We start from the raw sequence: 72,089 nt of genomic DNA, 5'->3' as shown, positions 1-72,089 counted from the left end.
TAAATGATGAAATGGAAACATCTCTGGAACATAATGTTAGGTGAGAAGCCAGCCGTATATAGTGTTGCCATTTGTGTAGGAAAATGGAAATGCACATTTTTGCTAATATTTGCTTTAAAAACTCTGAAAGACTCCCAAAGCAGCGTTTATAGTCGCCTGTCAAAGAAGAGGGGACGATGAGGACAGTATGGTTATAGACAGAGTGAGAATGAGACTTCTCAATGTGTAATCTTAGATTATTTACATTTTGAACCTGATGAACATGCTATCAATTTTTTTTCTTTTAAAACATTTGGTTATTAGGGTGCTCCTATTTGGAGTATCTATGTGAAGGGTATATGGGAATTTTTTTGTACGATTTTTTGCAACTTTTTCTGTAAGTAAAATTATTTTAAAAAAAAAGAGTTTTAAAATCTTAGAGATATTGCTAGAAGAGTAACAAAAAGACCTAAAAACGAACTTGAATAGGATCCATACAGTTGCCAACAGAGGAAACAGTCTGAAAGAGAAGGGTATGGGGTGGGGGGCGGATAGGACGGGGTGGTAGAAAGTCAAGTGATGAGAGCAAACCAAGGAAGGGCTAATTAAGAGGAAAAGCTGGCACTCTAGACTCCTTCCCAAGGGTTGCATTGCCATCTTCCTGGATGTTTACAAGACTCCACTCCTACAGGTGAATGAGTGGTTCCTGACAGCCGCCCAGGACAACCTCCCTACAAGCTTTGCTTTCCTGCTAGATGCTTTTCCTCCCTCTCTCTGCCCCCAAACCGGGTGCAGGGGCACTGGCTGAGAAGGGAAGGCTGGAGTGTTTGCAGCAGGATTTGATCTGTACCTTTTGGCTGGAAGCTCATCATATAGACTGCAGCAGCTGGCAGGATTCACATACTTCCCACGCAGGAAGGTCATGCAGATTAAATCCTCTCCTTGTAGGTCAACAAAAACAAAGGTGTCTACTGCAGGACATGTGTTTACCAACCCGGGTTCCTGGACACCAGAGGCCTGGGAGTCTGGCTACAGCAGTGCCTGGGAGAAGCCCCTCAGGGAAGCTTATTGAGGGAAACCTGAGCACAGCTCCCCCAAGGTAGGGCTGATCCCAACATTCCCACAACTTCGGCGTGCACAGAGATTGCTGTACCCCAGGTCCCAGCCTAAGAGAGTCTAAGGGCGTCCCCAGAAGTGTGACTGTGAACACAGTGCCAGCATCCAGACAGAAGGAACCAAAAGTACAAAAAGTGTTCCCTGTCCTGACACCCTGTATTCCTCTTTCTTCAGCTCTCACACTCAAAGTGATCACCTTGATTTAGTTTGGGGTTGTTTTTTCCAAAGTAAACTTGTTAAGGTTATATTTCTTTTCTTCTTTAATGATGGAGTGGCAAAGGTGGAAATCATAGGCAGGATCTTTAGAGACTATGTAAGTTCTATACCAAGTAGTAATCATTCACATTTGTAATATAATGCTATTTTGCACCACTGTTAAACACTAAGTGCTCTGCATAGTTAAGCTTATTTAATCATAACAACCATTTAAAATGCTTTTCTCCCCAGAGCAGAGGGAAAAGATGAGGTTTAAAGTGTTTAAATCATTGACCAATGCCACTCAGTCATGTATGTCATCAAATCTAAGATGCCACTATTATTTAAGTACTGATAAGAAAGAAAAAGAATGCTACCAATTAAACTATGATGTGCCATCAATTACAAGACACTTCCTGAGTCAGAGAGGTTGCGTGGAGGAGGACAGGACTCCAGATTCTGCATGCAGGAGTGAGTGGTTTGAGTCATTATTGAATTGCTTCCTCAGAACAATCCTGAAGAAAGCAGAGATAATTATCTCCATTTTCAGATGAGGAAATAGGTTCAGAGTAGGAAAGCAACTTACCCAAAGTCACACAGCTTATAATTATAACTCAGGGAGAACGGCTCCCTCCTACTTTAGTATTTCCTTTGCTATATCACACAGCTTCCATATACCCCAAGAAATGCCCTATCAGTTAATTATCAATGGAATTTTCTGAACAAGGGTAGAGGATGTGCAGGAGAAGATCTCTTATGTTTACAACCCTGGCCACATTATCTTGCCAACCGCTTTGGTTGTGAGTGAAATGCTGCCCTTTATTCAATTTAATTCAAGCAACAATTATCAAGCACAGGCCATGTGCCAGTGGTCACTCTGCCAGGCAGGAGATTGGGGCTGCTTTAGGTTGCAAGCCTTACTATGAAAACTTTCAAACATAGAGAAACACTGAAAGAATCATACAGTGAACTCTCATATACCCTCCATCTACGTTGCACAATTTTTACCCTTTCACCATATTTGCTCTTTCTAATGTAGATTTTGTAAACTAAGTGAGCTAGTGAGCGTGAGTTGCACCCAGTGTGACACCTTACCTTAAATATTTCAACATGCATCTTCTAAGGGCAAAGATGTTTTTCTACATAACCGGAGTACCCTCATACTTGTGATGGTGAGTTTTATGTGTCAGCTTGGCTAGGCTACAGTCCCCAGGTAATTTTATCAGATGTGGACCTGGGTGTCGCTGTGAAGATAATTTACAGCTATGACTAAAATCCATAGTCAGTTGAGATCCTAGCTAATCTGGTAGGCTCAGTTCAGTCAGTTGAAAGGCCTCTGGAACAGAGCTAGGGCTTTCTTGAAAGAAGGCTTTCCATCTGCAGATAGCTTCTCCCCACACCCAACGGTTCCAGCCTACCCCTCCCAATGGCCTGCGGTACAGATTCTAGACTTGTGTTTGTCTGTCAGGGCTACTAAAACAAAAAGACCATAAAATGGGTGGCTTAGACAAAAGACATTTATTTCTCACCATTCCCAAAGCTGGGAATTCTGGGATCAAAGCCCCAGTGGATTTGGTGAGTTGTGAGAGCCCGCTTTCTGGTTCATAGATAGCCACCATCTTGCTGCATCCTGGCATGGCAGAGAAACAAGGGGCCTTCTCTGGATACTCTGCTCCCATTCACAAGAGTGTTACCATCATGACCTCATCACCTCCCAAAGTCCTCACCTCCAAATATCATCACCTTAGGGGGTTCAACATACAAATCGTGAAGGAGACAAACACTTGGTCTAGAGAATTTGCCTCACCGGCCCCTCACCATCACATAAGCCAATTCCGCGCAACAAATGTCTTCAGACGTGTCCCTAGTCTTCTGTTTCTCTGGTCAACCCTGACTAATAAACTACCCAAGAAAATTAACATTATGCCATAGCTGTAACCTTTGTTAATTATTCTTAACCAGAAGTCACAGGTTGTGGTTCAAGGGTCAGGGAAAAGCTTGAAATGCTAGGCAGCATTTGTACTGTTCATACATTTTGGGAACTTCTCTGGGGAAAGTTTTCCATTAAATTCCTTTAAAAGAGCATCAGTCCCTAAATGACTACAAGCCACTGCATTAAACACATCTTTCTAGATTTATAAATCCGGCAACAGAGACAACAGAAGGAATGGAAGCGGGCTGGCTTTACATGAGGCTGGAGTAAGTCCCTGAGAGAGAAGTTGGATTGTGGTGGCAAGCAGCCAGCAAACCTGTGGTGCTTCTCAAGTTTCATTCTCTTTAGTTCACCATGGCCCAAGGTATTTACAGTGTGTTTCAAACTCTTTAAAAACAAAGGGAATCCCTATAAGGTTCACCGTTAGTGGGGACACGCACAGAGCATCGGAGACCCAGCTATCCTCAGGCAGGCAGATCTGAAGACCAAGAGGTACCGTGAGGTTTTGCATTTAATTTTGATCGCCTCATTTTTAAAATAAATATTTGGCACAAAAAGCTGAATAGTAAGCTAGTCCTTTGGCCAACATTCCTTCTTCTTCCGACAACAAAGTAAAAGATAGCAAAAATGTCAGTTATCAAGGGGGAGCAAGAGGGGAGCAGCTGTTGACTGACTGAGTGGGAGGGTGCCAGTGAATGTCAGTCCAGATTACACAGAACAGACGAAAACCTTTTCAAAGTGTTTTCAACAAAAGTAGCATATTCACAAGGAAGAATGTGTCCCCCCTGCTTTTAGTTTTCCATCCCTGTAAGAAATCAGCTTCTCACGTACAGGCATTCCTGCTATTTACCAAGTCTAACTTGCCAGCGGCCATATTGCCTTCTTGTCACATACCAGGTAGCCACTGCCCATGACAAGGCAGAAAAGCATAAAACAGAATCACCTGGAAAGGTGCTTCTTTCTGAGCAGGGAGGAGATAAATGTCTCAGCCTCTGCTGGCTCCTTTACCCACAAGCTAAATGGGCTCAGGCCCTGGGCCAACCCATATCTGAGCAGGACATGGCCAGGAGCTCCAGGTACACTGTCCTGTGGGGCCTGGAGTTGGTCACAGGGCTGTCAGGAGGATGTCCGATATTGCTGGAATGTGCCCTGGGCCAGGGTATAAATACCAGCTGTTTCCTTGCCCCAGGAGCTGACCAGTTCATAGCCCCAGTTTTTTCCTTTTGTTTCTGTACTCATAACTTGAGTTCCCACCTGGACAGCAATCTTCTTCTAAACACCTAAGTTAACTCCACATAAAGGGAGGGAGGGATGCTTGCTCCGAGAAGGAAACTTCATTCCAGAATTTGACATGCATTTCTACCAATCTTCACTATTGCAGCTGGAGAGGAATTAGTGTTTCCTGGATTCTCCGAGCAAAGTCTGAATGAGGCTGATGGAGAACACGTTAAGACTGTCAGAAGGGGGCGCCTGGGTGGCTCAGTGGGTTAAAGCCTCTGCCTTTGGCTCAGGTCCTGTTTCCAGGGTCCTGGAATTGAGCCCCACATCGGGTTCTCTGCTCAGCAGGAAGCCTGCTTCCAACTCTTGTTCTCTGCCTGCCTCTCTGACTATTTGTGATTTCAGTCTGTCAAATAAATAAATAAAAATCTTAAAAAAAAAAAAAAACCTGTCAGAAGGAATTCAAGTATTATTCAGGGTCAAGATGCCTTAGGGCTACCCCTTCCTGCTGGCCACCGAGTAAGCCAAGACAGTTGAAACTTGACAATTAAAATTCTAAAAAGTAGTAAATAAGAGAAATGTAAAAGATAGTTAAAAATCTTTAAAAAAAAACTACAATAAAACAGAGGGGGAAAACTGAAGTAAAATAATGAGAGAAAGAGACAAAATAAGCTAAGGAAATGTCAGAGTGAGCTAAAAGAATTTCCTATAAAATAAAAAATGTATAAGGGAGGAAATGTAAATTTTTTCCTCCATCATCCTAGTTTCTCTGGCTAGACCCTTAAGTCTGACAAAAGACAGATTAACAAGAGAAAAAGAGAAGTGTATGAATGTGCCTCGTACATACACAGGGGAGTACTCAGCACTGAATAACTCAAAACAGTGATTAGAAATTGAGCTTATGTAACATCTCATAAAAACAAAGAAAAATAAATTTTTAAAGAGGTAAGAAGACAAAGGAAAAGTTTGAGTTTCTAGGGTGGCACATGCAGGAAGGTAGGGGTATAGGAGAGCAAATGGAAGATAAAGGCTGCTTAGTAAGGTTGCTATGTAGGTTCGTCTGGTGTGGTTTCTACGCAAATGGTGCAGGGCAGAGAGCTTTTCTTGTATCTGTTTCTTCTCAATTGCCTTCAGCTCAAAATAATTCTTGTGCATATTTTTGGGTGGCATATTCTCATATCCTTAAAAAGCAAGGCATGACTATTAAGACACAAATAGAATAAAAAGTCTCAAATACATAAAAGATTAACACCATAAAACAAATGGTAACCTGCATAAAATTGGGCCTCCATATCCCAGCCTTACGGCAGAATAGCATGGAGTTGCATCCGGGAGAAAACCAGGTTTACTTCGAGGTGGAATGAGAGAAAAGTGGAAGTTACGGCCATAGGTCTTGTGAAGATGCAAGGAAAGAGGAATTCTAGTGCACGGGACAGCAGGATCGGTATCTGAAAGCCCTCTTTTGATGCATCTCCCTGCCAAAAAGCCCACCTCAAAGCAGCTGTTAGGACTCCCATCACTGTCCTTCTCCACTAGGTTCCCACAACACCAAGCCTGCCACAACGCCTTTCCGCCTTCTCTGAGGTACCCTTCTTCCCAAAACCGTACAGCTTGATAAGTCACCACCCTGCCCTGTGGCTCCTGATACTTTTTCTCAAAGGAAGAAATACTCCACCAATCTGGAATTGGAGTGAATTACATTCCCTTTATAAAATGTAAAAGAAAAAAAATGTAAATGATACCACAGAATATAAAGTATTTTTTTAAAGATTTTATTTATTTTTGAGAAAGAGAGAGAGCAAGCACGACTGTGGGATGGGCAGAGGGAGAGGGAGAAGCAGACTCCCCACTAAGCAGGGAGCCAGATGCAGGACTCGATCCCAGGACCCAGAGATCATGACCTGAGGTGAAGGCAGACACTTAACCAACTGAGCCACCCAGGCGCCCCAAAACTGTAAAGTATTTTAGTAGCGAAATTAACCCTAAAGAATATTTCAAACTGAGATGACAGAGCAGTAGAGGTTCATGTGTGAACGCTAACAGTCTAGATCCTGGTACCTCTGGCTGGCCACCAAGAGGCTGTGCCAAGCCCAGGCTTAGGGAAATGTGGAGACAGACAAGTGAGGGAGGTCTGAGAGTTGTAATTAGTCATTATCTCAATACAAACTGACAAGGCAAAGCAACTACTTAAAAAGGGGAAAAAAAAAGTCTTTCTAGTTACACTAATATGCCAAATTGGGTCCATCCCCTGTGCCAGTTCCAATCAGCCAATCATGGCTGCCTGGAGTGCAGTGTTGGACATCGTGAGACCACATGTGGACTCTGCAAGGAGTGCCACGATCGATCAGCGTTGCCAGCTCTGGGTGGAGGAGTGGGGAGAGGCACCGGGCAGGCAATATACACGGCTGGCCCTGGGCCCGGGAGCCAGTTCTCAGGAGGAAAGCTGTTCTTACCAGATATAGTCAGGTTTATAATTATCAACTGAGAGGCCTGCAGGAGCCAGTCAGGTACCACAAGAGAAAAAGTGGGCAGGAGGGCCCTGGATGCCTCCATATGGACAATACATGGCTAGTGTTCTGGGCAGCAAGTAATAGGGAAACCCAACTCACCTGGACCAAATACTACTGAACTATTATTTCACCTAACAAGACTTTGGGAGGTAGGGTGAGCCCAGTGTGCTGCAGTGAAGTGTCTAACACTACTTCCCACTCTTCTGTTGGCTCTACCCTCTTGTCTGCATGCCCATCTCAGCCCACATCAGCCCTGCTGCAGGCTACTGGTTTAGAAACCCAGGCTTAACCAACCCATCAACCTGGCAATCCCTGGGCTGGTCTGGGGTGGCCATGTGATCTGACTGGCCTAACCAGACTGCGGGAGGTAACTTATTGTATGCCTGAGGGACAGGTGTTCTTTTCTTTTCTTTTCTTTTAAAGTCCTTTCAGCTTGAGGGCTCCTTTTCTTTCTTTCTTTTCTTTCTTTCTTCCTTTTTTAAAGATTTTCTTTATTCATAAGAGACAGATTGGCGAGGGGAGGCAGAAGGAGAAATAGATTCTCTGGGGAGCAGTGAGCCCAATGTGGGACTTGATCCCAGGACCCTGGGATCATGACCTGAGCTGAAGGCAGATGCTTAACTCACTGAGCCACCCAGGTGCCCTGGGACAGGTTTTCTTTTCTGTCCTACAGATATAAACAAGGAAGCTTATTGCCCAGTGCTGCTGATTATCCTTTTGCCACCATGGAAGAAAGTCAGCATGAAGACCCTTCCACATGAAGGCAGGATAAGTCAAGAGAATGGTGGGAAATAGAGTCAGAACAGAGTCAGAACGCTCACAGTAGCCCATGCGGTTCACCACACCACTTCAAATCTGACATGGGTCTGAAGATGTTTGGCAGAGCTGCATTTCTTCTAGAAGAGAATCTGATTCCTTTCCCAGTGTCTAGAGGCTTCCTGCGTTCCTAAGCTCGTGGCCCCTTCCTCTGTCTCCAAGTCTGGCCATGTTGCATTTCTCTGACCACTCTTTCATAGTCCCATCTCCTTCTGACTACTGCCAGGAAAGTGTTTCTGCTTTTAAAGACTCATGTGATGGGATTGGACCTACTCCCATAAAGGATAATCTCCCCATCTCAAAGTCTTAACTGAATCACATCTGCAAAGTCCCCTTTGCCACTTTGGATAATACAGTCCCATGTTCCAGGGATTTGATAGGGACTGCTTTAGGAAGAAAGACATGATTCTGTCTCCCATAATGCCTCATTATTTCTTCAAGCTCAGATTCACACTTTGTGATTGTCTATTTGCAAACTGTTGATAGAGGTCAAGAACGTCGGGGAAAAAAAATTATTTCTTAGGAATAAAAAAAAAAATTAAGTGGCTACGGCAATGTGTTCCATTTGATGGGTGACAATCTGCTCCTGGATTAAATGATGAACTATTTCAAAAGAGATCACAGGTTAACTTTAACCAAAAGAAGCCTGAGCAAAGTCCAAATTAAACTGTGTAGGTTCCATGAAGTCTTTGGAGAGCTTGCAGTATGAAAGGGAGGTCACAGGTAAGATTATATTTCTTATAACCCCAAGGACACAATCACTTTTATGTCAGGCTGGAAATGAAATAAAGTGCCGGCTTCTGAAAAATTGTCAGATCAAGGAGAACATCTTGACTGGACAATGAGAAAATATATAACTCTTCAGACACCTCCTCAATCCTTGCAACTCTGGGAATTGCCATTCATCGCTAACCTAGTCATGAAAATTAACTTATCCAGTCAAAAGGAAAGTGTCTGCCTGAGAACAGAACATCAGAGGATCCAGCTACAAAGAAAAGCTCTCATTCTCTTAGCTTGGCTACTCAATAGAGAAGGGAGGGGAGGGGCGAAAACATCAAACAGAAGCAATAATGAGTTTTGCCAGTTATATTTTTTTTTACTGGCAACCTGGGCAGGGGATTGAACAGAGAGAACCTGGGCTCAGCAGACCCAGACTATAGCTCCTGCTTGGCCATTAGCCAGTTGTTAAGACTTTGGTCAATGACCTTAACCGGGTAGAGACCATGATTTCTTATCTAATTTTTTATAAAAGTATTTACATGAGGGGTGCCTGGGTGGCTCAGTCATTAAGCATCTGCCTTCAGCTCAGTTCATGATCCCAGGGTCCTAGGATCGAGCCCCACATTGAGTCCCCTGCTCAGCGGAAAGCCTGCTTCTCTCTCTCCTACTCACTCTGCTTGTGTTCCCTCTCTTGCTGTGTCTCTCTCTGTCAAATAAATAAAATATTTTTAAAAAAATGTTTATATGAATCTTATTTTTTAAATGCATTGATATATAATGCATAATATTCCCACCTAATGCACACACACACACACACACACACAACCCAAAGCTCAAAAGCTTAGTAGACACCCTCCTATATCTTTCATCCTGCTGTGTATGTTTATTCCTATATAGAGAGTTTGACTTTTTTGCTCTCACAAAAACTGCACCAGCCTATATTCAAGACTCCACAGTTTCCTTTTTTCATTAAATTCATCATGGATAGCCTCTAGAACAATTCATATAGATCTAATTCATTTATTTACACTCACTTCAATTGAAAAATTATGAACATACCAAAATACTTATACCAAAGTATACCCCATTTGGGTGATATCTCAAGTAGGTTTTGTTTCACCACTAAAGAGTAAGCAACAAGCATCCTTGATTGTTTATTTTTATGTTCTTAGACTTCCATCTCTGAAGAATATATTCCCAATATGAGATTTGAGGCAAAAATATGTATTTTCTTTTTTTAATTTTTATTTATTTATTTGACAGAGAGAGAGAGCGAGAAACAAGTAGGCAGGGAGGCAGGCAGAGGCGGGGGGTGGAGAGGAGCAGGCTCCCTGCTGAGCAGAGAGCCCTGATGGCAGGGCTCGATCTTAGTCTATTTCAAGAAGGCCTAACCCACTGAGCCACTCAGGTGCCCAAAATATGTATTTTCTATTTTAATAGAACTTGTTATAATATCATCCCCTAAATAGTAATAGTTTACATTCTCACTACAATTGTGAGGAGGCTTGTTTTTCCACTCCCCACCAGCATGTATGTTCTTAGCCTTTTTAATTTTTGCCACCTAGGGCACCTGGGTGGCTCAGTGGGTTAAGCTGCTGCCTTCGGCTCAGGTCATGATCTCAGGGTCCTGGGATGGAGTCCTGCATCAGGCTCTCTGCTCAGCAGGGAGCCTGCTTTCTTCTCTCTCTCTCTGCCTTCCTCTCCATCTACTTGTGATTTCTCTCTGTCAAATAAATAAATAAAATCTTAAAAAAAAAATTTTGCCACCTAATGAGGAAAAAGTGGGTATCTCATGCTAATTTGCATTTCTTGGTGCTTGGTAAGGTGATTCATCTCTTCAGTAAACTTTAGTTAATAGATCTAACTTTTACTCTGTACAAACAATATACTCATGACAAAAATGGAGATATTGGTGAAGTCTCTAGAACATGACCTGTAACTTATCAGGAACTCCATCTTGGCCAGAAACCAATCAGTACCTGAAATTAATCCATGGTTTGGCCATTACGCAATAACACCTCAACCACATTTTAAGGAAGACTTTCAAAAGTTCCAGAGACATCAACACTACAAACAATGACCACCCCCTCACAGGCAAGAGAGATGAATGTCAAGTTCAACATAAACTTGTTGATACCTAGGCACTGCCCAGCCTGGAACAGAGGTGATGTTTGCAGTGACTGCCAGAAGCAGTGGGTTGAGAAGCATTCTGGGGCTGATCAGGGCTCAGAAGAAAAGAGAGTGAGTAGTTGTGTCTGTCACAGGCACAAGAACCTGGAGGGGCAATATCCCAGGAGGGGAGCCCTGTTATCGTCCCCAGGTAGGAAGAGAGAGAGAGTGGCACTGGGGGCTCAAAGTTCCTTCCATCTGGGTAGGAGGAGAGATATCACCCTTATCACCCACCCGCTCCTCCCTCCTCCTCACTGAGGCTAGAGAAATCAGATTAATCCTACAGGTTTTCCTCTCCCCACCCACCACCCTCCCAAGAAGTTCCCTTTTTCATTTTATCCAGAATTCACCTGAGTAAAGATGTTGTGGGAAACAGAACCTTGAGATTTGCTACACCCTAAGTCGGTTGGGAATGGCCAGACATGGCTGGTCAGAGAGAAATAGAACGGCATGTGAAAATCTGCAGACAAGAGAAATTGTAGGCAAAATGACAGATTTGTGGTTCTCTTCAGAGAATTAGCTTTCAAGACAGAAAAACAAAACAAACAAAAAGTCTTAGTGCTAACGCTTGGAATGGCTACATTTCAGTTCGATCCAGAAACGGTGGACCCCCTCTCTGAAAATGCAAGCTGGCCAGAGGCTTCCCCCTCACCCCTCCTTTCTCCCCAGACTCTGCCTCCTTTATCAGGACATCACCTGACCCCTAGTGGTCACACTGCCTCCAGCTGCCCACCTAATGCACACTCAGATGAGCTTCCTTTATTGGATGGCTTGTCAAAATCCTAATCCGCGACAGGTAAACAACATTTCCTTTGAAGCACCCACATCTGTGAGTTGTGAAAGCAATGGGTCTTCGCCTTTAAGAGGGTCTTTAGTAAACTCAGAGAAACTACCAGAGAGGTCTAAACATCAAAGAACACAAGCAGCCCTTTGTGTGTGACAGTACTACATGGCATTTCTCCTGAATTGATTTTCTCCCATAACTGTAAACTCAGGTTCCAAACCCTTAAGGTCTGCCTTTTTCAAAAGGTGTAAATAATTGCATTCAAGATAAGGAATTGTTCACGTGTCGAGACGTCCCTCCAAACCCACCTTGCTCCCGGTTCTTTGTTAAATAAGAGTGCCTAGAAACCAGAATGTTTTCACAGTCCTACAAAGCTTATGTGTGTTGTGGCTGATGCTGCCTAAATTAGTTTTGGTGGGAGAAAGCCATGGATATTTGTGAGATCATGAAATATTTTAGATCCTAGTCTATTTCAAGAAGTATTTGACAGAGGTTATAAGTGAGTTGAAAATCGAGGCAAACCGTTTCCACTGAACCACACCTAGGACTATTCCAGAGTCTACCTCCCAACTCCACTCTGCCCTGGTCAGATCTGACCCAGAATTGGGTGGGCTGAGCCTCCAGAAGAGTGTCAGAAGCCACCACTGAAGAAACCTACGGTTGGCAGGTTTTTACACACACACACACACACACAAACACACACACACACACAGAGTCTCAAGTCCCAGATTGCTTTCAGAAGTAGAAATGATTTGAACAGACACCTGACCAAAGAAAATATACCCCACACAAAGGGTTGCTTATGTTCTTTGATGTTTAGACCTCTCTGGCAAATAAGTATTTGAAAAGATCACCTGTCATTAGAGAATTGTAACACAACAGATCAATTAATTAGGGGGAACATACAAACTTCCCATGACAAAGAATTCCAAATAATTTATGTCAACACTTGTTGATTGAAGAGGTAGAGCACAATCTCCCGCTCCTTAAGTGTGAGCTGCCCGCAGTGAATTCCTTCCCAAGAATGTGCATGGAAAGTGAGAAGAAAGGATCTGTAAGGTTACAGCTCAGAAACCCGACAGACACTGCCTAAAGCAGGTGATTAAGGTGAGCGTCAGCAGTGACAAATTGATAGCATGTGTCCTTGATAAGATATGATGAGTATGGCACTTTTCCTCTGTGATCTTACTCCCCAAAACTCATAAACCCAGGCTCATCATGAGAAAACCTTCAGACAAATCCCAGTTGAGTGTCAGTCTACAAAATACCTGGCACCTCCTCAAATTTGTCAAAGTCATCAAAAACAAGGAAAGTTTGAGAGACTGTCGCGGCCAAGAGGAGCCTAAGGAGGCACAACAACTCATTGCCATGGGGTACCCTGGGTAGAATCCTGGACCAGAAAAAGGACATTAGATAAAAACCAAGATCTAAATAAAAGACGGACTTTAGTTATTATGTTAATATTGGTCTATTAATAGTGACAAGGGTTGCATATTCATACAAGCTATTAATAGCAGGGGAAACTGGTTTGGGGGTATATGGGAACTCCATTCCATCTTTGCAATTTTTCTTCAAATCCTAAAGTAGTCTATAATTAAAAGTTTATTTTTAAAAAAGTAAGATGAGCATTGCCTCCTGGTTTGCCCACAACTTACCCAGTTTCAGTCCCAAAGTTCTGATATCCCTGGAACCCCTCAGTCACAGCAAAATAAGATGGTTAGTCTCCCCATGCTGCTCCAGTCCCCTCCACAATACAGACTCCTCTGAGGCACTAAGATGGCATCAATAAGCTACCCTAGAGTTCCCTTTCTGAGGTTTTTGGTTATCTGTTGCCTGCTTTCTTTTAAGCCTGGAACACTTATAATTTCCCAAAACTGACCTAAAAAAACAGCAAGACACAGTAAGGATTTTACTTCAGTGGAAATCTCCCTGGTGAGAAAAGACCACTTTCTCAGACCCAGTCAAGGTAACACCTCAACATTTCCGAAGTTAAACCTTCTGGGGTTTGACAAATCATGAGTAATTCATAGAAACACAGGTTACAGCAGCTCTGATGGGTTCTCACAGTATGAGAGCTGTATGACTTACGTGATTTCAGCAATGAGTCACTTATACACCCAGAACAAGTCAGGTCTATTATTTGACATACTGTGAGAAACTGAGGCATGGTATGGCCAGAGGGCTGGCCTGGGGAGCAGCTCAGCCGGACAATTGTCTAGGACATATCTGTAGTGCTAAATATCACAAAGGCATGAAAATGTCATTGGAAATAGAGCCAGGTAGAAAAAAAGACAGAATCTAGAGTTCTTCCTAGGGAGGTCACAGGACGTGGTCGGAAGAAATTACAAATGCTACTCAGCTCTAAATCTTTCCTAGATAGACCAAAACAAAACTACATGTCAGAGGACAATCACCCCTGGTGCGTTGGTGGCTTGTCTAATAGCTGCCTCCTTGGACCCATACACGAATGGATTTAGAAACTACCTTTTGAACCTAAGCCATCTGTAAATAAAGAAGTGTCTGCAGTTTGATAAGCTACCAGGTTGGGAAGCTGTAGAGGCCCCTCACTTTCCCCCATCCTCAAAATCCACCCCCTCCTCCCTACCCCCAGCCAAGCAGGCATCAAAATTCCACAAGTGACCTGTGAACTGCGTCCTCAGGAACAGCGGGTCCAGTTGACCCGAGGCCTTCCGTTGTACTCAGAGGACATGCAGGCTGGGGACTACTGGGTTCTTCTCTGCAATTCCTGCACACAGAACTTGATCCTTCCTCCAAATTAACTTGGAACAAATTGCAAACATGTATAGGTTTTAAGGGTAGGCAAATGATAAGCCCACCAAGGTACCCACCAGTTTGATCCAGCCTGGGGTAGGGTGGACATGAAATTGAGGGCACAGGCCAAGGCTTTGAGGACTCTGGGTTTAAATCGTGCTTGGGGAACTTACAAAGCATGTGACTACGGGCAGAATTTTGACTTCTGGATCCCTAATCTCTCACCTGCAGAACAGGTATAATTTTATTTATTTATTTATTTATTTAACAGAGAAAGAGAGAACACAAGAAAGGGGAGTGAGAGAGGGAAAAACAGGCCTCCCACTGAGCGGGGAGCCCGATGCGGGACTCAATCCCAGGACCCCGTGATCATGACCTAAGCCGAAGGCAGACGCTTAATGACTGAGCCACCCAGGTGCCCCAGAACAGGTATAATTTCATCCATCAGATTTTGCATGGTGTTTGTAAGATACCTGGAGTGGTATAGCTTGTCATGGGGCCTGCCTTCCCTCCACAGTTGGCAGAACTCACGGAGACTGTCTCCATAGTCCTCACATCTGTGTAAGAGGCCCCCTGCCCATGGCATCCCAGTACTGTCTGTTGATAGTCTCTCCTTGCTCTCAGAGGAAGGAAGCCACCAGAAGACCGCTCCCTCTGCCTCCTGACTCTGCAGCTGGTACTTGCCTTCCCTCCTCCTGTATAAGGCCCAGCTTTGGACAAGGGTGGTAGAGCCCTCAGCTGTGACCTTGGAGACTGGGCTCTACCGCTGATCCCCTCTCACTTGAACAGTGAGCCCGCCCCTTTCTCCTCAGCTCTCAGGCTTGCTCAAGTGTCTCATGTGTTTTCTTTTTGAAACAAGATTCTTCCTCAGCCTCTCTCTAGGTTCTGCTCTTAACACTTCTTCCCATCTAGCCAAGTTTCTTGTAAGCCATGTCTGTCCCAACACCTCCAGCTTCTCAAGGGCAGCAGCCTGGCTTCCTTCCGGTCACTTCCTTGTAGGTGCTCTCCAAGCTCATGTGCTCACTTACCTCTTAGCCTCAGACACAAGTATCACTCCCTTCCCTGGGCTCCTGGGGCACAAGGGATGAGGGATCGGGTCTCCTCTGCCTCTCTGACTAGTGCTTTCTCAGCATTTGGACCCTAGTGCTCCTCTCTCCTCCGGCCACACAGTGTGGATCACCCCATCCTGTCGTAGTCCCAATGATTCTGTGTGCTGAGGACTTCCAACCCTTAACTTCAGGTCCTCTCTGCAGACCCCTGTGTCTAACTGCCTATGGATATCTTCATTTAAAAAGAGTTAATGGAAAGGGAGGGAAATAATGAACTTGGCTTTTTTTTTTTTTTAAGATTTTATTTATTTATTTGACTGAGGAGGGGGAAACACAAGCAGGGGCAGAAGGAGAAGCAGGCTCCCCACAGAGCAAGGAGCCCAACTTTGGGCTCAATCCCAGGACCCTGGGATCGTGACCCCAGCCGAAGATAGATGCTTAATGGCTGTGCCCACCCCCCCACCCCCCACCCCCGGTGCCCCTGAACTGATCTGATGTATTAGTCTGCTTCCACAGAAGAGGTGGCTTCAACAATGCAAATTTAGTGTCTTATGGCATTGGAGGCTGGAAGTTCAACATCAAGGTGTCACCAAGATAAATATGTGTATCTCTTTCTGGGTCCAGATTTCCTCTTCCTATAAGGATACCAGTCAGACTGGATTAGGGCCCACCCTAAAGGACTTGTTTTAATGTAATCACCTCTTTAAACGTCCTATTTCCAAATACAGTTTTATTCTGAGTTACTAGCGGTTAGTACTCCCATATGTGAATCTGGAGAGAATGAACTCAGCCCAAAACAGGCATCATTTGGTATGCCAGTTTGAGATGTGTGTGAGTCCAAAAGGCTCTTCCACACCAACATGTCTGCCATCACCCCCCCATCCTTACTCCTCAGACCTCAACTTTGGTCTCTGGTGCCTTCCCAAGACATGGTGCCCTCGTGGCTCACAACCTCCCATGGCCCAGCCATCATAGCCACACCTCTGAAACCTACTCACTTCTCTCTACCCTCTCTGCAACAAACTAGGTCCAAGTCATCATCCTCTCTCATCTGGATTATCACAAGGGACCCTTAATTGTTCTCCCTGCCCCTCGTCTTGCCCACCTCAAATCCATCCTCCATGTGGCATTGAGAATAAACTTTCTCCAATGCAATTCTGGTCATGCTAAAATCCTGCTTAAACTTTCCAGCAGGTCCCACTGTCCTCAGAATGAAGTCCACATTCTTCAGTATGGCCAACAAGAGCCAACCTGATCTAAGCCCTGTTTCTCTGAATTTTTCTCAGTTCTTCAAATGTACCGCTCTCCTCTGTCTGGGGCCTTTGCACATATTCTTTGTATTCTTTGCTCTTCCTGGGACACCCTCTAGTCTCCCCTAGCAAACTCCTACTAGCTCATTAGCTTTTAGTTTAAACATCACTTCATCCAGGAATTCCTCCCTGATCTTCCTCTCCAAGGGGGTTGATGCCTTTCTTTATACTGCCCTGTATGACCAATTGGGTGTCTCCTCCACCAGAGCTTATAGAATGGGAAACAGGTCTACACTACTGTTCCCCCAATGCCCAGCACTGTGTCTAAAATGTAATAGAAGATAAATAAATACTGAAGGAAGAAATGAATGAATGCAAACAAAGAATATGGCAAAAGTAATGTGCTCAGTAAGAGAACACCTGGGTCCTTGTCTCAACTCTGCTACTAATCAGCTACGTCAGAGTACCTATAGGTCAAAATAAAAATGAGTTCGGGTCAGACATCTCTCAAAGTCTCTCCTGATTCTAAACAACTATAATTCTTCATTTCTGATTCCAGAGAGAATATAACGTGCTGCATATCCAAGAAAGAGACCTTTGCCTGCTATTGATTCAGACAGAATGCCAATAGCTTGATGGAAATATAAGAGGCCCAGGAAAGGCCAGCAGAAGACAGAAGTAATAAAAAAGACCGCTCACTGACACTAAAAGTCTTCTAAATCAAGATGATTACATAAATTGTTCTTGACAAGAAGCCAAAGAGAAAACAGAGACAACGAATGCAATGACTTTTGGCCTCCCCTCCCATTTCTGTGTTTTTCTTCCTGTGTCTGTCCCTATACAAACTCAGAGACTCTCATTCTTAATGTGTGTAGGGGCTGATGGGTCTGTTAGATTGAGATGATTATGATCAAAACCCCAATATTTCTCTTCTCTTGGCCTTAGCTATTTCCACCAAGGAAAACACAATCTAAACAGTAAAAGCTCCTTCTCAATTTGCAGGAAGCAGGAATAGGGAAGAGGCTGGTGAACAAGATTAACTGAGAAGTCACGGGACACCTGGGTGGCTCAGTGGCTTAAGCCTCTGCCTTCAACTCAGGTCATGGTCTCAGGGTTCTGTGATCAAGCCTTGCATCAGGCACTCTGCTCAGCAGGGAGCCTGCTTCTCTCCCTCTGCCTGCCTCTCTGCCTACTTGTGATCTCTCTGTCAAATAAATAAATAAAATCTTAAAAAAGAAGATTGATTGAGAAGTCACATCTCGAAGATCTTCAGTCAGTCATGGAAAATAGTGGGTCCATGTGCTTCAGACCTGAAGAAAACATGGTAGCCACTTTTATTTCTGCTATTTTATTTTTATTTCTCTTATTTATTTATATAAATTTGTATATTTATATAAATTATTATTTATATAAATTATATTATTTATAGAAATTATTATCATATATTTCTTTCTTTCTCTTATTTTATTTTTCCTGTTCCATTTGGTATAGAAGCAACATTTTCTACCTTATGCTTGGTGCCTCTACCACCAAAGAATAAATCCGACTATGGCAGAAATATGTTCAAAACAGAGGAAAACTTAAGACGTCTGTCACTATATGTGCATCACAGAGAAAGCTGCTTTAGCTACAGAGTCACAAAAACTATGTGGGAGATAAAATGAACACAACATGGAGGAATTCCACTCAACACAAATGCAGTGACACAGTTTGTAAGGCTTGGTGCAGCAGGCTATGGCTACAAAAAGTGAATAACTTTGAGTTTTGTACTTGAGGAGGTCAGTCTCTTACAGGGGTTCCCAATCTTGGTTGGCTGCTGAAATCACCAGGGAGCTTTAAGAAAATACAGAGACTCTATTTTTAGGAATGTAAAATGGTAAAACCACTACAGAAAACCATACAGTAGTTTCTCAAAAAATTAAAAATAAAATTATCATAAAATCCAGCATGTTTCCATCTCTGGATATATACTCAAAGGAACTGGGTATCCCAGGTTCACAGCAGCATTAGTTGCAATAGCCAAAAGGGGGAAGCAACCCAAGTGGTCATCAACAACGAATGTATAAACAAAGTACGGCATAAAACTACAAGGGAGTATTATTTGGCCTTAAAAAGGAAGGAAAGTCTGACACATGGCAAACGTTCAGGGCATGATGGAAGTGGAAAAACCTAGTCACAAAGGGACAATCGCTGCATGATTCTAACTATATAAGGTACCTGAAGTCAGATTCGTCGAGGCAGAAAGCAGAATGGAGACTGCCAAGGGCTGGAGGAAGGAGGTAATGGGGAGTTACTCTTCAGTGGGTATACAGTTCCCTTTTGCAAGATGGAAATGTTCTGTGGGTGGATGGCAGTGATGGTGGCCCGGCAACTTCAACGTGCCTTACGACACTGCATTTTATATTTAACAATGGCCAAGACAGTAAATTTTATGTTATGTGTGGTTTACCTCAATTTAAAACAAATTAAAAAATAATAATTTTTACGAACCAGAACACGGATGCCTGGGTCCCGCCCCGGAGAGTACAGAGTACAGAGTATTTAATTGGAGTACAGCCTGGGCACAGGGATTTTTAAAACCTTCCGGCACATTCTAACATCCAACCTAGCTTGTGAACCACTGCTATGGACTGTAAAAAAATACTGTAAAAAAAACAAAAACAAACAAACCAAACCGAGAAAGAAGTAAATCTGGTGTTAGAATACCTGCTCCTTCATCGTGTCAAGTCACGTGAGCGCTTTAAACTCTGCTGAGCCTCAGTTTACACTTCATGTGTAAATTTACATGACAAACCCACCCCGTGGGGACGGTGTAAGGGTTCAGTTAAGTCAGGCTACAAGAAAGGACTTTCTGTTTTAACAAGCATAAGATATAATTAGGTGACAGAAGATAGCAGACACAAACAGAGAGCATCTTCTCTTCTGACAGACATCTAGATGCCTCTCTTCAACACCCAAAGAGGAATGAATCTCTTCCTCCCTCCCTCAAAAATCTCTCAGAATCTTTATCTCAGCACCAACCCTATGTGCAAGTGACATGCATATACGTCTGCAGCCGCCCCCACCGATCTTGGGTCCACAGAGGCGGGCCAGGACCGACTTTGCCCCTCAGGCCTCACCGTGTCTGGCGCACAGTGGGCGTTCAATAAACATTTGCTAAACTGGGTTGAATTGCATTATTTAACAGCACATAAACCTGAGGCATTCAGTGCATTTCAAACAATATATCCCTGTCACCAGCAGACTCATTACTCCAAGGACAAGCTTTGTTTCCATAAATAATAAGATGCATAGGCACAAAGCAAGGGTGCTCCCCCCCCCAAAAAAAAAATCAGCGAGATGTCATGATACATACATAAGACCACAGTCCACACAAAGACCCTGCTGTTCCTGACACCCAAGCCCCTCTTCTGCTTTGGTACAAGTATTTTTGGTGCTATTATTAAAGACTTGAAGGGTTAGCCAACACCAGCCTAATAATAACATGTTTTTGTAAGATGCAAAGCATTTTTCTTTTAGGAGATATTAAAGCAATGAGCTGGGTCAACCCTCCCAGCACATAAGGCCATCATTCTCTGCTGAAATGTAAGGAGAGACAAAATTCACTGTTCCTCCCTATCATTTAGCTATCTTTCTCCCTCTCATCCTCTCTCTTTCTAAAAAGATTTTATTTATTTTGATAGAGAGAGAGAGCAGGGGGGAGGGGCAGAAGCAGAAGGAGAAAGAGAATCTTAAGCAGACTCCATGCTAAGTGCAAAGCCCCACACGGGGTTCGATCCCACAACCCTGAAATCATGACCTGAGCTTAAACCAAGAGTCAGAAGTTTAACTGACTGAGCCACTCAGGGACCCCTAGTTATTCTTCTCTTAATCAAGGCATTGGTTCAAAAATATAAGTAGCTCAGGAGGGGGTAATGTTGACCTATAATATACAAAGGTATTGTATTATTTCATCTGGCTTTTCATAAACTCCAACCAAGAAAATTAATTTAGAAAGAGATGAGGGGACGTGACAAGTTTTTGAGTGTTTGCTATATGCTATGTCCTTTATTTTCTCATTATATTCTCACAGCAACTATATCAGACAGTAATGTGTTCAATTGCAATTAAGAGAACCATTGAGTTAAGCAAATAGAATTAATTTTTCTCACATATAAAATTCTGGAAGTAGGAGCTGCTGGCACTGGCTCTAGGGCACTCTGGCCTTTCCCTTTTGTCTATTGCCTCTTAGCCACAGGGTAGGAGCCCTAGATCAGACATCACAACAATGCTCTGGGAAAGAAGAAATGGGAGAGACAAGGCAGCCACTGGATATGTTCCCCTTTCCCTTTTGTTCATCAAGAAAGCAAATGCTTTTCCAGAAAGTCACTCCCACTGACTTCTGCCTAGGTCTGTCTTAGACAGGGTTCTCCAGAGTTTGAAATGAAGGTTCTTATGTGAGTGACTGATTGAGGGAGTATTTTCAGTAAAACTTAGAAGGGAGTAAAGAAAGTAGTGTAAAGCTGAGGGAAGGAGCCAGGCAAAGACGTGGATTCTGCTGAAATTTCACCTCAGCCTAGGGTACGGAGCATACCCTTCTAGTCATTGCATTTTGCAGCAAGGAGGCTACCTTTTGTTGAAGACCATTCACAGCAGCTGGGGGAGAGGCACATTGTCCCGGTAGGGAGAGCAGGACAGGCCACCAACAGCATCTTCTACAATTTCATGCTCCAAAACTAGGTCACATGGCTGTTTCTGGATATAGTAGATGTTTGAAAAGTATTTGGTTTTTCGGCCTCTATTCTAAAATAAGAATAATTCCCAGTGGTTGAAGGAAGCCAGTCAACAGCATCTTCCAAAACAACTTCTGAAATAGTTTCTTTTTGCTAAAGAGAAAAACCTTTTTTCCCTACTTGTGGTATTTCCTTCCATGTGAAAGGAATTCCACTAGAATAGCAGCTCTCATAGTTTTTGGTCTCAGGACCCCTTTAAATTCTTTAAAATTATTGAGGATTCCAAAAAGTCTTTAATTATCTGGTTTATACTAATAGCTATTTACCACAGTAACACTGTAGGAGTTAAAACTAATAAATTTTTAATATCTATGTATTAATTAATTTAAAAATAAAAAATATATCCATCAAATATTAACATAGATAACTTGTTTTGTCAGAAATAATTATATTTTGGGATGCCTGGGTGCCTTCATCAGTTGAGTGTCTGCCTTCAGCTCAGGTCATGATCCCCGGGTCCTGGGATGAGTCGTGTGTCAGGCTTCATGCTCAGTAGGGATCCTGCTTCTCCCTCTGCCTGCAGCTCCCCCTGCTTGTGCCTACCCCCCTGACAAATAAATAAATAAAATCTTTTAAAAATAAATAATTATATTTTCTAAAATTAAAAAAAGTTAGAGTATAATTGTTATATATTTTTACAACCTTAACATCCAGCTTAATAGAAGATAGTCAGATTCTCATAGCTGCTTCTGCATTTAGCCTGTTTTGCAATAGGATTTTCTTAAGATTTATTTATTTACTTCCAGAGACAGGGAGCAAAAGAGTGCAGGGGGAAGAGCAGAGGGAGAGAGAGAGAATCTCCAGCAGACTGTTTTGGGCACGGAGCCCAACACAGGGCTCGAACTCACAACCCCGAGATCATGACTTGAGTCGAAACCAAGAGTCGGTCACTCAACTGACTGAGCCACCCAGGCACCCCACAATGTGTTTTTTTTGTTGTTGTTTTTGGTTTTGGTTTTTTTTGGTTGAAGTATGTTGAAGTATATCAAGAGAACTCAGTCTCACAGAGATATATAGTGGGGTAAGAGAGGAGTATTTTAATATTTTCAGATAATTGTGGATATTCTGTTTTAATATTACACCAAAACTCAACAAGTAGTAGTTTCTTTAATTGCAACGTAAAATCGTAATGTAATATAAAACTGCATCAGTGACCTTTTCAGACTCTTTTATATTACAATTCTCTGCAGTTTGAATGGATGTTGGTCACATCATGCATTGAATATTTAGGAAGTTTTGGTTAACTGGGTTAAGCAAACCTTCCAAATGTTGCCTCACTCCAGTACACAGTCCTCCCAAACCACATTCACTAACTCTGCACCAACATCATCAGAAAGTTCTTTAAGTATTAGAAAGCTCTCAAGCCTATGGTGGTGCATACAAGTTTGTAAAACTTCTAATTTTTTGCTTAGAAGCACAAATTGTATTACTAGCAACAAATACTATCAGTTACCTTGAAATGACAGGCACTTCCTTAGAGAAAATGTCTGCCAAATGCCCCAGTCTGAATAACCACCACTGTTTGTCAGCAGTGGCTGGTAGGTAAAATGGCGCTTGGAGGGCAAATCTACTTCAGCTCACAGTGTAAACAACAGCCCAAGTCCTTTTCCTGTGGACAAGACCTATGTTCCAGGATGTCATAGCAGTGCAGGCAACATCTGGTGTGATGAAATTAACTGTTCATTAAAGACATTCTTTTTTTTTTTTTTTAAGATTTTATCTATTTATTTGATAGAGAGATCACAAGTAGGCAGAGAGGCAGGCAGAGAGAGGGGGAGGGGAAGTAGGCTCCCCGATGAGCTGAGACACACACCCCCACACCCCCACCCCCGCCGCCAATGTGGGGCTTAATCCCAGGAACCTGAGATCATGACCTGAGCTGAAAGCAGAGGCTTAACCCACTGAACCACCCAGGCACCCCCATTAAAGATATCCTTAAACTCTGGGTGGCTCAGTGGGTTAAGCCGCTGCCTTTGGCTCAGGTCATGATCTCAGGGTCCTGGGATCGAGTCCTGCATCGGGCTCTCTGCTCAGCAGGGAGCCTGCTTCCCTCTCTCTCTGCCTGCCTCTCCATCTGCTTGTGGTTTCTCTCTGTCAAATAAATAAATAAATTAAAAAAAAAAAAAAGATATCCTTAAACTCTGGACTTGGGCTTTTTTTCTGAGTATGAGTCAGGAGAGAATAGTGACCCTGCCCTGATTCATGGGAAGACACAAGCATTTTCACCCCATCAGTGCAAATGTCAACATAGTAGAAAAGTCAAACAACATCTTAGCATAGTTATAAAACACTTTTGACCTTGCTGACCCCCAGAAATGATCTTGGGACCCCCCCAGAGCTCTGGAGACCATACTTTAAGAACCTCTGTATGAGAATGCGTTGCTATTCATTTGGCTTCCTGAGGGCCAATAGCTTCCCTCCAGGGAGAAAGGGGAAGCTGAACTCAACATACCTAGCTCCTTCTCAGTCCCAGAAATCAGAATCTGTGTTTCGTCCCCTCCATGAGATTGAAACAGGGTTTCTGCCAGTACTGAACAGCCTCTTAGTTTATTACTGGTTACCTTGCATATAGCTTTTTAAGCACTCCTTTTACCTCTCTGGGTAATAAGCTATTTCCAGCAGTGACTCTGGGCCAAGAGGGGACATCTGACCTGATCTTAGACACTGGGATGCCCTTCCCTGCGCACCTGACACATGTCCAGTTGAGTCTTGTCCTCTAAGCAATAGATATTTGTCTTAAAGGTGCTTAACCAATACGTCTGGGAAGACAGTTGCTCCTGGACCAAAGGGAAGGTCTGGCTCAGGGTGGATGTGTTCTTGGCATTTTTTCCCCCATCTCTGGAATCAGCATGAGAGTTTGATTTTGACTATACAGCCCCGTGGCAGGCAGTCATGGTGGGACTGCCAATCAAGATGCACTTGCTCCCAGGCAAAAGTAAGAGACATGTTAGCAAATCAAATATTCTTCCCTAGAACCTGAACCTTGAGCTAAAGGACTCTGAGGTTGAAAATGAAAAATCATTCATCCTAAAAGCAGACCCAAAGAGACTGTCTGGTAGCTCTCGCCATCTGAACCATAGTTCTATCAAAAACCACAGTTCATCCATTTTTATTCTTGTTCTCTGAGGTACGCCATATCCTCCCAATAAAACCCCTTTTGCTAAAACCAGCCGAGGTCTGCTTCTGTTGCTTGCACCAAATGACTCTGATTGATAGAGCCCTGAAGACAAATTGGCAAACTCAACCCTAGGAAGCATAAACTGCTTACAACTCCCCAAATCATAATTTTCCAGGCTGGAAAATGTTAAGATCCACCGGCTGCCCATTATATTTCACTGAGGCCCAGAATCTGGGACTTGTGCATATTTTCCTGGCTGCTGCACTCATTTCCATGCCACCTACTGTCAAGCCACAGTGGGAAATCTCTCCACAGTTATTTCCTGGGGAAGCGATGATATTTCCAGAACCCCTACGACATAAGCTTTTAATTGTTATTTGATAAGGAAACATTGTTTGTTGGATTTTTATATCATGCTTTTAGCACAGAAAGCACAGAATATGCTAGGGGGGAAATGAGCAGTTATGCTTGGTGCACGGCCAACGGAAGCCATATAAATCTACTAGGTTATTTAAATATCACAGAAAGCAGAAGCCAGAGAAGTCTGAGATGTGACCCTGCTGTTGAATTTACTGTGATCCTGATTGCACCAGCGAGCCTCTACACAGGTGATTCTGTCTCTCTTGATTCTCCACAGTCAGCATCATGAAGCTTCGTTTCACTGAACAGAGTCTGACTGATACAGCAGGGATTGCAAATCACTACACAGCCTTCAGGGTCAGGTGAGTATCCTATATGCTAGGGTCACAAATTTGGATGACTAAGGAATCAGGCAAAACTGAAAGTAGCAGACTGATGGGGACAATGGCCAACTGAAGATTTCATGTCTCCTATCAAAGGAGGAGGCTGACGTTCCTCTCCAGAAAACCGGAGGCCAATCTGGAAGGGAATTTGTGAACTTTGCAACCATAGGCAAGTCTCATTTCCCCACTACCTATCACTTTTGACATCACAAAGGGGGAGAGACCTAAAGTTGCTTTGAAGTTCAAATGCACATGTACTGAACCCACTTTGTGAAACTGACTATAAACTGTCTAGTCTCACATCTACCAGTGAAGCATACATGCCCTCCATGTAGTTATTTGGTAGTGCAGAAATGAAAGTTACCACAGAACTTTCTGCTCTTTTGACAGAGACCCTTGGAGGCTTTGATGGGTAACAAATGATTTAGAAGGTCAAAAGTGTTAGCCTATCTACATGGAGGCAGGGAGACAGAGGGATAAGTCTTCAAAATGCTGACATCGGGCTTAAAAAGGTCCAGTGGCAATGCCTGTTACAGTAGCTATCATAGTAGATGGCCTGTAGTGTCCTAAATGGTCTATTGTTATTAAGTTTCTTTCACACGTCAAGTGGGCAGCTATAGTTACAATGAGTTGATAGCCTAGCCAGATCATAGTGAGCAAAGAAGAAAAGACTGAAGTACCTCTGGACAAGCAGTCCTGTTCACGGTCAGTATGAACAGTAAGCAGATAGGTAAAGGGCATGCCAGAACCCAGGGGAGGGACGCCCCAGTGTCTCAGAGGTTAAGCATCTGCTTTTGGCTTTGGTCATGATCTCAGGGTCCTGGGATCAGGCCCCGAGTCGGGATCCCTGCTTGACAGGGCATTTGCTTCTCGTTCTCCTCTGCCCCTTATCTCCACTCATGCTCTCATTCTCTCTCTCTCTCCCAAATAAGTGAGTAAATCTTTGGTGGGGGGGGGACCTCAGGGGGAAAATAAAATGCCCCACCCAAAAGTTTTTTAAAGGATTTGTCCTAAAAGCAATCATCAGAAGAAAAAAAAATTTATGTATGGGTATGGATGAACTAGACTTAATCTGTTCATCCTTTCACAATATATATGCATATCGAATCACTATGTTATACATCTGAAACTAATATAATGTTATGTGCCAATTATATCTCAGTTTCTTTTAAAAAAGGACTTGTGGCTGGATTTCACCTGTGGGAATCCAATTTATAAACTGTTGGTCCAAAAGGTATATCGGAAAAGAACAAACACACATATTGCATTTATTGAACTAAATGTCAGGTGACAAGGTATGCATGCGTTGTCAGATACCTTTTCTCATTCAACACACACTAATCCTACCAAACATGGATAGATACCCTCATTTGCACACATAAGAAAAATAAGCTGCAGACACCGACCCAGTGTTACATAGCCAGTAGGCAGTTTTGCTGAACTTTGTTCCCAGGTATGTCTACAGCCCTTTTTTTTTTTTTTGTCTCCCCCCAACAAAAAATCAATGACCTAAATGTCCACCTTGCACAGAGAGATGTTTTGTTCAGACTATGAAGCTGTAAAAGGTTGTATTCATTATAAACATTCCACAATCAATAATTGTCACATAAAAATCTGGATTTCCAACTTTAGGTGAAGACCAAATATCGCACTTTCTGGCCACTCTGGACACACTGCCAAAGCTGGCCACCTTGGACGCACAGCTGCCACTGGCACGGTCCCCAGGGGCTGGTTGGTGGCTTTCCCTCATTAATGGCACCAGGGCTGCCCAACTTATCCTATGAACTCCTATCAACTGGCTTCATTTGCTGATGACTTGCCTGGTTCCTGTCGACATTGCAGTTTGTCCCATCCCCCTTCTGTCCAGCATGTGTTTCCACCCAGACCAAGGGCGGCTATTAGATTCTCCTCCGCCATCCCTGAGCAGGATGTCCGCAAAGTACGGCGAACTACACACGCTCAGAGTCCAGCTACTTTGCCTGTGGGGTTCATTTAAATCAAGTGCCTCTGGCAGTGTTTAAAATTTGAATGCTGCTTTCATCAAGGTATATAAAATTGGGATGTTCTTCCCTTTGCTTCCTGACCAGAAAGGAATGTACATCTTTTTTTTCTCTTTCTTTTTTTTTTTTTTTTTTTTTTTTGTTGCCTTTGTTTCAGTCTTATTTGAGGAGAGGTCATGAAAGACCAGAGGCTCAAAATCTCCCCCTTGGCTGAAAACAAATCCAAGTGCAACATAGCATGATCACCTATGGATCCCATCCACCAGTTGTTTTCCACTTCCAATCAAAACATGGCAGGTTCTGTGCAAAGATACAACAGCTGCAGCAAGAAACAAACCAAATGAAGACCAGAGCATCTCCCTGAGTGTTGGTTCCTCCCCAAAAGCTGGCCCTTCACTGATGGAACTGAACAGGCTTCCCAGTTTCTGATGACTTAGTCTCCGAGCAGCCTTCCTCTACTTGTGCATGCAATTCAAACATGTCGAAAGAAGCCCACTTGGGCCATCTGAGACTCATGGTATCCTGAAATGTCTTCCATGGAAGTAAGCAACTGCAAGTCTACGCTTGCATTGTACACTGTACATGTGGCCTGCAGGAGGAATGTGCAACTTTGTTCAGACTTTCGTTGTGGAAATAGCCATTTTACTCCAAGTCTTCCTGGAGGACGCACAGAATTAAACTGGTGGGACACAGGATTCTTTTGAGTTTGTAGCTGGCACACAATCCGCCACTGAAGGGCTTATCAACATCAAGCAAGCAAAACCAACACTCTGCCTCACCTCCAACCACAAATTCTAAAAGCTAACAAGGTCCCCTCATATAATATCTAATATCCTAAGTAGAATCTTGGAGTACTAAGACTCTTTCTGATCTGTGTAGGTCAATGGGCTTATAGGTTAAAATATACACACATTGGGGCGCCTGGGTGTCTCAGTCAGTTAAGTGTCTGCCTTCAGCTCAGGTCATGACCCCAGGGTCCTGGGACTCTCTGCTCAGCAGGAAGTCTGCAACTCCCTCTGCTCCTCCCCCTTGCTTATGCTCTTGCTCACTCAGTCTCTCTCAAATGGATAAATAAAAAAAAATCTTTAAATAAAATAAATTACACACACACACACACACATTGTCAGATGAAATAACTCATTGGTAACTGGCTTTGCTTTGCCTCCCCCAGAAGTCTTCCTGAACTCATCCAATCCCACCTTCGTATCATTTCCTCTGAGCAACTATGTATTCACTCCGTATTAAACGATTTCATACTTGTTGAATTATTAGCTCTTGGAATTGAATTGTAGAATTTAAGTGCTAAAGGGAACTTAAAGGATCATTTAATCCAGGCCTTTCATTTTATAGAAATAAAAGAAACTTCAGTTTCTTTTAGGACACCTAAACGTTTTGCTCAAGGTCACAAAGATAGCTGAACAAGGGCACACTTGACCCAGTTCCATGTTCTTTACACTCCAGTGTGCATCCATTTATTACGCACTCTCCCAAGCACAAGTCTGAAAATAGTGTAGCCTGGTTATGATGTCTGTAATTTACTTTTAAATACTTGAACTCAGACAGTGTGATATAACCGTGTGTGTTTGTTAGTCTCCGTGTACACTCTAGGGACAGTCGGTTGCCCTAATCAAGAATTCACAGCTAGCACTTAATCAAAATGCCACACACCAAAGAGGAGTATCACAAGGCTACAGCTACCTTCAATCAACACCAGAGGCTTCGCTAATTATAATAAATGTTATTAATAGGTTTTCATTGGTGAAATTAGTGACTCATTTATTAGCATAATGGATACTATAAATGGACTGCCGCTGGTAAAACTGCTGAGGTTCAAGACGGAATGTTTTAGAGACACTCCTCACCTTGTCACCATCAAGGTGAACCCTTCACCTTTACACATCCAGAGCTAGAAACAGAAATGGTCCCTTGTCCAGCTCTGATTTCAGATTCTGGTTGGCTGATACCACCACAGGGACAACCAAATCCTGCCTGTAGCTAGGGCTTCTATCTCAGATGAATCCTTCAAACAACATGTTAGCTTAGAGCCCCTAAAGCAAAGAGAACTGGGACTCCCTAAGACTACAGGACGGATTGTGCAGACTGTTCCTGGGCCTACTGACTGATGCATGCTTATTAAATAAATGCCCTTATGTGTGTAGAATATGGCTGAACACTCACTTTATGTATAAACTAGTTAATAGTGAGATTGTCAGGAAGTATCCACTGCTATTTACCCCTATGATTGGCAGCTACTGACACCAGAAAGAGTCTAACAATTGCAAATGACCACTAGGCATTGAATTGTATCCTTGAAAAATTCACATGGTGAAGTCCCAACTCCCAGTACCCACTGTGTGACCTCATTTGGAGACAGGCTCTTTAGAGAGGTCATCAAATTAAAATGAAACCATTAGGATGGGCTCTAATCCAATATGACTGGTGTCGTTAAAAAAAGGGGAAGTTTGGAGACAGATACAGGTGCAGAAAGAACCCATATGAAACGAAGGCAGAGATTAGGGTGATGTGTTTATAAACCAAGGAATACAAAGATTGCCAGCAAACCAACAGAAGCTAAGAGAAAGGCATGGAACGGATTCTGCCTCACAGCCCTCAGAAGGAAGCAAGCCTGCCCATACCTTGATCTTGGACTTTAAGACTCTAGGATTGTGAGACAACTGTGACGCTGTTGTTTAAGCCACCCTGTGTGTGGTACTTTTTTTTTTATAATAGCCCCTAGCAAATGAATACAATGACCAAACAGGCATAGGTCTGTTTGTAAAAAGACTTCAATAGTTGTTTGGGTTGATAAGTCCAGTTTCACAAGGGTTACAAAGAGTACATAACTGTGGAATGCCCAAAACATGTAATTGCATTAAGCTGTACCCTGCTTAAAAATCTACCCAGCAGATCTGATAGGGGAAGGATGAGGTTGACACTCCCTAAAACCACAGTCAGTGCTCTCTAGTCAAAGTCTTCCAGAAACACAACTGCAGTCAAAGTTGTACCCATTGTCTCATTGAAGCGAGGGAGAACACACACTGAAGAGAGCCAGGGAGGTCTCCATGAGAGGGTGTTGGAAAGGACTTATGACACTCAGGCTTGGGGGGCCCCTGGGTGGCTCAGTTGGTTGAGCATCCAACTCTTGATTCAGGCTTAGGTTGTGATCTCAGGGCTGTGAGATCAAGCCCCATGTGAGGCTCCACACTCAGCGCTGGTGCACTTGAGAGTCTTTCTCTCTGCGCTTCCCCTCACCCCTGCACTTCCATGCTTTCGCGCACACACACTCTCTCAAAATAAATACATAAATATTTTTTTAAAAATTGGGGCTTGGTAGTGACTTGAGGCATAGTTCAAGGAAACAGAACTTTGCCCTTAATTGGAGGCTGTCAGAAAGCAGGGTGATTCTATTATTGGATATTTTAATAATTCTTCTCTAAAAGGCAGAAGGAACAAAATGCATCTAAAGCTGTAACTGGTAACGAAGCAACAGCTAACAATGAGTCTTGGAACACTACGTCAAACACTAATGACGTACCGTATGGTCACTAACATAACGTAATTTAAAAAAAAAAAAAAAGCAACAGCACTCATATTATCCCATAAAGGGGGAGTTTTGTGGTTTTACAATGTTCTTCTTCTTCTTCTTTTTTTTTTTTTTTAAGATTTGTTTATTTTAGAGAGAAAAGACTATGAGCAGGGGGAGGGAAGAAGGAGAGAGAATCTCAAGCAGACTCCCCGATGAGCCCAGAGCCCCAGGCAGGGCTCATTCCCATGACCCTGACATCATGACCTGAGCTGAAATCAACAGACACCTAACCCACTGAGCCACCCAGGGGCCCCAACAATGTTCTTCTTTTTCCTCAAACCTGATTAGGGAGTTGTCGTGTTTTTTTCTTGCCCCTTATGGTCACAGAGTGTCTTGAGGGTCTCACATAATACCAATCTGTGAAATGACTGATGTTCCAGAGAAGAACAAAAAGTTTTAGCTGTGCGGGCCAACCAGTCCCTACTGCCAACAGAACTTGCTTTTCTCTTTCTCCCCACTGATCAATCTCAACATCATTAAAAGTTAGGGCAGCTGGAAAGTATGTGTCGTCAGAGGTGATGCAAGAAGAGGTATACCACATTATCTCAGTCTACAGCGTTATCTTGTCAAAAAAGAAGAAAACTGAATCTAAATCTAATTAAGCTCTAAACAAGCACCATCCAGTGGAAATACAGTACAAGCTACATATGTGATTTTAAATTTTCTAATAGCTACATTTGAAAAGGCAACAATAAAGAAGTGAAATTATTATCACTATTACTATTATTTTGAGAGAGACAGAGAGAGAGAGAGCACAAGAGCAGGGGTTGGGGGAAACACAAGCAGAGGGAGAGAGAAAATCTTAAGCAGGCTCCATGCTCAGCATAGAGCCTGACACAAGGCTCAATCCCACAACCCTGGAATCAGGACCTGAGCTGAAATCAGGAGTCAGATGCCTAACCAACTGAGCCACCCAGGCAGCCCAAGAGGTGAAATTAGTTTATTTATTTTTTTTAAAGATTTTATTTATTTATTTGACAGAGAGAGATCACAAGTAGGCAGAGAGGCAGGCAGAGAGAGAGGAAGGGAAGCAGGCTCCCTGCTGAGCAGAGAGCCCGATGCGGGACTCGATCCCAGGACCCTGAGATCATGACCTGAGCTGAAGGCAGAGGCCTAACCCACTGAGCCACCCAGGCGCCCATATTAGTTTAAAAATACATTCTGTTTAGCTAATACATCCAAAATACTATTTTAGTATGTAATGAATATAAAAACATTAATAAAATATTCTATTTTTAACAGTAAGTCTTTGAAATCTGGTATGTATTTTACACTTATGGCACGTATCAATTCAAATCACATTTAAAATGTCCAGTCACCACATGTAGCTAGTAGTTGCCATATGCGCAGTTTAGCTCTAGATCTAACTTTGAGTTTCATGGAAATAGGGGAAATAGAGCAATGCCTCTCTCCATCAAAGAATACAATTCGCCTAAATTGCAATTTGTGAAATTCTACATGGAGGACTCAGTTTCTTCAACAAAGAAATGCTAAGGGAAAATAAAAGGCAGGACAAAGTTGTATAGATTAAAGGATTCCTGAGAGATGTACTAACCAAATGCAATCTTTGGAGTCTGTTTGATTTTTGAGCTGAAAAATAAAACTGTATAAAGATACATTTGTAGTCATTTGGGGCAAGTGAATACAAGAGATTCCTTTTTTTTTTTTTTTTTTTTTTAAGATTTTATTTATTTATTTGCCAGATAGAGAGAGCACACAAGCAGGGGGAGCAGCAGGGAGAGGGAGAAGCAAACTCCCCACTGAGCAGGGAGCCTGATGTGGGACTCTGTTTCAGGATCTTGGGATCATGACCTGAGCCGATGGCAGACACTTAACCGAATGAGCCACCCAGGTGTCCCAAAACATTGTCTTTTATATACTACGAAATTATGATTATTCTGTTGGATGTGATAATATTATTGTAGTTATATTAAAGAAAAAGTTCTTATCTTGTAAAGATGCATACTAAAGTATTTCATGTGTAAAATTGTATCATATCTAGAATTTGCTTTAAAATAGTCCAGAAAAGTAGGGGCACCTGGTTGGGTCAGTTGGTACAGCATCCAACTCTCGACTGCAGAGTCATAAGTTTGAAATAGATAGATAGATGAAAGTATTCCAGAAAAGTTTTTTTAAAAAAAAAAAGTAGGAACGTGTTAAACAAAAATGACAGAATGTGGACATGATGGGTGATGGGTCCCTGAGAGTTTATTGTACTCTTTCCTCTACTGTTGTGTATCTTTTAACATCTCCATAATGAAGTATAGTAGCAATAGGGACCCATGGGGGACAGTCTCTCTCAGCAAGTATTAGGTTATATAGCTGATAAATTCCTCTATAGCTGTAATTCTATAGCTTCAGGATCAAGGAGTTCACATGATGCATGTATACCTCTATCTCTGTCAGAGCTCTTTTGTGGGTTGTGTTGACGCTTTTATGTGGTACAATTACCTCCCATTGGCCAGACCTGGGTCACTCCCCTCTCCCTGATCTGTGGCCAGGGAGAAGACTGTTTTAGTTGGCCAGGATCAGAGCAACTCTGCTTTGTGAGGCAAGTTATGCAGTACACAGAACACCACAAGTAAGGTCATTCCTACCAGATACCATTGTTCTCTATATGAATTACAGCACTTTACGGCAGATGGAAGTAAAAATGCAAAAAAAAAAAAAAAAAAAAATGGTTAGTCATGGTGGTCATGTGTCTATCCTCAAACTGGGGGGTGAGGTCAATCCTACCCAAAGGGACAGTGAGGAGCATTTCTCAGGAGTGGGAATGGATGCCCGGCAGACAAAAACCACAGCTGCTCACTGGAAGCCAGTACCAGTCTCCCTAGTTTCTACATGAAGATACAGAGGAATCTGTCTAAATCACATAAAACTGTAAGAAGGGACAGACTCGAAGAGGTGTCTGGTTCCAGAATACACTCAGTTTCCATTGAACCACCCCAGTTCACGGTCCTTAACAGGACAAGTATAAACCTATTTGGTGTTCAAATCCCTCCATGAACATTCCTCAGCCCCCATTCATCCAATCTGAACCCTCACCATTCAAATTCGAATCTACCCCAGGAAGGAGTCTCTACTGCTCTCACACATTCCTGCTAAGAACCAATGATCCTTCTATTCTACACATTGGAAATAACCATTCTCTCCAAACCCCAAAGACTTATGCCTCCTTAAAGTGAAGAGCAAAACTTTCATCACAAACTCCAACTTCTTCCCACAAAAGCAAAGATTTTACATTGGTTTTAAGTAACCTGAACTCACCAAATTCCCCAATTGGAGGAAGCTAGTGGTCACAGCTTTCCTTATAACACATCGGAGATGCTTTTAGAACATCCAACCGGCCCCAAACTCCACTTCTTAGAATTCTTTGTACACGCCACCACCCCCACCCCCCCACCAACCGCCAGCAACAAGAGTGGGCAGCCAGCAGCCATGTTTGCATTATGGGAGGCTGTCAGTCTGACCTTAGTGACTGGACAGGACATTTCCAGCTGGTCGAAGCTGCGCCAACAGATTTTCATCTCCAACCTGGACTTAAGAGCCAAGATCAGGCACTGCTTCATTCTTTAGGGAAAGGAGCTGGAAGAGAGAGTACCATAAACTCAAAATGTACAGGTTGGCTGCCTCTGAGCCTGTGGTCTGGAAAACAGTGAGAGCCAGTCCAGGGAAAGAGAAAGAAAAGTAAATATCCTCTTTATGAGGAATAATTAAACAGCCCAAGTTGCTTCATCCTGGAGGCTCCCCAGTTCCTGATTCCAGTGTCAAGGCCTGCTGGCACTGCCTACCCTTTTTATCCCACGTGAGACCCCCTAAATTAGTCTGAAGTAAGTTCCATCTTCCGCCTTCAGAGGGCCCAGGCAGACCTGCCCCAAGGCAGGGCACGCAGTGGGCACTTAATTTTGCATCTGGTGAATGCAATGATAAGGTCAACGATTTGCATGTTATCTCTCATTACATGGTATCCAGCGGTTCATTTACCAAGGTTATTTGTGTTTGCACTTGAAAGGTGGGGGGAGGCTGGTGGCAAGAGGCAGAGTCCCCAGCGGACTCAGGCAGAGCCTCAGGAATGGCAGGGCAACAGGGATGGACAGCACGGAGGGCCACACTGGGGAAGACGGAAGAAGCAGAACAGGGAGAAGTGAGGAAGGCTCCCCATAGCCCAGCCGGGCGAATAGAGGCAATAACAGGGCCACTCACCTGGTTCGACCATATAAAAGGGCAAGGAGCATGTCCACAGAGAAGCGAGGAGGCCTGGGGAGAAGAGAGATGCACGGGCTTTTCTACCTTTTCTAAATTTCCACAGCACAGACAGCTGGAGAAACCAATTTTTAAAAATCACCTGCTTTCCATTATGGAGTCAGATTCCCCCTTTTATTACCATCTCTTTTCTCAGACTCAATGACAGCCTGTTATTGGATTTTTAATCTGATGAAATTGATGTTGAAGGAGAGGAATGTATTATTTGAGGCCTCAAGGTTATGTCAATTTTGCTGGTTCTCAATGATCCACATTCTGTGTCGGGCCCTACATGAAGGAGGCTCTCTGGGGAATCCTAAATGAGGCTGGGGAGGCAGCGAAAACGGGGAAGGTATTCGGGACTGTCTCTCCCCTCTGCCTTTCTTCACTTCTCACTAAGGACTAAACCTGTTTTGTCTCACTAAGAGAGAGATCCAAGAATAAACAGTCCAGGGAGAGTGCTGACATGCAACTCTAGCTCAACAGCTAGCTCAGAAAGAGGCCGAGAGCAGGGGTCTGATTTGGGGCGGCATGTGAAGGGAAAGGGCGGAAGCCTCCCCACGGTAAATCGAAGTTTGAAAAGCTCCATACCTTCATACGCACGGCTCCCTCTCCCAGGACTGCATTCTGTACCCCTTCTTTGCTTGTCCTACTCCTACTCCTGCTCCAAGACCCAAATTAACAAAACCACCCAATCCTGTACGCTTCTGGTTATATTACATAAAGATCTATAAAGAAAAAAACACTCAACTGAAATAATGTCCCTTTTCTTACTACCTTCTCATACTTCTCCAAGAAGCGCTAGTTTCATCCTCCTCTCTTTTCCTGCCTCTACTATGGCATTTATCTCACTGTTCCAGAGTTTCAAAAAGATCGGCAGCACCATAGCCAAGTGATTAACAGGACAGATACTGGAGGTAAAATCACCTGGATCCAAGTACCAGTTCTGCCATGTGCCAGCTGTGTGACCTGGCGCAAGATACTAAACCTCCAAGATCCTTACTTTCTTCACCTATAAAATGGGGGTAACAGTCCATGCATCAGAGCGTTCTTGTAAGAATTAAATGTGAGGTGCTTGAAAGGGTGTCTGATACATAGTTAGCACGGTGTAAGAGGGAGCTACCACAGTATCGTTCACCTTCTGAGCTGCTCACTCCCTGAGAAGTCAAGCCTGGGTCTAATTTTAGCCTTGGCCTCCAAACTAAATAAATCTTTGCATTTAGTCGGCTGACCAGTGGCCACAATGACTTGGCTCACAACACCACCCTCACCTTTGCCCCAGGACTGAATTTGGCTTATACCAGAAAGCAAGGACAGACAGACAAGAACAACCTTTTTTTTTTTTTTAATCACACATGAATAAATTCTTGTTGCAAAAAAAAAAGGAAACAAAGAAAAATCAAGGCAAAAGAGAAGGTGAAGTGACAGAAATATAGAAAATACAAAGCAAGAGCTTCCCCACATCCCTTCACACTCCCCTCCCTGGAAACCATCACTGTGATCAGTTCACTGTCTCCCTCTAGGGCTCTCTATGCCCTTTCGGGCATGCAAAGAAATAGTTTTGTTTGGTTTGGTTCTTTCTACACAAATGGGATTCTTTGGGGGTTCCTCGGTGGCAGCTTGTTTTCTCTGTAGAGCAGTTTGTCTTCAAGACCTTGTTCCAGCTGCAGAGGATTTTATAGGATGGCTTTACCTAGTCTGTTTTCCTGCTGATGGACAAACTAAATGATGATTTTATTTCAGCACATCTTCCGTCATATGAAATTATCATATAAAAATATGAATTCAAATCACAATAACAAACAAAAACACAAGTGCTTGATTTTTTTTGGTATTCTAATTTTTTGTTTTTATAGTGGCTACAATAATAATCATAAAATTTTTATTCCTAGATTTGGTTCTAGATACTTAAGCAGCATTATAATTAAAATAATTTAAGATAAAGTTGGGTTTATACCTTGCATTTCTTTTTACAGACAAGCTTTTGGACTTTGAACAAGTATGTCAGTCATATAACGCTATGTAACAAATTACCCCCAACCTTGGTAGTTTAAAACAACACACATTTATTGTCTCACCATTTCTGTACATCAGTTTAGCTAGGTCCTCTGGCTCAGGGTCTTATAAGTACAATCCAATTGTCAGCCAGTCCTGGAATCTTCCCTGGCTGTTGGTCAGAGACATCAGTTTCTTGTGTTATGAGGCTTTTCATAGGGCTCTTTGCAGTGTGGTGGTTGGCTTGCCCACAGAGCAGACTTAGAGACAGATAGATACCTAGATGGAAGTCTTAGTCTCTTTGAAACCTCATCTCAGAAGTGACATTCTATCACTTGGGCCATATTCTAATCATTTAAAGCGAGTTCAGAAGTCCAGCTCTCACTCAAAGGGAGGAAATTACATAGGGTGCAGACACCAAGGGGAGGGCTCATTGGAGCCATCTTAAAGGCTACTTGGGCCACATATCTTGGACTCCCTGTACCTGTTTTAACATCTGTAAATATACACCTTATAGGTCATGGTGAAGTTTAAAAGAATTAAGCTATGTAAAGCGCTGACAACAGTGGCACAGGATACAAAACCAGTGAAAAATTCGTAACATGCACTGTTCAGTACACAGTCCTAAGACCATGATGGTTGTTCCAGAAATACCCAAATTACTCACAAGTTTGAGCATGAGAAAGTACCTCAGAAACAAAAGTACTTTATAAAAGTAAAAGTTCCTACCATAATTGCCAGGAGGCGTTACGGTCACCTCCAGAATTTCCCACAAGCTTTCCCCTTATCAGAAATTTCTGTGTAGCAAGCTTCAGTGCACTCCTGAGTCATCTTCAAATCTCAACAGAAAAGCCCAACCACACTTTGCTTTGAAAATGCACACCATTTGCCCTGAGTGCAGAAGTTGTCCAATTTGCAAAACCACACAATTTGTAAGTTACAGAAAGAAAAGCAAGAGCTTGCCTGTCTAGCTGAAGCATTTTTCATTGTGCTCAGCAGTTTAAGGGAGATTAGGGGCTCACCTGGGAATTGCTTTTTTAAAAAAAAAAATAAAAATAAAAAACAAGACCCATCCTCGTATTTTAAAGAAAGAAGGCTACCCAGTACACCCCTCATCTTTAAACAGTAGCACAAAGTGGGAGAAGGGTTAAGGAGAGGTGTCCTGCTTCATACGTATCCCTTTGTGCAATCTGTACTCAGTGGGTGGGGGAAGAAAGCCAACCTGTTACCCAGCAGATGTGGTAAGTGAGTCATTAATCAGGAGATCATGAAAGACTAGGGGACCCCCCAACACCTCCCCAGGCCCCAAAGTCACATATAAAAACAAACGTGGCAATAACAGCAACTCCCAAGAGCAAATAAACACAACTCCACGTAGCAACATCCCCTTATGACAAAGAGTGTCCTCGCTCACAGTGGCCACTTGCAAAGTGGCCTTCCTCTGGTTCAAAAGCCCCAAGGAAGGAACAAGGAAGAAGCAGGACCAGAAAGGCCAGTCTGGCAACCTGGAGAGAGGTCACTGATGTGGGTCAACCAGCAGGCCCATCCACTCTTGCCCCACATATCTTCAGCAACTGCTCAGAGGAGATTTTTTTTTCCTTAATTACCCTGGTCAACCTAATCAAGAGGCAATGACGTAAAGGAGGAAACAAGAAATTTCTTCCTGCCATGGGAGGCATCTGACAGGGTAAGAGTGGATGGGTTAGTTGTATTTTTAGAAAAATAAACCAATTGTCTCTGCGGAGAACTGTTTTTCTTGTTCTTTGTTTCAAAGTCTCCAAAACCAAATTGCTTTTTGAACCACCAAGGCCTAGCTGGCTGGAACACTGGAAGCCCATGCCAGCATGGCCAGGGTGGGAACCTGCTTCTCCAGTGAAAGCCTGTATAAGTCCTGGGAATGTGGAGTATCTGCACTGAGAGGCAAGAGGTGGAGAGAAGGAAAATAAATTCTGGTAATAAATTCTAATCACTTTGGTTTTAAATTAAAAGTAGAAAATATTATATTATCTCCAATAAAAGTGAAACTGTGAGTGATTTTTTTTTGTTCGATCGTTGGCACTATTATGTTCTGTATGCTCTGAAATGGTAAAAATGAAATAAATACGATTTAATTTTTTTTCCTCGCAAGATCAGCTAAGGAAAGAATTTATGTAAAGTGTGCCCACAAAATTCGGTGCCTTATTACAGGCTCTACAACTGTTTTCTGATTGTGTTGAGTCGGCTAATCTCAACTCCTTAATTAGACTGTAACTAGGAGTTGGGTACAAATGAAAGGGCTATAGACTAGTGGTTAAAAGGGGGCTCTGGAGCGTTTTCCAACATAATCAGCTGTTTTATCTTGAGCTAATTAATCTCCCTGTGTCTCAGTCTCCTCAACTATAAAATGGAGACACTATCATGTAGCGCTGTTACAAAATCCTTAGAAACATCCATGCCTGGCACATAGTGGGCACTTGGTAAATATTAGTTTTTAGTTTGTAGTCCCCCAGAGTACCCTTCCAAAAACTCAGATTCAGCCATGTTATAGTGCTACTCTTAAATATCTGTAGTGGTCACCACTTCTTATGTAGGTAAAGACATAAAGGATTTACCAGGCCCCATGCACCATCCCAACTTGGGGGCGAGTCTCAGTAAATCCCCAAATGCATTCTCTCCCTGTCCTTTAGCTCCTGATACAATGTCTTCACTCCCATTCCACCCCACCTATTAGTTATTGGCATTGCTCCCTTACTAGAATGAAAACTGGACAAAAACCACTCTCACAGCCCAAACAATGGCTGGCACATAATAAATGTTCAGGAAACATTTACTGAATGATTGAATGAAATAATGTCTATTAATTTTTTTCAAGGCTTAAGATCAAATTTCACCAATTCTATGCATGTAGTCCTTCTGGATGCCTAAGATTAAAGTTTAGTTCTCCTGTTTATTTAAGTTTATTTCTCTCTAACAGCCTATTTCTTACATGATTTTATTCATTAAATATTCACTAATAATATTTTTTTTTAAATACCTGACACTGAAAAAGTGCTTAGGATAGGCCAAGTTTTGGGCATGTTTCAAACTTATTTAATCCTCACCGTCCCATTTATAAGGTAGGTGCTATTTTTATTCCACTTTTACCGATGAGGAAACTGAACCGCAGAGACATTAAAGACCTTGCGCAAAGCCACACAGATGGCAAAGGCAGGGCACCGTTCTTCACCCAGTCCTGACTCTTGTTCCTTAGCATGGTCTGTCCAACAACGAGATACCGGATTCCCAAAGGTAGCACCTTTCCCCAATTCCAGCGTCAGTGGTTCATCTTAGGCACAACAGCCATTAGACTGGGCGCATACAGTATACATTAAATTAACGCGTGGTTCTCTCTGGAGTATCATGTACCATCTCTAGGGCTTCTGCTGCGCCTACACCTTGTCTTGGACTTCCACGGGATTTCAAAGACGAGGACGCACCGCGTTGTATTGGAGGGTTATCCAGCCTTCCTAAAGCCTCAAGACCCAACCCACATTTCTGGCACTCCGCGTGACCTCGAACTCTCCTTTTAGCCAACGCTTTCCATGATCTCTGTCCCTGGTCTGCTATCAAGTCAGAGGCGCTCAAATCAGCATCGCCAGGTCCGCCGGTAAATCAAAGAGTTTACCTCCTCCCTCCCCACCACCTCCCCCCCCCACCCAGGGACCAAGACTAAGGAGTGGTCCAAGCCCACCCTTAACAGCCCAGCACTAGGTCCCGTGCCCGCTGCCGACCCAACCCGAACCCCTCGCCCTGCTCCCGCCCAAAGCTTCGCGTCCTGACCCAGCGCTCTAGACTCTGCCCGGCCGGCCGCAGCGGCACTCCTCCCCTCGCGTGAGGGTGACTCAACCCGGGGAAAGAGAAACCTCACGGTTTTTTCCGACCTGTCCAGGGGCCCCGCGTCCCGCCCCGCCCACCACCCAAGCCCCCGCCCGCCTGAAGTTGTCCTTCTGGTTTGCGCCCGGGGAAACGCCGGCGTGGCTCCCCGGGGTGTGGCCAGAGGACTTCGGCGACGCCTTGCCAAAGGGCGGCCCCCTCCTCAACCCGGAAGGCAGACCCCCGCGCGGCCGCGGCGAGCCGGGCATGCTCACTGGCGCGGGCCGGGCCCGCAGCCCGGGCAGGAGAGGCCGGCGCTAGGCAGCCCGCTGCGCTGCCAGCTGGACTCGGGCGGAGCCGGCGCCACAGCGCAGGGTGGCTCTGCCAGTCCCCGCGCGCCTGAGCGGCCGCACACGTGTCCAGGCGTCACGTCCGCGCGCGCCCCCGGGGCTTGCGTCAGCTGCCGCTCCAGAAGCTGGTGGGCCGGGGTTCTGCGCACCGCTCGGGTTCGGGGCCCGCGACGCCGCCGGGAGGAGGAGTCTGGGGGCGCGGAGGGGTGTTCGGAACGTCGGGGGCCGCAGGGATCGTCTGCGCAGCCCAGCCCCCGGCCTGCCCCGCGCCGGCCGTCTCCGCTGTTCGGTTCCGGGCTGGGCGCGGTGGCGTTGCCTCAGAGCCTGCCGCCCGCGGGGCGTGCTCCGCCTTGACCCCGGCGGCCCCGCGGCAGGCAGGCGCCCGCAGTTCCATGGTTGGTTCGGAGCGCGATGAGCCGCCCGTCCTCCACCGGCCCCAGCGCTAACAAACCCTGCAGCAAGCAGCCGCCGCCGCAGCCCCAGCACGCTCCGTCCCCGGCTGCGCCCCCGGCCGCCGCCACCATCTCGGCTGCGGGCCCCGGCTCGTCCGCGGTGCCCGCCGCGGCGGCGGTAATCTCGGGCCCCGGCGGCGGCGGCGGGGCCGGCCCGGTGTCCCCGCAGCACCACGAGCTGACCTCGCTCTTCGAGTGCCCGGTCTGCTTTGACTATGTCCTGCCCCCCATCCTGCAGTGCCAGGCCGGGCACCTGGTATGTAACCAATGCCGCCAGAAGTTGAGCTGCTGCCCGACGTGCAGGGGCGCCCTGACGCCCAGCATCAGGAACTTGGCTATGGAGAAGGTGGCCTCGGCGGTCCTGTTTCCCTGCAAGGTAAGCCCAGGTGCCACCCGCGCACCTCCTCCGGGCGAGCTCCCAGAACTCCCGTGTCCTCCAGCCCACTCACAGGAGCTGAGAGGCAGGTGGCATATCTCTCTTATTTAAAAAAAAAAAAAAAAATGTTTACACTTGTCCACCCTCCCCCATGCCCACCTGTCCACTTAGGGAGTAACTCTGAGCTGACAGTTGTCTGAGTGCTGACCCCGGACTAATTAGCACGCGATCGCTTTAGAACACATCACAGCATCACAGCTCTCGCCGCCGGGTGCCTGCGTACCCTGCAGAAGTGTGCTTGGTGTGCTCAGTAGGGCTAGGCTGCACCAGTCAAACTTGGACCGGGAAGCTGACTCTGGGGGATTGAGGAGGGAAGAACTGGGCCAGCTGTACTCATCCTTTACCAGCGCTCGGCTTGGAAGGATTGGTACTGGAGTCCTGCGCCCTCCGCGCGCGCCTGACACGTGGGAGCCTTCAGGAGTGTAGCTAAAAAAAGGGCGCCTACAGCCTGTTTTCTTCCAGCAACAAGAAAACCCTGTAAGCCACGCCTTTCCCTCTCCTAGCCTTCCAAGGACTGGGGAGATATGAATTTGTACTAAGTGGGGGTGAAAACAAGAGTTGAGCAGGAATTTAACTGGAAGGACACGCGAGAACTGTTATCATTCTTCCAAGGCCACGACTTTATTTAGTTTAAAAAGTTATAAGTACTCTTGCAAAAAAATGCAAACCACTAAGTCTTTGGGAAAGTCAAGGAAAAGACCCAAGACCTCTCGCCACCTTTCCTACCATTGTTAGGTTTACGGTGTATCTTTATAGATTTTTTTTCTAGCCATATTTAAATACATTTTCACAGCTGAATATAAAATCGTGGATTCAGTGTGCGTCAAAAAGGTTCATAAACACACACAGTAGTTCGAAATTCTCCAGAAATAACCTGGGCAAATTGCTGTTTTAAAGCCATATTATCACACATATTTTTCTAGGTCTGAAACCTAGCTCTTCCTCAGTGTATTTTAAATGACTGCATAGTTTTTCATTGTGTGATCATATTTTAGCATCTGTTTATTTACATCTACCACTTAAAAATCTTTCGGAGTAGTTTCAGAGACATACCTCTCTATTATACCTGCTTATAATTTAGAGCTGGACCCTAACGTTCATTTTCTAAACTTAGAAATGGAAATAATGTCATTAATACTTTTGAGTTGTTTTTCTTTTTTCTTTGTAAAAGAAACTGTTCTGCCTCTTGGGCCATCTTGCATTTCTCCTTGGTGCTGCTTATTTTTATAGGGCAAGAGCTTATTTTTAAATTAAAAATAGTCCACCAGAGAATTGAAGCTCGGGATTGAAGTCAGTAAAATGAGTGATTTAATTTGGTCTGTGCCCTGCCACAAATCCAGTTTAAAATAGCATATTCAAATAAAGGTTTGAATCTGTTTGGGTTATGGGTTTTCAGTTATCCTTAATAAATTAACTCTGCTTTCAGCCACTTCTATAATGCTAACTAATTTACCCAGACCAGTAGTTGTTTCTCATGAAATCTGGATAAAATATTTTTTTAAAGATTTTATTTATTTATTTGACAGAGAGAGATCACAAGTGGGTAGAGAGGCAGTCAGAGAGAGAGGAAGGGAAGCAGGCTCCCTGCTGAGCAGAGAGCCTGATGTGGGACTCGATCCCAGGACCCTGAGATCATGACCCGAGCCGAGGGCAGCGGCTTAACCCACTGAGCCACCCAGGCACCCCTGGATAAAATATTTCTATAAATTTTTAGGGTCATGAAGAAGGTGGCAGCCTAGTGATCAAGAGAAGATTTGGTGATAGTTGACATATCAGTTGGCATTGGATGTTTGAGATGTATCTTGGGAGCGGTCAGGGGTGCCCCACCAGATTTCTGGGGAGCTGTCTTTTCCACTCACTTTTTCCTAGACCTTCAGTGACTAATAGAAGAAATGGCTTTAGGTGAATTACGGTTCACAAATGAACATTTGGTATCAGTTGGTGTTCCATAATTTATTTTTAAAAAGCAATCTCATAAGAGTATTTTGTTGCTCCCAGGAGGAAGGGAAGGAAACAGTTATGCTATATAAAATGTGGTTTCACTTTCGGGGTCTAGGATTATGGTTCCCATTGAAGCATGTTTTCTCCTAAGGTGTCATATGCTAGTGAGGCCCTTCTCGAAGAACAGTTCTCTTGGGAATCAGGGGTACTCAGTGTTTCTGACCGTGTCAGTGACTCTCCGAGTCCCTACTCCATATGAATGCAGTTGGGGAAAGCCATCACTTTGCAAGCTGAAATTAAACAGGGTCAACCACTCCCCTACAGGCCAGGGGCCAAGTTTAGAAAGTGATCTTAGGGTCACTTCTGTATGTTAGATTTATGACGCTGGAGAATGTTTCTCTCAACTTTGGTTGATCAGTCATTCGAATTATTAACAGGACCACTCAGCCAGTTAGATCTGATAAACTACAGCAAGCACCAAAGATATGTCAGTTGAGGAGGGCTAAGGGAAATGGGGAATGTAAATGACCTGTGTCAGACTTCAACAAATAGGTCTGTGTAGCTAGCTAGCCCTTGGCTTGTGCTTGCTCCTGGTAATCGTAGGGACTGCCCTGTCACTATGCCTACTCTCAGAATCTCTCTCACGTGGGCTGCCTCATGTGAGAAAAACAACATTGGATGAAGTACCAGAGCCCAGGTCTCAAGAGGAGCGTGGTGCTGCCATTGTTTGCCTGAGAGACCGCTTGTCCAGGGCCTTGATTTCCTCACCTATAAATAAAGGGACTGAACTGTTTGATGTCTAAGGACCCGTAGCTTCTAGAATACTATGGAAATAAGGGAGGCTATATGGAATGGTTACTGGGTGGCTTCTGTGTGCCAGCTACTTTGCAAGGGTCATCGTTTATTAGTTTGCCTTTCCGTTCTCCGGGTGAAGAAACAAATGCCTGTAGAGAGATTACATGACTTGTCAAGATCAGTAGGCCAGGTCATGAGCCCACGTCCCAGAGGCGTGCATCCTGTGTGCTACGTAGCGATTTTGCATCTGAGCTTTTATTCCAGGGCTCCACGTTGTAGCTTACGGTTGACACCACTCACGAAAGAAACCATCCAATTGGATGAATTTGCCGGCTCTGATGAGAGAATGCCAATGAGACAGCACACATGTTCGCTATAAACTTCACCAGCAGGAATTTCATATGGTATGCATGATGGGAAGGCCAGGGGAAATAGCCTACAAACCTGATATGGGGGACATGTCATCCCAACTCTGGACTGTCCATGCTTCAGTTGGCCCAAAAATGGATTTGTTGCCAAATAGGTTCCTTGTTGAAGTATGGGGCCACTTAATTAAAGGCTAGAGTGTTGCCAACATCTTTGATAGAGAGCATCACATGCATTATTAGCTCAAGTCTCCTTTTAAGAAAAGGATCTCTATCAGAGTAGGGCTCTCTTCCACTTGTGATATTTTTAGGCCGTTCTATGGCTTGCTGTACACCTGAGAAGTTTTGACATCCTGTTCCCATATCTCAAACCCACCATCTCTCAGCAGAGCGTGGGCGTAGGGGGAGAAGCGAAGGGTGACACATCTGTGGCCCTACTCAACAGTTTATTTTATTTTAATATCAGCCAAGTATTTCTCTCCACAACTGTGCGTAATGCTAAACCACTCCAGCCCACTTACACTATGATACGTTTTTCTCTCCTTTTTTTTTTTTTTTTTGGTTTGTTTTCTCTAAATGTTTCCAGTAGCACATCTCCAAATAATTATTGAACTGGGAAGCCTCAGCCAGACAAGTCTTCCCTGTGTTTGGGTTATGACAGCATTGTTTTTATTCCTTAAAATAAAAAGTCAAGTCAGATAACCCAGTGGAAAGTCCAAGCCTCCTCAGTGTGGACAAACCTAAAGGCCAGCAGGGGCAGGTGATGCAAGGGGGAGAGAGGTTCCTGACACGTGTCCCCAGAGTTCAGGAGACCTCAAGGAGCAGCAGAGATGGGAGCCAGGGAATACACCTCTAAAGAGGACCAGGGAGGCGAAGAGAGGATGCAGCCTGCCAGACCTTTGGGTTTTTTTAAGAAAAGCCAGAAATCTGAATTTTTAAAATGTGGATCACTCCATTTTCTTAAGACTGGCCAAATTCATATTTAAAGCCAGAACTTGCAAGCCAAACCCACCACGTCTGCAAACCAAATCCTGCCTGCCAGTGTGCGACCTCTGATCTGGTTCCCTCTCTGAAAGCATTCACTGAGCCTGGAAGTTCTCATTTTACTCTTGCCATATGTGAGCTTTGGAATTCTGAGAGGTCCCAACTGTAGGTGATTTTATAGCTTATTTTCATCTGTATTTTGCCAAGAGAATATTCTATTCTGGGCCCCTGGGAAACCTGAACTATTGTCCTAGTGACTAGATTTTTGACTTTGAACAGGTGAGTTTCTTTGGACCTGAGTGTCTTCAAGAGAAATAGTTAGACTAAATCATTATATCAAGAATGTTTTGGGGCACCTGGGTGGCTCAGTTGGTCAAGATTCTGCCTTTAGCTTAGGTCTTGATCTCGGGGTCCTGGGATCAAGGACCATGCTGGGCTCCCTGCTCAGCAGGGAGTCTGCTTCTCCCTTTCCCTCCATCCCTTCCCACCTCCATGTGCACACTCACTTTCTCTCTGCTCGCCCTCCCACTCTCTCAAATAAAATCTTTAAAACAAAATTTTAAAAATCTTTTTGTGCCCTAAAATTTCGGAATCTAGTAAACTGTTCCAGGGAAAAGAGTGCTAGGCAAGAACTGGGTCCCCATCCTTGTTTGGTTTGACCTCGGTCCAGGCACATACTTCCCTGAGCTTGTCTCTTCATCATTTAAAAAGAGTGGAGGTAATACCTGGCTGACGGGTGCTTTGAGATCAGATTAGAGCTGGGAAGTCTTTGCTTCACCATTTCAAATGGAAGGTGGGTGGTTACCGGGTGGTTGCTAGGTGATGGGTGATCAGTCACCTAGAAGTCTGAGAGGATAAAGAACCGTTTCAGAGACTTTTTCTTCATCTCAAAATTTCCCCTAAGACAAAAACCATTGACTTTGTGTATTGTCCCTGTGGTCTTCACCACTGTGTGGAGCTGGACAGGCTTACTGATGAAAGCAAGTGCTAGCAACACCACAGTCCACATACACTGAAGGTGAGGCACAAGATTTTCAAGTACACGATTGACAGAAATTTTCAGTGGAAAATTAAGAACAGAAGCACTAGGGGCGCCTGGGTGGCTCAGTGGGTTAAAGCCTCTGCCTTCGGCTCAGGTCATGATCTCAGGGTCCTGGGATCGAGCCCCACATCGGGCTCTCTGCTCAGTGGGGAGCCTGCTTCCTCCTCTCTGTCTCTCTGCCTGCCTCTCTGCCTACTTGTGATCTCTGTCAAATAAATAAATAAATAAATCTTTAAAAAAAAAAAAGGAGTATAAACTTCTGAGTTAGATGTATCAATCCATTAAAAAAAAAAAAAAGAAAAAGAACAGACGCACTAGAGCACTTGGGTGGCTCAGTTGACTCAGCATCTGCCTTCGGCTCAGGTCATGATCCCAGCATCCTGAGATCGAGTCCCACATGGGGCTCTTTGCTTAACAGGGAGGCTGTTTCTCCCTCTGTGCTCTCTCTCAAATAAATAAATAAAATCTTTTTTTTTTTTAAAGCAAGAATAGAAGGACTAGAATGCTATGTCAGAGCACTGACATTTAATACTAATTCTTTGTATAATTGGCAGCCACTTTTCACAGGTTGTCACCTCCTACAGCTAGGAGTCAATCATTGTTACTTGAAGTTGATACGACCAGAAAGGGGAGAACTAAAAGGTACAGCAGGCGTGGCCTATAAAATGCCCATCCTGAGATTAGATTCGATTCTGCTGTTCTGTGTTCGATCCCTTTATTGAAGCTCCATGCACACCGCTGTCCACATAGAACCATAGCAAGTCTTCCCTATAACGTGTCTGAAGAGCCAGACCCGTGCACCTGACAGAATGTGCCAACAGCGGCACTTCTCATTCAAACTCATAAGGTCCACACTCCTCGAGAGAGGTGCACATTTGCTAAAGCAAACGCCTGGCCTTCGGGGGCATTGTGTATTGCTGGCAAGTTGTGCAGGACGTGATCATACATGGGGCATTAGCATGTGACAACACTCTGCATGCCCTGGAAAAGAAAATAAGAAAACTGAGAAGTTTCCCTGATTAAATGTATCTTTATATTAAATCTGAGAGTGTACTTTCAAAGGCCTAGGAGAGATACTGAAAATTCACTAGCAGAATTTCACCAGCTTTACCCCAGATGCTCTATTAGTTTTTTTTTAAATTGAGAAAAGGTTCTCCTTTTCAGTTTCTGCAGTGATTTTTAGACTGTATGGTGTCTGTGAGAAAAAGGTTACCCACCCCCAGTTTTCAACCACAGACACTGTAGATGGATGAAAGATACACCTGTGTTAAATGTGTCAGCTTGGGCCCTATTTTAAGACTTTGAATCAACAAGTTAGTATCTCTGGGTCATTCCTTCACAAGGCCACCTCTTCCTCTAGCACTTTGGAGGGAGGCCCTATTTGAGCCTCCTCGTCCGGATTCCTGCTCCAGCCCTGCACCAGGGGTTTGGGGACCTTTCCAAACCTCAGTGGGTCCTTGGTAAAATGGGGTACAGATTTGGCTGCTGTGAAGATCCAACATGGTAATAATTCATGCAAAGAGCCTAGCACAGCCCAGCACAGAAGAAACACTACATGAATGTGCACATTTAGAAGCCAGCAGAAATCGAATGGCAAATGTCTGAGGTCAGGTCCAGGCATAGACTTGAAAAAGAAAAAAAAGAATCTGTTTTCTCCCACTAATTCCCCCACTGAGCTGCTCTTCCCTCCTCCCAATCATGTAGGTTTTCATATAGCTGAATACATTGGCCCTGGCATTGGTTTTACAGGGACAAGACTCACTTTTTTCATTTCTTTAATACTTCTATGCTTTTAGAAGAGAAAGTCTGCATTATGAAGGACAAGCAACAGTTTGCTCATGAATGAGGAAGGGATGGAAGATCCTGATGAGGTCATGTAGGGAGACTGGTGGAGCCGCTTATGCAGAATGTTGTTTACCTTGTCTGAACTAGGTATATGATCTCGTTTGTTTCCTAATTACTTTGTCAAGGAAACAGGACGCAGTATCCTCTCGGAGAGATATGCCTGAAGTCATGTAGTCTGTAAGCTCCGGGGACAGAAACTCCAGAATGGGCCTTCTGCCCCTTCTGTAAAAAAGCTCTCTGCAGCATGGGGTTTGTCAGGGTTCCTTAGGGCAGGAGGAGGAATTTTTTGAGCCCAAGATCTGAATTAGAATTACCTTCTCTGGATGAAAGTTAGAGAAGTTAGATGTCAGTATTTTCTTAGTCTCACCACTGTTTGAGGGTCCTGGTACCGAGTGACACGGTCTTCTCATATTAGTATCCATGGAAGCTCTACGGCCTCACTGGCTGAGAATTCGTAGCACCACCTCATAGTGGAGGTAAGGAATCTGCCCTTTGGGTTAGTGAAGATCCGCCAAGGTTCTTAGAGGAAGGATGCTAGACAGATGCAGGGTGAGCATCACAATTAAGGCACAAGAAGAGAGTTCACTTTCTCCTGCTGCCTAGATCTGAACTTGACAAGAGACCAGGGATGAGCTGTCGACAGTTCTGTGGACACAAGGACCCTGGGATCATGACCTGAGCCGAAGGCAGAGGCTTAACCCACTGAGCCACCCAGGCGTTCTGCTCTAACTGTATTCTACCAGTGGTTGTAAACTTATTTTAGGCAAGAGGAATATAGAGCCATCTGAATGACAACAGTATCATTGTTTGTCCATTTATGTGAGGTTCCAGAAAAGCTTTAGACACGCCCACCCCAAATAGTTTATGTAAATAAAATATGTGAAAAGCATTTATCAAAACTAATGAGCCCACAGTGACTGAAGTCTGAAACATTTCTCTTCCTATGATCTCAAAGTCTATTAAATTTTTAAAAATTCTAAGTTCCACAGTAAGACTTTTAATTAAAGTAAAATTAACACATGCAGTGGAGAATAATCATCTTCTGCAGGTAAATCTAATATTTATCCATTTACCTATGCATATCAGGTGGGTGGGAAGCAGGCAACAAATCAGTAGATCAATAAACAAAATGAGTAGACCCATAAGTTAATGAGAAAATAACGTGGGATTATCCTCCACTGATATTTTGAGGGCAGATTAATGCACTTTTAGTTACGAAGGAGATAGTTTGAGTTGCTAGAAGTCCTTTTTAAAAGTGGTAAAGTCTAAGTTTAACCTCTGGTTAAAATGTAAGTTTCACCATGATTTGGTTCTATCTGAGACTTAACCCATAACTCCCATTCAAACAAGTCTCAAGAGTGGAGGATAAGAGACCTCCATCAATAGTCCCCTAGTTATCTGCTGATCAGACATAGTAAATTATACCACCAGGAGAACATCCTTCTAGCTGAACTCATACAACTCCCATTCCATCTATGGGTTCACCTCCGCTGTAGTAATAGAGGTTTACCTGTGTGAGCAAAAGGGGACATGGGTAGCTTCATTCCTGGAGCCTCTTTCTGACATGTCTGGAGTCAAACAAAGGAGTTTCCCGTGGACCACTAAGTGTGGTGGAGAATGAAACTGCAGTGGCTGGGGCGGGGGGAATACACACACACACACACACACACACACACACGTATATATATAAAAATATTTAAATATACAAATATATTCATGTGTGTGCATGTGTGTGTATTTATTTATTTATTTATTTCCCCCAGGCCCACAGATTTGTGAGGTGCCCATAAACTCAAAGGATCAGAGGAGCAATGGAGAAAGCTTGTCTTCCATGGGGGGCAGGGAAGTCAGGAAGTGTTGGTTATTATAACAATGATGTCTCCTTCATTGAAAAATTTTACTGGTTCACTACAATGAGTTCCAAGAGCTTCTAGTAAAAGAAGAATGATTGGCTTCCTTCTGCTGACCTGTAGATACACACTTAAAAGTATATTTTCTTTAAAAAAAAAAACAAAACAGTATTTCAAAACTTAATTCATTCAATGTACTCTGCCAAAAGAATCTCTATGCCATAAAGGATAAATATGCCAACTTAGCCTTTGAATTCCTTTTTTTTTGACAGAGAGTTAGAGAACACAAGTAGGGAGAAGAAGAGGGAGAAGGAGAAGTGGGCTCTTCACTGAGCAGGGAGCCCAATGCAAGACTCGATCCCAGGACCCGGGATCATGACCTGAGCCAAAGGCAGACGTTTAAATGACTGAGCCACCCAGGCACCCCATAGTCTCTGAATTCTTGAATATGTTTTTATTTTTACATGATTTCAAGTTTCCACAAGTCATAATAATACAAAATTACTCTTATATACGCTTTATCCACATTCACCAGTTGTTTCCTTTTTGCCCCATTTGCTTTATCATTTTGGGTGCTCTCTATTCATACATTTATTTAGCCATTTCAGTGTAAGATGCAGGCGTCCTGCCCCTTTACCCGTAAGTACTGCACTGTTTTTTCCTAAAAACAAGGATGCCTTCTTGTATAATTACGGTCCAGTTATCAAAACCAGGAAATGTGGGGCACCTGGGTGGCTCAGTGGGTTGAGCCTCTGCCTTCTGCTCAGGTCATGGTCTCAGGGTCCTGGGATTGAGCCCCGTGTCGGGATCTCTGCTCAGCCGGGAGCCTGCTTCCTCCTCTCTCTCTCTGCCTGACTCTCTGCCTACTTGTGATCTCTGTCTGTCAAATAAATAAATAAAATCTTAAAAAAAAAAAAAAAAAAAAAAAACGGGAAATGTGACATGCGGTAGATACTAGTATCGAATCCACAGTCCATATTCAGATTTCCAGTTGCTGCCCCAATAACACCCTTTGGGACAGTTTTGGTTTCCCGGTCTGGGGTCCTGCATCGCATTCAGCCGTATGTGTGCCTTTTGTGATCATTACAGCTCATGAGATGGACAGAGAAGCACAGTTTGCTTGTGGTTACCCTCAGACAAGATCATTGCTTGCATTTAATTCAAAAGTTTATGAGCATCAACAACAGAATATTGAGTGTGCTTTGTTTTTCCTGAGACACTGTCCTTTGAGGCGCCCGCAGAAACTTTGCTAATAAATTTCAGTTTCCTAGGAGGGGTGAGCAGGCGGAGGCAGGGCGGTTACCCCATGGTCCCCGAGCAGGGACTGCCTCTGCCCAGAGCTCAGGGCACCTCCATTGTAGTAGACTCTTGCTTGTTGAAGCTCCGGAAATCGTTCTTGCATTGCACAGACTCACATTTAATTAAACCAGTCACAAGATCCGTGACCTTCACTAGCGCCCCCGCTAAGCAAGGTTACTCTGTTGATCTACTCATTCCATAAACAAATACAATGTGACTGTGTTTATTAGGTAAATAACAGGTGTCTAGTGTTTGTTCTCCAACGTACCTCATCACATTCCTGTGTAAACGGGTTTCTGTGCCAAAAAAGGAAAAACCCTCCTTAAATTCAACTGAAATACAACCTTCATACCCCATGCCCAGGTAAAGAATTGGTACTATTCACTGCTTTCTACAAAGACTTAAAAAGGAGGCACCGGGTCACACATTGCCCTCTGTGGCAAAACATGTTTGCACAAGACTTTTGAGCCACTGCCACCTGAAGAGTTTCTAAAGAGAAGCCCGAACTTTTATTTCAACATTTGTTTCTCATTCTGCTGGGTCATCTTCCCCCTCCCTCCCTCCATCTTCTTGAGCTTTGGGCTTCTGTGCCTGGTTTTGTCTCTGGCCCTCCTCCCCTGAAAGAGGTTTACTTAAAGTGAATTCCCTCCTCACCCCACCCTTGGGGGAAAGAAGCAGCTGTTCCCCTGTGGAGAAATCTCATTTATAGCTGTGGACATGCTCCCAGGACACACAGGCAGCCCTAGTGCCTTGTCTTAGGAAGAAAGTGCAGGAAGAGCCAGGCAGCTCCAGGAAAGTGGCATCCTTTGAACCCTCCCTGTGTAGTGGGCAAAGCCCCAGCCAGTGTGTGAAAAGTGAAACCTCGGCTCTTTCTTGCCAGGTACCAGGGAAGCCGGGAGGGCCTGATTACTGGTTACTTACTTGGGAGGCACTGCTCCTCCTTCCTTAGGGAGAGGCGCTCTGCTCTCGGGGCTGTCTTTCTCCTTGCAACCCAGGAAAGAAGTCAGTATCAGAATCTGCTTCCAGAAGCAGTTCATCCGTGGACCCTGGGTTTTGTGTGGGGTAAATTGGGGACTGGAGCTCAAGGCAGATGTGAATTCTTTATTTTACTTCCAAATACTGGTTCTTTGACATCTCAGCGATCATGTACCACAAAAGAGCATTCGAGGAAGAGCGGAGCATGCAGGACTCTGCCCGCAGTGTGGTGGTGAATGGCCCCTTGCCGGGATGAGTCAGTCAGGCTGTAAAACGGGTAGGACTAGCACCCTAGCCTACCTCCACAGTTTGCAAACCACCAAGTTCTAGTCGTGTGTCTCAGCTGGCGTTCCTGAGCCTTCCTGCGGAGCACCCGCTGGGCGGGGCAGTGACCAGCTGGACCTGCTTACTGGTGTGGGCCCCTCCTCCCAGCTGTCACTGTGGCTGCCCAGCCAGGTTTTGTCATCCATCAAAATCAACCCCTGGCTGCTTTGCCCTTCCCCAGACATTTGGCCATGCCTGTGACATTTCTGCTTGTCACAATGGGGGAGGGGAGGAGTGCTATTGGCCTCCATTGGATAGAGGCCAGGGATGCTGCTAAACATCCTACAGTGCAAACACAGCCCCCGCCACAAAGGATTATCTGGTCTAAAACATCAGTACAGCCATTCCCCGACTTTGAATGTTCACTTGACGTCACTTGACGTTGCTTTTACAGAGGACCTGTTTGTGTTAACCCAAAGAAATCCAAAGATGATTTTCACTATTACCAAAAAGGAAAAAAAAAAAAAAAAAGGCAGAAAGGGAAAATAGTGCTCAGCATTTCTTTTGCAGTGCACATCCTGAGCAGCAGGAGTGGCCTCACCAAGCTCCTTTCCTGGGACCTACACTCAGCATCTCAGCATCAAGATTCCGTAGCTTTGAACTGCATCTGTGAGCATCTGTGCTTTATCTCAATTGATTTTGTGCATCTGTTAGCAAGATGTATCCTAAAGTATCAGAAAAGCCCAAGAGGGGTTATTTTCTGGGACTAGGAATGCTTGAAAATTTTTCCATGTAAGTTAATGGTAGTTGCTTCTTTGCCTTATGCCATTTGTCTTCCAAAGGGTTTCATGGGAGCACTATACTTTCATATAACAAGGAAACCCTGTAGTGCCACTGTAGGGAAACCCAGAAAATAAACTGAATTGTCAGTCAAGTCCCCAAAGGAATCTGGACCTGTCTTCTCATTTAGGTTTTATCCCCACTCTTTGCTCCGCTCACCCCATGCTAGAACCAGATGGAACTGCTCCATCCACCGTCCACTTTGCCCATAGTGAAGCTTTCCTTCTCTACTCTTCATCCCATCCCCACTTGGAGATTACCTGTCACCTTCTTTGGTCTGGTGGTCCTTCGCCCTTCGTGTACCTGTCTGTACTTCCGATATTTGGGGGTTGTTTGTTGGTGCTCAGTGATGTGGCTCTTCTCAACAGGAACCACCATGAGGGCGCGATCTGCAGCTGATTCCCTCTGTGTGCTCTAGGACAGAGGTTGGCAGACCTTAGGAACCCTGGGCACCTGTCAGGAAAACCCAAGCCAGGCGCCAGAGCAATCTGGGTGTGCTGCTCAGAGGCACCTAGATGGTTCTGCAGTATCAGGGAATTCACAGACCCCAAATCCTCCCTCTGATCCCTGGATGAGAGCCCCTATTCCAGAACAAGGCTGAGACAGTAGCAAGGAGGCAGTGAGGTATAAAAGTGTGTGTATCTAGTGCACGTGTGAGTGCATATGCCTATTTAAAGTGTAGATCTTCTTGTTTTAGAGATCTTCTCTTACCCAGTCATCATTAAAAGTGGCACCAGTAGTCGTGAAGACACACCTTCACCCATGATGGAAAAGAGAAGGAATAGATTGGCTTTAAAGTTCAGCTTGTTTAGTCTATGGCCATACCACCCTGAACACGCCCGATCTCGTCTAAAGTTCAGCTTGTTTAGAAAAAGCAGAGTAAGCTCCTCACACTTTAAAAATATGTTTATTTAAGTTAATAGAGGCTGTAGCAGGACCTTTTTTTGGTAAGGTCATTGTCCACACAAATGCTCAGTAATGCCTTTTCTATTTATGTCGCTTGGGGCAGATTCCCTGTTCTCTATATTTGGGTCGAAGGAAGAGTGTGTGGCTTGTAAGTCAAACCAAATAATTCAGAATATAAATAAATATTCCTACCTGAGCTCCACAAGAAAAAGTTCTAAAATAATCATTGAACGATAAATATTTGTTGTACATCTGGGTCCGCGAAGGGGGAGCGGTTTGGGGGCTTCGGGTCAGGGAAGAGATGCGGCTGGTACTTTTCTGTACGCTCTTTGCTGGAGTTCATTGTGTTCCTGGAGTTTTCTGTGGGCAGCTGTGGTAAACAGCCCATCCTGAAACTTCTTCAGATCCAGAGATCAGGGGCTTATTTCACCAGAGAATGTGCCGGGCTCTGGGCTATCTTGCTATTTTTATTGCATGGAATATGTGTGTCTAAAGTGGGCACAGATGCCTCGCCCATCACTCACAGAAGAACATCAGAAGGTTGTGTATTTCTAGTCATACTCTAGATTTAAAACACAAGTAACAGGGATTGGGGTGTTTTAGGGCCTTCCTGTTAGGAACACCAAGGAGAAACATAAATGAATGAACATAAATTTGTTTCTCATTCTGATGGTAAAGTTTTTTATACCTGTGCTTTTAAAATCAGTCCGTGGTTCAGGTTCAGGAAGGTGAATAAGCGGTTCCCTAGGGGCAAAGTCCGTGACAGAGAACTACCTCTGCCAATATCTACTACAGGTGGATATAATCCACTTGAGGTTGAGGTACAGGGGAAGAGCCAGCTGCATTTCTTTCTGGAAGCCACCCCCTTCTTTCTTTCTTTCTCCGTAAGAATGGAGCCAGCCTTCTCAGCTTCCTCTCAGTGACTGTAGCTTAGGGTCCTGTATGGAGAAGACACTGGGTGCCTGCTTGTTGCTAAAGAAACTCCTCTGCAAAGGTCAGAATTTGACCAACTTTAAAGTTTATAAGGGGTTTATTCCCTTGGCAGGGTAGAGACAACCAAAAACAGATGTGAGGCTTTGTTTTATGAGCAGATGGTCATAGCATCTTAGACATAGGACCCACCCCTGCCCTCATTTGCTGTCTTCCTGTCTCAGAAAGGGGTGGGAGGAGCCAAGGGAGGTAACCCAGACAGTTCACCTGCCACTGTGTGCTCCGACTCCTAGTTTCACCCAAAAAAGGTGATTCAGCTCTTCTAATTCTTTGTAAGACAACAGCGTGGTTTTCTGGACAAGTGTCTACTTGTGGGCCAATTCCCCATCTGGTATCTAGGAATTAACACTGTCATTCTTGTGAGGGTTGGGAGTAGGAGTCTAATTCCTTTCGGTGTGGTCCTTTCCCAAGATAGGTGTGATTTATTCATCAGGAATGTCATCTCAACAAGGGAGAAAAAGGTTTCGTCCCTACCCTATTATGGCAGCATTGAGGGACTGACTGTATCAAAATCCCTGCCTGGGAGCCTACCCTGGGACCCACTTCAGTTCTCCTGCCCCCCAGGCCTGTCATGAGGGCCAACGTACATGGTCATGAAGATGGGTGCTGGGACATGAAGAAGCGGTCTGAGCCCTTCCCATTTTAACCTCCACTGGCTGGAACCAAACTAACCAACAGGGTCCCAAGTTAGTACCCAAAAGTATGTCCAAAGCCCCTTGGGATTGGGGTATTAAAAGGTGAAGAAAGTGAAGTAATGTTTCTAGCAATGGGAAGGGGGTCCAGCCCTCTTCTACCCTGGCTGGTCACTCCAGCAGGCAAGAGCGGAGACCTGAAGGGCAGGCTTCCCACAGCCTTCCTGCCAGTCACCGATCTGAGCTAGGAAGAAGGGGCAGGGGACAACCAAGAGGAGCTATACTGCTTTCCTAATTATTTTCAGGTGAAAGCCAGTCTAGAGGCAGTATATCCCTTGCCCAACCATTTGCCTAAGCCATTGTAAATTGTACAAAATTCTTTAAATTCACAGAAAAAACGAGGCAGGCCAGGTTTTCTAGAGCTGGCTCAGCAGTCGTATTGGAGATGTTAATAGTAAGAGAGCTTCACGTTTCCAACGTTACGTTTGAACGTTTTCAACAATGCTGTCATGGCTTGCAGTCAGCTCCTGGTTAAGAAAATTCCCCTGATTTTTTACGGATTGGCGGCCCTGATGACCAATAATAACGGAGACTCTTTAGTCTTACCTGGTTAACTCCCCTCCAGCAAGCGGAGTTGGGATGAGGCTAGAGTCGAAGACCCCGAAAGCCAGGTGGGTGACCCCCTGTCCGAGGTCATCCCCCGTAGGAGTTTGGTGCAGGCGCGGTGGCTCACGGCGTCTCTTTCCCTTCTTGCAGTACGCCACCACGGGCTGCTCCCTGACCCTGCACCACACGGAGAAGCCAGAACACGAAGACATCTGTGAATACCGTCCCTACTCCTGCCCTTGCCCCGGAGCCTCCTGCAAGTGGCAGGGGTCCCTGGAAGCCGTGATGTCCCATCTCATGCACGCCCACAAAAGCATCACCACCCTGCAGGGAGAAGACATCGTCTTCCTGGCCACGGACATTAACCTGCCGGGGGCCGTCGACTGGGTGATGATGCAGTCGTGCTTTGGCCACCACTTCATGCTGGTGCTGGAGAAGCAAGAGAAGTACGAGGGCCACCAGCAGTTCTTCGCCATTGTGCTGCTCATCGGCACCCGCAAGCAAGCCGAGAACTTTGCCTACAGACTGGAGCTGAACGGGAACCGGCGGAGACTGACCTGGGAGGCCACGCCCCGGTCCATCCACGACGGTGTGGCCGCGGCCATCATGAACAGCGACTGCCTTGTTTTTGACACAGCCATAGCACATCTGTTTGCGGATAATGGCAACCTTGGAATCAATGTGACCATTTCTACGTGTTGTCCATGAGGCGCTGGAATTATCTGGGCACAGTGCTCTGTGGGGAACAAAGGTTGTTACAGGTGTTCTATTCACTGTGTCCTCAGGGATCAAGACCCTCGGTTACCCCATGTTCTGTATGAACAAGCGGCTTCCCATCTGGCATTAGCCCAGCAGAGTTCATTAAACGGGAATGAATGGGGTTGGCCTGTTAGTCATTTGGAGTCTGTTCTGTGATCTAAAATCAACTTTATTATTACATTTTATTTACTTCCTGAACAGCACTTGACCGGTGGCTCAGGGCTCCGGAAGACCAGGACGTTAGGAATGGGAGGCTCCTTTCTGCCTGGCTCCCTCTCTTGGTCCCTCCACGTTGACAAAAGCACAGTGACTGTCAATAGATTCCTTAACTTTTACCTTGTTTTTAGCGGGGATAGGAATTGTTTAAATGCATTTTAAGCAGTGTTTCTCAAACGGGATGGCAAACCAATAGGCACAGAATCACCTGTAGTGCTCACCTTAAACATGCAGATCTGGGGAGCCTGTGGATTTAACCATTTCATCAGGTGATTCTGTTCGACAATAAAGTTTGAGAATTACTGGGTTAAATTGTGGAAAGGGTCCAGATTTTAAAGGTGCTTTACGATTGCCCTCTACTGATACTGTTTGTCTCTCTATTTCATGCCCCCACCACCTACCATGCCCAGATTAGAACCAGAACTGCAGATCCCCAGGAACACACTCCTGAGATTTGGTCACTCTCTTGTATTTGGGGTGAATTGCCTAGGAAAGCGAATCGTATGGCCACTGATAGGTGTCACATAATTAGTTTTTGCTCATCACTAGTACAGATGACCTGTTTACATGTGGCTTGCCTCAGAGGCCGTCCTTGACTGTAGATGGTGGGAAAGACTAGATCGGTAGAGTTGGAAACGCTTTATCACCAGTGTCATATGCTTGCTATTTAAAGGTATGTGTTGGATTGTTGTTGTTTTTTGCCACATTCACTTTAGTTTTTTAATAAATATTTTCCAAAAATGAATATCGTGCTGCTTTTTCCCTGTTGAATAATGTTTATTTATTGGATGCCTGTCATGTGCAGGTGTCTGAAACCTTGGCCTTGGACTCTCACTATTTCCACATGAAGAAACCGCCATTTGTCTAAGGTCCTGACGCAGGTCTGTGTTAGATCTGGGGTCCTGGTCCCTGAACCACGCACTGTCCTTGGTGTTACTGGTCTCTTCCTTGGAGATCTTCTTTCAAGTGCTAGCACTAATGGAAGAAGAGTATTTCCCCTGTGATACAGAATCAGAAGGAAGAGTCATGGCTAGAGCTATTATACGGAGTCCGGGGTTTGACCCAAGGTGACCCACTCTCACCATCCCAACCCCAAACTCTCAAAGGAATTCAGAATATAGTCCCATGTGTCTGGTGGGGATAGAAGAGTGCTTAGCTGAGGAGCCCAGTGACATAGACTAGCCTACCCTAAGAAGGGATGGCTTTAGAGTTGTTTATATTTTTTAGGTGAGATGCAGTGTTGAGATTTTATCCAGGATACAGTGCAGGCAATTAAGGAAGATTCTAAAAAGTTTCGCTATACACAGGCCATAGACATTTCTTTCGCAAGAATTTTTGTCACAAACACTTTCACTGCATAACTAATTGGCCATAAGGCAATTTTGCCATAAAAGACAAGAACCACAAAAAAATAAAAGTTGGACACTCATTAAAAAGGACATAATGAAACATAAAAAATAACAAAATTAAAAAGACTCTTGTGGAATACAAAATACTTTAAGAGGGTGTGCCAGTGGGGTGCTGGGAGACAGAGGGGCAGAAGGAGAGGTAAAGGGAGAGAGAGAATCTTAAGCAGGCTCCATGCCCAGAATGGAGCCCAACACGGGGCTTGGTCTCACAACCCTGAGATCATGAGCTGAGCTGAAATCAAGAGTCAGTTGTTTGACTGACTAAGCCACCCAGGCACCCCAGAATACAAAATATTTTAATGCATTTAAAATGTGTGTAAATTCACCATAATATTGTAGATAACCAATCTTCCTTGGTGGATTATACCTAATCACTGGTCTTCGAGTCTTTCCTTCATAGTATTATACTTCTTTTTGCTTGTTGTTCCTTGTTCAGCATCGTCTTTTTTCTTTTTTTGCTAAAATTTCTTCCTTCATTAAGAAAGGTAGCAGCTTCCCGGGATGCCTGGGTGGCTCAGTTGGTTGGACGACTGCCTTCAGCTCAGGTCATGATCCCAGAGTCCCGGGATCGAGTCCCGCATCGGGCTCCCAGCTCCATGGGGAGTCTGCTTCTCCCTCTGACCTTCTCCTAGCTCATGCTCTCTCTCACTGTCTCTCTTTCAAATAAATAAATAAAATCTTAAAAAAAAAAAAAAAAGAAAGGTAGCAGCTTCCCAATACTAGGGTTTATATTTGTTATGGAGCTTTGTATCATGTTGTGAAAACCTCCAGGCTGCTGTTTGTTCTTGGCATGTTCATTGCTAGACCTTCTAAAGTTGTATGGGAACGTAGAAGAAATGCTAAAAGTAAAATGCACTGTAACTGAGCTTTGTTATCAATGTAACTGAAGGGCTGTCATTTTCTGGTATAGAATGTAATCTGGCTTTACACTCATTTCACACTTCCCATAAATTTTATCACCGTACTTTCGGTTAAGTCAATCTACGTACTTATTTCAACCCACTATTTCAAGACCAACACATCTATGTGTCCCTGTGTAGACCATTATGAGGGCTGGCTAAGATTTGTTACATACAAAAATGGGAACTCTGTCAATGGAGAAGTGAAACAGACAACTAGTTTCAATGTATTAACTCTACCAAAGGCAATTGATTCATCAGTGAAGAAATGAAACCAGTTATTTAATCTGTTACAGCAAAATTGCCTTATGGACAATTAGTTACACAGCAAAAATGCTTGTGGCAAAGATGTCTGTGGCAAAGACGTTTATGGCGAAAAGACCAGACATGGTTAAAAATTGCTAAAATAACTTCTCTTCTAAGCTATTCTTCAAATAAAGGTGAAAAATAGTGCCATGAGCAAAAGAAGGTACTTATAACGAGTTCGTAAATGAATGAGAACTATAGCTCTTGTCACCAAGGAAGTCACACGCAAGCCAGGACAAAGGGGGTACTATGGAGGTGAGACTAGGATCCAGGAGCAGGTGCACTTAGATCCTCAGAGCCAGAACGGGTCCTGGTGTGCACACAGCACCCAGGCAACGTGTTTTGTGCATAAACCAGCCTAGCTTGTCATCACTACTTCATCCCTAGCCAAGTTCTTTGTGATGGGGGAAAATCGGGACCAGCTGGTCAACAAGGTACTGAAGGTAAAGAAAGCTGTAATCAAAAGCCCATGAAGAAGGAGATCATGGAATCAGGTTATTCCTAAAGCATAAACTCTTATCTTTTCAGCCCCAGGAAGTAAAGTGATGGGCCAGCAGCCATATAGCGCCTTAGTGGCAGCGCTGATTCAAGAATTCACACTCCCAGTGCAAATGTGTTTCCAGAACGCAACAAATGAAAGTAAAGTTGTAGGCAACAAAACTCTGAACTTTTACTTTCCGGAGTTATTTAGCTCCCTTTAGTCTCTATCGCTGGAAATCTGTAAGCTTAACTTTAACTCTCTGGCTTTTTAAAAACTAAGCATTTTAGCCCTCAAACAAACAAAAATCCCCAGGTTATTCCCTGTTTTAAGAGGAAGTGAAAACAGCAAAACACATTATGTAAATTAAAACACCATTTTATGTAGTTCCAGTTGTGAAGGCAATTTAAAACACAGTGACAGGCATTTGTCAAAACTCATCATATGGCCCACTTATGTACTATATTGTTTTTAAAAAGCAAACAATTTCTTTCCCTTTCCTGTCCGAGTTCTATATTCTAATTTGATAGAAATCAGGCTGATCAAGGAAGATGGTAGATTCAACCCTTGTCTTCCAATGCCTGAGCCATTCTAAAGAAAAAAGATGCTCAAAATTCTTTGGGAAAAGATGTCCACAGTTGTTCATTCTGGGACTCAGAAACCTGAGTGTATGTTATGTTTGTATTTGTATTATTCTATATTCTATACTTTCAAAAAAAATTTTTAACCAACTAACCTTGAGATCAGGCATTTTCAGCCTTTCTGTGAGCAGGAGTAGGTCTTGGTTTCCCTGATTCCTTAATACTTAGGGGATTAAGAGGGTGATGTGCCCACAGTGAACTATCCAGTGCACATGATGACGAATTTCACAGGAGAGGTCACTGAGGGTTCAATCATCAAGTAGGACCTGGAACTACCCGCAGATTCAGACGGAAGGCTGAGTGTCTCTGTCTCATCAGCAGAGTCATGCAACTTCCCTACAACTACAGTCCAAGGAAATTTTGCCTGTACCTAACTTCAGGTCTGGGGTCTTGCCAAGTATCAGCAATGTGACCTGAGGTTGGTCAGTTGACCTCTCTGATGCCACGTTTCCTAACTTGCAACATTTGAAGGTTTGTTTTCTAAATGCTTCTACTATAATATTAATTCCTGTGAGACAATTGAGCCATTTAAAGTTGAGGTGTGTAAATCATGCCAACCAGGTTTTATATGAGGTGATTCTGGGATAATTGTGACCCAGCATGTGTCAGTCGGTGTTAGCTGGTGACTCATGCTCCAGCTGCCTCTCAGATTCCCACAGTCTAGAGCTAGGCACGATACCTGGGAATAAAACCATTTTTGCTTTTTAGTTCTGTCTTGAGACTCTGGTGGCCTTAACCTTTCCTGACTCATGCAGCCTGTGCTTGAAGTATGATTATAATTCCATTGACCTGTGCTGGCCCTAAAGAAAGACTTCTTAAAGAATAGGAAATCGAACTCTCTGTATTGTTAAACCTGCTTCAGCTACTAAGTTGAAGCATAAAACTTTGGATTTGTAAATGCTTTTAATTTATATTGGAGTCTCCAAATGACAGAGCAAGGGAGAAAGTTAGACCCTGTTGATACCAACACCTGCTCTCACCACCACTATTTTATAGGAGAAGGAAGGAAGCAAGGAAGGAAGGGGAAGAAAAGAAAGGAGGGAGGGAAAGGGAAGGGAAAGAGAAAGAGAAAGAGAGAGAGAGGGAAGGGGAGGGGAGGGGAGGGGAGGCAAGGGAAGGGAAGGGGGTATAGGAGGGGAGGGGAGGAGAGAAAAGGGAGGAAGAAGATGTACAGAAGGAAAGTCAAACATGTTAGAATTTTTCATAATGACAACATGGTATCTTTTATATTGAGCAAAAGGGGGAAAATTATAAAACTATTGGAACTACAAGCTAATATTTTACAATAATTAATACAAATTAAGCGTATTTGCTCCGAATCTTGATGCCACCCAGGCCTGGACAGCTGTAAGAGCTCCCCACTGCTTGTCCTCCGTCTTGTCCTGCTCCAATCCATTCTACACATGGACACTCAGAGGCTCTTTTTAAATGAGAGTTGGTGGTGTCACGAGCCCTAGTTTCTTCCAGAGTGCACTGTTCTTCTCCTTCATAGCACTTTCCACAGTTAAAATTGTATATTTTATTTGCTTAGTGTCTGCCTCCCCTCCACAAACTCCAGGGTGACACAGACTGACTTTTTTTTGCCCATCCCCGTATCCCTGGGTACCTGGCCCACCACAGGTATCTGACAGAATAAATCCCTACCGATGTTAGTCTGCTGACAGCACAAAGGAAACACCTCAAGAGTTAACATTGTTTTTATATCAAAAATCACTGGGGAATTTGCCTCAGGCAGGCAGGGAACAGAGATGGGGTGGGGGGGGGAGACATCGAACAACCCGGTGAAGGGAGGAAATAGTCTCTCTGTCCCAGTGATTCTCTAGGCAATGGCAGAAATGCTGGCCTGAAGGGCCCATGCGCTAAAATTTCTTATGTTGGAGTGTCACCTGAACTTCATATCAAAGGCATACTCTGCTCTGTGTCTGGTGATTTTTGCAGAGGGTACTGGTGAGGGTTCCTCTGACCCTACAGGGAACTATATCATAAGATTGGATCAGCTTGCGAAGTTCAGCAAGATAAGAGCAGTTGCCATTTACTGGGCACATGTTTGTGCCAAGTGCTTTGTCTATATTAACCCATTAAATCTTCCCCATATCCCAGTGGGGATAAGGGTTTGAAGTGGAGGAAATTGAAGTTCAGGGAGATGAAGCAACTTGCCTAAGCGCACAGCCGGTAAGCTACTGAACCGGATAGGAACAGGTGCTAGAGTCCGCGGCCCTTCAAGGTGTTACACGACGCATTGTTACTGATGTTTGGTTTTCACCCATTTTGACCACCGAAAGGAATACAGCTTGTTTGTAACAGAGGGGGATGAGTGGGAGGTAGGGATGCAGATGTTTAGTGGATACAGTACACCTGTGCTTTCAAACTGCTTTCTCTACTGCCATAGCATGTTAGATGGGGACAGTAACCCAAGGGCATTCAGACCCTCACTACTCAAAGTGTGGTCCCCGGACCAGCAGCGTCAGCATCACCTGGAGCTTGTTAGGATTGTAAGCATCTCTGGCCACACCCCTGACCTATCAAGTCAGAATCTGTACTTTAACACAATTCCAGGTGGTTTGGATGCAATTTGAGTTGGAGACGCACTGGGGAAGACCAGGGGTTCTCAACCCACTTGGGCCTGAGGACCAATGTTAGAATCCCCGGCAGGAGGCCTGAGCTTCTGTGGCCTTTTTAAAGCTTCCCAGAAGAGGCCAACATTCAGTTAGAGTTGAGAACCACTGATCTGGTCCAAACACCCACCTTATTTTTATTTTTCCCTTGCACACTGCAGTTAAAATAAGCAAAGTGACCTACCAAGGATAAGGAAAAGAGTAAGGACTTCAAAGACCAAGCAGATCAACACCGAGATCCAGATTCTGCCATCAATGTGCAGTGGGAGGCTTTTGGCAAAACACTAGCCTCCCTGGGCCTCAGCTTCCACATTTATAAAATGGAGCTAACACCCACCTTAGAGGGTCACTATAAGAAACATTTATGCAAGGCTCAGAGGCAAGGATGTGTGTGCACAGTAGGACCCTGACCAATGGGGACTCCTCTGACTGCCCATCAGGTGGGCTGTCCGAGGAGCAAAGTGCTTCACCATTGATATTCCTGACTCCCGAGCCATCTCCAAGTGTGGAGCCAATGTGTTAATATGACTTTTGTTAAGATTCGGATGAACATGCAATGCCTGGGTGGCTCAGTAAGTTAAGCATCTGCCTTCGGCTCAGGCCATGATCCCGGGGTCCTGGGATAGAATCCCGAGTAGGGCTTCCTGCTCTGTGGGGAGTCAGCTTCTGCTTCTCCCTCTCCCCCTGCTCATGTACTCTCTCTCTCTCACACACAAATAAATAATCTTTAAAACAAACAAACAAACAAAAAAGACTCTGATGAAAAGGTGTGGGAAGAAGCAGTTGAAAACCAGTCCACAGAGAAGGAAGTGAAAAGGGGTATCCTCTTCCATGTGCTCCCCACACCCCCAGCCCGCATCCCTCGCCCCATCTGTTCCAGCCAGCTGGTGCCAGCGGTCAAAGATGTCTCCTCATTTAGTCAGTATTTTTCAAATATACAAATAAACCACTTTCCATGCTGCATGTCGACCTGTATTTACTACACAGGAAATGAACACAGGTAGAAATGGGCCCTCCGGAGAAATGCCTTTACCGTGACGCAAACTAAGTAAACACAAAATGTGGCTTTGCACTTCTACCTGAGAAAGTCCAGGGCTCAAAGAGTGTGGGAAAGGAAAGGTGTTCTCATTCCTGTGTTGGCAGTGCTTTGTTGTTGTTGTTGTTTTTCCCTAACTTTTTTTTGTGGTAAAATATACTTAACATAAAATTACCATGTTAACCATTTTTAAGGGTACAGGTCAGTGGTATCAGGGACATTCACATAACTTTGCATCTTTCTAACAGTTTTAATCATATACTTCCTTCCTTTTCTTCTCGCACACACCTACACATATGCGTACGCACTATCTTTGTGACTTTGTGACTTTGGAACATTTCACATATATAATTAGAAATGATCTGTAGAGGGGTCCCACGGCGACATGCCTTTTCTTCTCATTAGAAGGAAATTTATTTGACAAGCATGTGGCAGGTGCTTTCACATACTTTATTCATAAAAGCCTATAAGGGGAGGGAGGGGGTGTTACACTCACTTTTTACAGATTAGGTAACTGAGGCTCAAGGAGGCAGATTGGCATATACACAGCCACAGACACAGAAGGCACTATGGCCAGCATTCATACAGTATTCATACAGCATTCAGGATTCCGAAGGCCATGCTTTTTCCCCTTTTTTAAAAAGAAATATTTTTTTAATTGGGTGCCTGCTTGGCTTAGTTGGTTAAGCATCTGCCTTCGGCTAAGGTCATGGTCCCATGGTCCTGGGATCGAGTCCTGCGTCAGGCTCCCTGCTCTGCGTAGAGCCTGCTTCTCCCTCTCCCTATGCCTGCTCTCCCTACTTGTGTGCACTCCCTCTCTCTCATTCTCTGTCAAATAAATAAATAAATAATCTTTTAAAAATTTTATTATAGATTATATGAGTTATTATTTTTTAAAAAACTTTTTAATACTGAAAAATATAAAGAATAAAGTAAAAAAATCAAAAGTAAACTTCTCTCCCAGAAATAATCACTGATCCATACTGAGGTCTTCCTGTCTAATTCCTTCCAGATACCAATACTTCCCTTCCAGATACCATTCAGTGGGACAGGAGTGGCAGGGAGGGATAAGAACTTCCATGTGTTTTTTCTCTGTATATGTATATGTTGCTTGAATATTTTACAATAAGATGTACTTGCAAATTAGTTGTGCAGTAAATGAATAGAAAATAATTGGAAGTAAAATCCAGAGGGGGAAGAAAAAGAATGTATTGATCAACAAGGGAGAACTGTCAACCTAGAAACATTAAAAAAGAAAAGCCCAAGAGGCAAAGATTGGCTCAGAACCAAGAACTCTTTGGGGTAAACAATAAGGCTCAAGCTGATAGGTATGTTTCTAACATCAAGACAGACGCATCAGGCTTTCAAAGCAGGATGTCATTTAACCTCCCTATCATTTAGCAGTGCGGTAGTATGGGTCTAATTCTGAGCCTGCCAGACAGCTTTCCGAATACAATTTAACTTCCCATGTAATTTGATTACAGGGTGAGAATGTTCTGGGTAGATTATTCCCAACTACTTGACAGTTAAACCTTTCTGCCAATTAAATTAATTGGTTTTCAAATACGTCTTCATTCTCTGAGAGCTCTGTTCGTCAGTCAGCATCTCATCACTAAATTCTGTCAACCCAGGATAATGTCAGTTTGAACTTTCCAAATCCATAAGTCTGGACTCTGGATTATGAGAAAGGCCACGGAACATCTTTCCTTGGAGTACTTTCTAGGCTGAGGAAAAGGAGGACTACAACAGACATGTCCAGTCTTACACACCCAACAGGTACCAGAAAACGCCATTATGAGCAACATTGTGAATATTTCTCAGGTCATGTGGCTCCACAGGGCCAATCTTAGGTCATTTAACAGCAGTGCAATGTGGTAGTAGGCCAGGGCAGGTTCTGAAGAGACAGACCCAGTCACAAACATGGGGGGAGAGCCCCATCCAGCAAGCACAGATGGTATCAGGCTCAGGCATTCACAGAAGCAACTGCCCATTTCAACAAGCATTCTGCCTCAGGTAGTATAGGTAGGAGCGAGGTATCATGAGGGCTGAGGAGAGCAATGGTAGAAGGGTACTGAAGAGTAAGTGATAGGCAGGGATTCAGACAGGTGTTGACCTCAGGTGAGTCCACCTGCAGACATCAATACCTGGTACCTAGGTACTGAGACCACGTTTCTTTCATTCATTCACCCAGTCAACAAATATTTGTGCCATACCTCTTGTGGAAATACTCCTTTAAGGAGCTCTCATGCTCCTGCCTACCTTATTCAGTATACCGCGGATACAAGGCCTGACTGCTCTTTACCTGGGCCCTTTCTCAGGGTTGTGTTGTCAGCAAGCAACCTTGAGGGATGAAGTAATGCCTTCCCCAGGGACGAAGACTAGGCTTGCTTACTGCTTACTATAAAAGTCATGAATTCCCCAAGTTCAGTGTTCTGCACCTGCGACACAAAGTCACTGCACGGACAGCCTCCATCTGACCTACGTGACATCTCCCGTGAGGACTGGAGGCAAGAGAACCTGAGGCAAGCATGCTGATACTATGCTGCTTGCTGTCCTGGAAGTAATAAAGTCCTGTGTTTCTGACCCTGGAGTCTCATGTCTCCCCCAGCATCCAGGGAATAGTAAAAGGCTAACTTACTAGTATATAAATTGGGTAAAACCGAACAAATTCCAGACCCTACAGCACCGAGTGTGTGCTAGGCCCTATACTAGGTCTTGGGGATAAAGCAGTATACAAAAACAGGCCCATGCCTGTTTTCAAGGAATGAACATTCAAGTCAGGGGATGGACAATAGATAACAAATAAACAAGAAAATAGTAGAGAGTAAGAAGAACTGCTCTGCAGACAACAGAAATGAGGGATGTGCTAGAGATGACCAGGTGCCTGTATCACACTAAGCAGCCACAGAAGGCCAAGGAAAAGGCATCTGGAGGGAAGACAAGGGATGAAGAAAACAGCAAGTACAGACGGCCTGTAGTAGAACCAGCCAGTGTGGCTGGAACACAGCAGTCACAGGGGAGACAGTTTGAGGGCAGGTCAGTAAGAAGATAGATCTTTGCCCATGAGGCTGAAGCTAGGGGTTTAGATTTCTTTCCAGGTGCAATGGAAAGCCATTGGAAAATTTTAAGGAGCATAGGTGATCTGATTTAGATTTTTAAAACTGGCTCTAGCGGCTCGGCAAGAAAAATGGTTGCAGTGAGCAAGAATGCACATATTTAGGATGCTATTGCATTTGTCCTTGTGAGACATAATTATGGCCTGGACAAGGATGGGCAGAGGAGAGCTAAATAGAAATGGGCAGATTTGGGCTGAGTTTTATTTTTTTTTAAATGTATTCATTTATTTGAGAACGAGAGAGTGTGTGTACTGAGGGGGAGGGGAAGAGGGAGAGAAACAATTCTAAGCAGACTCCCCTCTGAGCACAGAGCCCAATGTGGAGTTCGATCCCACAGCCCTGAGATCATGACCAGAGCCAAAACCAAGAGTCTGACACTCCACTAAGTCACCTATGTGCCCCATATTTGGGCTGAGTCTTTTTTTTTTTTTTTTAGATTTTATTCATTTGACAGACAGAGATCACAAGTAGGCAGAAAGGCATGGGGTTTGGGGGGAGGGCCAGGGTCCCCGCTGAGCAGAGAGCCCGACTCAGGGCTCTATCCCAGGACCCTGAGATCATGACCTGAGCCAAAGGCAGAGGCTTTAAACCACTGAGCCACCCAGGCACCCCTGGGCTGAGTCTTAAAGGTAAGGTCGGCAGAGGTTGCTAAAGCATTAGTTGAGGTAATGGGGAAATGGGGTGGACTAGTAGTTATAGGAATAAGAAAAAGGGAAGAACACTTCTAGAAAACACTTCTAGAAAAAGGGTGATCACTTCTAGGTTTCTCCCCTTAGAAACGAGGTGAGTTCTGGTTGCTGAAGTGAACGAGACCAGGGAAAGAGCTGGTTTAAAGGAGAATCCAGAGAGGCACATGGGTGAAAGCAGCACCCATGACAGACAGTTGCTTAAGACAGCAACCCAGACAGTTGCTTAAGTCTGGAGTTCTGAGGGGAGGCCAGGCTGGAGGTATCATTTCGGAGGCCACCACCATATGGATGGTGTTTAAGTTGTGAGGGGATAAGAAGACCAGGGGAGATAATTTGGATAGAGGAGAGTGTGACTCGGGCCTGCGTCAAACAACTGCCACATGGGGAACCAGAGCCCAGAAATGGGACTTCTAAGATGGCTGCCAAGGTGGGGGAAACTCTTGAGGATTTGGTGTTACAAACCCATCAGGAAAATATCAGAATTAAGTAGAACAGAGGGGTCGGCTATTGAACATCGCTGAGGAGACTGTCCATCTCCAGCTCCCCGAGAGACAAGCCCTAAGTACTACTCCAGTTACTGCCTCCAGACCCTGCGACAGTGATATCAAGTAAGAGGCACGCTGCAGCTCACAGGCAGAGTTTCCATTACACCGGACAAGCGCATGGGACTACCTGAGTCCTAGAGTTACAGAGGCTTCTGCTGACAAGAAGATATGTCCTGTCCAGTGTGGCACCCTTGCTGCCCTTCTCTCTCGCCAACCCACCCTTCTCCCCTGTCCCATGAGGGACTGGAGGGCATACCTCTGGCGATGTACTCTCTTATCTGTCCAGCTATGCTAATGCTACTCACCCTTCTAGGCCTAACGTGGTCCTCATTTACTACACATCCATCAGTTGTTCTCTGCTTCCTTCTCTGCTCTTTATATCCTTGATATAATTTAATTCTCATAATCAGGCTGAGGGGAATATTACCACTTTCATTAACCCATGAAGAAAGTCACGCTAAGTAACTTGCTTAAAATCACATGACTTGGGGTACCTGGGTGGCTCAGTGGGTTAAAGTCTCTGCCTTCAGCTCAGGTCATGATCTCAGGGCCCTGGGATCGAGCCCTGCATCGGGCTCTTGGCTCAGTGGGAAGCCTGTTTCCCCTCTCTCTCTGCCTGCCTCTCTCTGCCTACTTGTGATCTCTGTCTGTCAAATAAATAAATAAAATCTTAAAAAAAAAAAAAAATCACACAGCTTGCAAGCAGTGAAAATTGGATTCAAGGCCAAGACTGTAGCCCATCCCATGGGCCTGCCTGCACATGTGGCAAGCATAGGGACTCTAACAGATTAGTTCAAGTCTGAAAGCAGAAGACAAAAGGCAAATTACAATCACAAAATGTGCAGCTACACAAATTGTGTCATTACAAAGCACATGATAGTCAGAGGACATTCAAATTGATATGGAGTTCAAAGGAAGATCAGAAATGCTTCTTGGAAGAGGCAGTGTGTATGCAATGGGCCTTGAGAGTGGGGTAGGATTTTTCAGGGCTTAGGCAGTGGGGAGAATATGCACTGACCCCAAGGCAGTCAGTGCCGAAGTCCAGCCTTGTCCACCTCACTATTCCGTTTACAGGGTTTTCCATCTCTCATATTTCCCTTACTCCTACATCCCCAGCACCTAATCCAAGGTCATGCACACAGAAGGTGTCTAGTGAATATTTGTGGAGTTCAACAGTGCCCTGTCTGATCTCCTAATTCTAGTCCCTCCTTTATCTAATCCATCCCTGTACCAGCTAATCATCAGGGCTCACATGGCCCACAATTAAACCTATTCCCTCTAAAGAATTTGCCTTGTTTCTGGAAAACTCGATGGGAACCCCCAATAACTCAAACCCCCCATAGACTCACAAAGCTGGCCTCAATTGATATGACCTAACCCAAGGCCAATCGATTTGTTGGTTGAGCAGCAACCAACCCAGTTCTCTCAAGAGAGTGGAAGACTGTCCATGGTGAGCATGGCACCCACACAGTCCTGGGAAGCTGGGGCTGTGCCAAGATGAGCCCAGCAAGAAAAGCAGAGACAAGGGGAGCAAGGGACCCTGAGAGGTAGAATGAGCAGCCATACTGCCCACTCTTCCAGGTCCCAGTCCTCACTCCTCACCCCACAAGGCCCAGCGACACTCCTTTTCCTGTTCTGAGCTATCCTGTGCTGAGATGGCCCCTTGTGCCTTCCCAAGACACTCCCCTAGTTGCTTTTTTCCGTTTCTCAGTTTTAAACTGTATTTATTGGGACTCTTGGGTGGCTCAGTTGGTTAAGCAGCTGCCTTCGGCTCAGGTCATGATCCCAGCGTCCTGAGATCGAGTCCCACATTGGGCTCCTTGCTCAGCAGGAAGTCTGCTTCTCCCTCTGCCTCTGCCTGCCTCAGCCTACCACTCTGTCTGCCTATGCTCACTCTCTGACCAAAAAAAAAAAAAAAATAGACTGTATTTATTGATTCCCACCCACCACTGTTAGAGCAAGTTAACGCATGCTTTTTCTCACTGATTTTCATTCTATGATTATTATTGT

The 72,089-nt window shown here is 44.4% G+C and overlaps 1 protein-coding gene across 1 annotated transcript; it reads left to right on the top strand.

The window, feature by feature from the left end:
- The first annotated feature begins 41,136 nt into the window (after window positions 1-41,136).
- On the top strand, window positions 41,137-59,090 carry SIAH2 (siah E3 ubiquitin protein ligase 2). The gene is made up of 2 exons (XM_044251603.1): window positions 41,137-41,976; window positions 57,521-59,090. Exons 1-2 carry the CDS (start codon window positions 41,560-41,562, stop codon window positions 58,076-58,078), a joined length of 975 nt encoding a protein of 324 aa, XP_044107538.1. The 5' UTR covers window positions 41,137-41,559; the 3' UTR covers window positions 58,079-59,090.
- Window positions 59,091-72,089: the final 12,999 nt, after the last annotated feature.

Source organism: Neovison vison, chromosome 6 (genome assembly GCF_020171115.1).
Source record: "Neovison vison isolate M4711 chromosome 6, ASM_NN_V1, whole genome shotgun sequence".
NCBI lineage: Eukaryota > Metazoa > Chordata > Mammalia > Carnivora > Mustelidae > Neogale > Neogale vison.
Note: the sequence above shows the minus strand (reverse complement) of the source record. Positions and strands in the feature narration are given on the sequence as shown.

Coding starts and splice junctions, on each gene's coding strand:
- SIAH2 (XM_044251603.1), top strand. CDS start 41,560: ATGAGCCGCCCGTCCTCCACCGGCCCCAGCGCTAACAAACCCTGCAGC. Junction 41,977..57,520: donor CGGTCCTGTTTCCCTGCAAG/GTAAGCCCAGGT, acceptor CCCTTCTTGCAG/TACGCCACCACGGGCTGCTC.